The sequence below is a fragment of the Sander lucioperca genome, chromosome 14 (genome assembly GCF_008315115.2).
Source record: "Sander lucioperca isolate FBNREF2018 chromosome 14, SLUC_FBN_1.2, whole genome shotgun sequence".
Taxonomy (NCBI): Eukaryota; Metazoa; Chordata; class Actinopteri; order Perciformes; family Percidae; genus Sander; species Sander lucioperca.
Genome location: NC_050186.1, coordinates 13,697,621 through 13,769,187, shown reverse-complemented (window position 1 = coordinate 13,769,187; position 71,567 = coordinate 13,697,621). Strand labels below are relative to the sequence as shown.

General features: G+C 40.5%; 3 protein-coding genes and 1 long non-coding RNA gene across 12 annotated transcripts; 3 read left to right on the top strand and 1 right to left on the bottom strand.

Annotated features, from left to right (window-relative positions):
- Positions 1 to 16,041: 16,041 nt before the first annotated feature.
- On the top strand, positions 16,042 to 41,878 carry LOC116063009 (ceramide transfer protein-like). Of its 7 annotated transcripts, none has more exons than XM_035991886.1 (19): positions 16,042 to 16,732; positions 18,437 to 18,571; positions 27,269 to 27,385; positions 27,540 to 27,605; positions 31,605 to 31,712; positions 31,944 to 32,082; positions 33,233 to 33,319; positions 34,091 to 34,248; positions 34,459 to 34,551; positions 34,645 to 34,731; positions 35,487 to 35,579; positions 35,777 to 35,848; positions 37,613 to 37,708; positions 38,384 to 38,516; positions 38,623 to 38,693; positions 39,276 to 39,404; positions 39,534 to 39,663; positions 40,481 to 40,607; positions 41,495 to 41,878. In XM_035991886.1, coding segments are annotated over exons 1-19 (1,953 nt in total). In that variant the 5' UTR covers positions 16,042 to 16,621; the 3' UTR covers positions 41,496 to 41,878. The 7 variants fall into 7 exon arrangements, with proteins under 7 accessions (XP_035847779.1, XP_031173697.1, XP_031173698.1 ...); XM_031317837.2 differs by having other exon boundaries at positions 40,481 to 40,617; positions 41,497 to 41,878; XM_031317838.2 differs by lacking the exon at positions 27,540 to 27,605.
- Positions 41,879 to 41,959: 81 nt separating this feature from the next.
- LOC116063011 lies at positions 41,960 to 44,758 on the top strand. The gene is made up of 2 exons (XR_004108157.2): positions 41,960 to 43,051; positions 43,699 to 44,758. It is a non-coding gene; the product is annotated as an uncharacterized LOC116063011 (long non-coding RNA).
- Positions 44,759 to 46,707: 1,949 nt separating this feature from the next.
- Positions 46,708 to 58,393, bottom strand: LOC116063008 (3-hydroxy-3-methylglutaryl-coenzyme A reductase-like). 2 transcript variants are annotated; one of them, XM_035991885.1, is made up of 20 exons: positions 58,164 to 58,393; positions 57,654 to 57,856; positions 57,416 to 57,527; positions 57,196 to 57,283; positions 55,702 to 55,786; positions 55,035 to 55,140; positions 53,545 to 53,651; positions 53,315 to 53,434; positions 53,048 to 53,181; positions 52,648 to 52,934; positions 52,384 to 52,538; positions 52,086 to 52,280; positions 51,807 to 51,965; positions 51,566 to 51,723; positions 51,340 to 51,445; positions 50,372 to 50,542; positions 49,337 to 49,477; positions 48,088 to 48,246; positions 47,276 to 47,430; positions 46,708 to 47,185 (listed from the first exon to the last, which is right to left on the bottom strand). In XM_035991885.1, the coding sequence occupies exons 2-20, from the start codon at positions 57,813 to 57,815 to the stop codon at positions 47,155 to 47,157; spliced, it is 2,631 nt and encodes an 876-aa protein (XP_035847778.1). In that variant the 5' UTR covers positions 57,816 to 57,856; positions 58,164 to 58,393; the 3' UTR covers positions 46,708 to 47,154. The 2 variants fall into 2 exon arrangements, with proteins under 2 accessions (XP_035847778.1, XP_031173696.1); XM_031317836.2 differs by having other exon boundaries at positions 58,250 to 58,384.
- Positions 58,394 to 60,285: 1,892 nt separating this feature from the next.
- LOC116063010 (beta-1,3-galactosyl-O-glycosyl-glycoprotein beta-1,6-N-acetylglucosaminyltransferase 4-like) lies at positions 60,286 to 62,372 on the top strand. Of its 2 annotated transcripts, none has more exons than XM_031317843.2 (3): positions 60,286 to 60,615; positions 60,752 to 60,795; positions 60,939 to 62,372. In XM_031317843.2, exons 1-3 carry the CDS (start codon positions 60,595 to 60,597, stop codon positions 62,224 to 62,226), a joined length of 1,353 nt encoding a protein of 450 aa, XP_031173703.1. In that variant the 5' UTR covers positions 60,286 to 60,594; the 3' UTR covers positions 62,227 to 62,372. The 2 variants fall into 2 exon arrangements, with proteins under 2 accessions (XP_031173703.1, XP_031173704.1); XM_031317844.2 differs by having other exon boundaries at positions 60,291 to 60,615; positions 60,733 to 60,795.
- Positions 62,373 to 71,567: the final 9,195 nt, after the last annotated feature.

Genomic DNA, 71,567 nt, shown 5'->3' with positions numbered 1-71,567 from the left:
TTGATATGACGCTGAAGGAGACTTTTAGCGTCAAATAACAACGCCAAAGGCACCTGACCAAGCATCCGTATTTTACGCCCTGGGAGTGAGAGGGCTGGGCAACCCGATCTCACTACGGACTCGTAAAATACGTATGCTTGGGCAGGGGCTGTAAGCATCAGATACAACACAAAAAGCACCCTTCAACGTGTGTGTAGAACGCGCCGGGGCAGAGCAGCAGCTACGTGGCACTTGAAGATGACGTAGTCTTAAGAAGGACAACGGTAGAGAGAAGTATGAGAGCCCAAAATTCCGCGTAGGGTTATTGGTTGGGGTGATGGGTCAAACAACACAGGACTTTCACCCCATTCAGCCCGTAAATTGGCCTATTTGTGAAGAAAAAAAATAGGTTACCTATAGGTGACAAGGTAGTCACCCCCAGATACAGTTAATCCTGAGGATTCGCTGTGCCACATGTATGTTTAACATTAAAACATATTTTATAAAATCATGACAAAAATTATTATTTGAATAGCTTAGTATTCTATGCACTAAAAGGTATGTATCAAGGCTTTAGGCCGCCCCCACACGTTATTGTAGGCCCAGTTTAATGTGCAACTTAATTTTATACAGTATATAGTAGGGGGTTACTGATCTTCCTCTCTCAGTTAAGGGGTCCTTGGCTTAAAAAAGTCCCTGAGTTATAGTAGCAATAGGCTATCTCCTATAGGCTGTACTGAGTTAACCGACACACATGTATGTGAGAAATTGATGCTTTGGCTCTTATTTCCTTTTTCTTGTACGACTGCATATGAACTGTGGGTCTGTAAATGCAGACATCTTTTCCAGAAGCTCCTCCTCTCCTCTTATAAACTGTCAGCGGTCCTCTGAAGGTTAAGCACACATCCTGTTTCTGATTCGGAGAGAATGACGATGGCAGAGAATCAGGAGGCAAGTCATTTTGGGGATTGATGAGAGGAGTCAAATCTAAGATCATTGTTACAATAAATGTCAAACAGAGTTCTTTTCTCAGTTAGTCAGCGTTTAGCCAAGTTTCCTCAAGACCAGTGTGCTGTCGAGATTTGTACAGACAAAAAGGCTTATTTTGTGACCGTTATATTCGCAGCCTGTATCATCCACAAAGACAGTGAGTGAGGAGGTGAGAACAAAGGCTTTTCTGAGAAAATCTATAGTTAGTCTTCTACCAGAATATACAATCAGCGAGGGACACCTAGCTGTAAGCAGCACTCGCCCTGTGCGTTTCAGAAAGTTTACATCTGACAGATTTTCTCTGTCCATACTGCACAACAACTAATTCTTGGAATAGTTTGACATTTTTGAAATACGCTTAGGCTATTCACTCTCTTGCTGAGCGTTGGATGAGCAGATCGATACCACTCTTACAGATTAAAAAAAAGAAGAAGTCTGATCTCAACAGACTAAACAAACTCATTAAAAAGGCTGAGTCTGTAGTTGGCGCTAAGCTTGCTTCTGTGGAGGAGGTGGTCGGAGACAGAATGCAGGCAAAACTGCTGGCAAATATAGATCATGACCCTCAATCCTCCACAAAACACTAGACAATCTTAAGGGCACCTTCAGCAACCAACTCATTCAACCCCGCTGTTTAAAGGACCGCTACAGGAAATCATTCCTGCCTGCTGCCAGCAAACTTTATAACTCATCTTCCTCTATTAGATGACCACTATTAGTCTCCATCAACTCAACACTCCACTCATTTATATATTTATATACTATTGATAATATTTATTTGCAATCATATCAATATATTTGCCTTATGTCCTCTCTGAACCTTATCTATTTATCACATGTGCAATGCATTCCCACTGTTGTTGTATTTGTATCCCTCCTTTTTAAGTGCATTTGTATTGTACTACATTAATAGTAGTGTTTTAAGTTGTAATTGTATTTAAGGTACCTGGCTGCGAAGACACCTTAAAGGTGCTCTAAGCAATGTCACACGTTTTTTAGGCTACAACATTTTTTATCACATACAGCAAACATCTCCTCACTATCCGCTAGCTGCCTGTCCCCTGAACACACTCTCTGTAGACAGCCCAGGCTCTACAAACGCCAACAAAAACAAACTGCCCCAACATGCACCACCAAACATAACAAACAGTCTTCCAGCGTTCCAGCCAATAACTGACCAGAAGGATTTGGGGGTGGGGGTTGGGGGGTTAGTGCGCGGAAGCACAGAAGGGAGGGGGAGAGGACGGGATGAAGAGGAGGGGGGGGCGAGCTAGCCTCGTTTTGTTTGACAATACTTCGAACGTCAACAAGAAGTATCGTCACCCAACATCGCTTAGAGCACCTTTAATTTCCCCGCAGGGATTAATAAAGTCATCTATCTATCTATCTATCTATCCATCTAACTCTCTGCAAGAAGGTGAATAAGCATATTTCAAAGTGTCTTGACTCTTCCTTTAATATTCATGCCACAGTATAGATTGCTACATATTGTTACAGAACGTTGTTCTTCTGGCTGACTGCGCTAGTTTCCGTCAATAGTTCTTTCTCACACTAGATATTGTGACATGACATAGCAGAAAAAGAACCAGTGTAATGAATCGATTTTGGCCAGCAGGGTCTGTTATTGTCATGCATGGCTTCTCAAAATACTTCAAATGGAACAGAGCAGCTGTTGTTGTTTATTATCCTAGCTGTGCTCGGCTACAATAATCTTCACAATCTATTCAAAATATGAGGCAGTGTAGGATTGGAATTGTTTAATTAGAAGAATATTTTTGAAAGAGTTCAGCACCATGGAGAGAGACAAAGAGAGGCTAACAGGTCTGTCCCGATATACCTCTCTCAGGACGGACATTTTGACTTGTCAAACACAGGTGTAATCATTAACTTTAAAGGTGTGCACGCCACCTCACTGGCATGACTGACTGGGACATTTTTGTGGAGCAGATCCATCATGAATGTTGGTAAGTAATGTGCTTTTCTTGCTATGACAAGGGAAATTATCTGCTGTGTATAAAGATCCGCTGTACACCTTTGGTAATGTTTAAATAGATTAAAATGCTTAAATGTTGTCTGGGTGTATTTCTTTTTCGGTTTGTGCATTTCTTGTACAGTTAAGTTTCTTGTTTGTTTTGTTTTTTTCTCAGTATTCACAGTGACCTAAAAAGTGTGCACAGGCAGCCTGAATAATAGCAATATAATAGATGTTTAGTGCTTTTGCATCAGCGAGCCCAATGAAACCATAACACTTGGTTCTATTGTGTTGTTAGTAGGGAAAACTGAACAAACCATGGAAAGTAACAGAGACACAAAAACAGGAACAGCATATCTGAGGACAGTGCAGCAGTGTAGCCTACTGGTTGTTTATTCGTAGTTCTGTATAATCTTTTTTTTTAAATAGAGATTAACAGTTCATGTATTTTACACAGCTGTCATTTGTTATTTATACAACCCTGGCTCTCAGTTAGTAAACTACTCTAAATAAGTAAAACTTTATTTATATAGGGTGTTTTTAACTCAGGTTACACAGTGCGACAAAGTGTTACAAGTCAGGCAACCAGCTATAGTTTGCACGTGTGCCAATACTGTTACTACAACACAAACAGCATGTCATAACTCAGTGTATGATATATATATAAAACTACCAAGTACCGACGAAAGTGACAGTATGTCAAATCAAGTCATAACCCCCTAAAATCCCATTTTCTTCTTGGAGAGCTGAACAATCACACGACTGCCTCTGTCCTTGGACTCTCCACTCAGATAAGAACTTCACACAAAAAAACTTTGACAGGAAAACATATGAAACATATTCATGTTGTTTCATGATGCATTTCAAAATGACAAGTTATCCATTCCCAATGTCTTCAAAGGCAGCAAAGCAATAAACACCATTAAAGCTATTATTGGTATGTTCTGGAGCAGGGTTCAAAATTAGCACCATCCACCAGCCAAATGCTGGTAAAATATGCAAGTGGATTTGCTTCATTCACCAGCCAAAAACCAATGGTAAACCATTGTGTGGCTGGTAAAGATTTGAACATTCACTAGCCATTTGGGTGGTGGACAAAAAAGTTAATTTTGAAAACAAACTTCCTTTTCATCTCAAAAATGAAGCATTTTCTAATCACCACAAATGGCCCAGTGTCTGTACCTCTAACAGTTCAGGATTGCCAACACTGTTATGAAGATAGGTGTTCCTGCTCTTTATTATGGCATCATGAACACCCTCTATACAGGATTTCACCTGTAAAACTGCCCTGTTTTTGGGGGGAGTGTACAGTAAGTGAACAACGATATCCATAGAAAGTATTACTCTTCCCAGACCTCCTGCTTTGCCTTAGCTCATGTTTGTTAAACTGCTTGTTGTGTATGAGGGGAGCCATTCTCACTCATGCGGATGACGACTGTAATTCGGCTAGAAAGAGAAACCGCTGAGTCGGCAAAGCCTGCCTGTCTTGGGAAGGTCAAAGCAATCCCGTGTCACTGACAAATGAGCTGTATTTCAGGCGGCGTTCTGCTCTGTTGTCTTTAACACACACACACACACACACACACACACACACACACACACACAGTATCCTGAGTAAACGGCATTCAGAGACCTAAGTTTTAGTATGTAGAAATTGCTTTTGCTGTGTTATGTTTGCATGTGAAAAAGCTTCTTTTGATTGGAATAATCTTCCTTACCGCTGATTCAGGAAATCTTTATTTTCTCATCTTAGAAACAGCTGGGGGTGTGGGTGAGAGAGGGTGAGCAAGCTGTCTGTGTCTGTGTATGTGTAGTGTATGTTTGCTATGTAACGCTGTTTTGTTTGTATGTATTTTATAACTATGTATTTGTGATTATAGGACCCCCTCGGAAATGAGATGCTCCATCTCAAGGGGCTATCCTTTCAATAAAATTCAGCATTCAAATAACAACAGAGACTGGACTGCCTTTAAATAGACAGCAACAAGCAGACTGGCCACTCTGTAGAGTATGAAATGGCTCAAGTGCCACAGGGCCCAGTCACAGTATGAATGTGTAATATTTGATAGCATTTTGAATGTACCACTTCAGCACACTTTCTTAGCTATACTTTGACTTCGCTCAACTGTAACTGACTCTAAAACAGCAGGCGGTACGTGGAAGTGGTAAATGACAGGAGCTACATAAGGGTCTACATCCAACATTGAATCCTCATGCTTCTCATGTCAGATAGTTTTAAGACTGGGATACTTTTCAGGCTTATTAAGATAGCTCTATGAAAGGGTTTCTCCATTTCTCCAACTTAAAGTACTGTATACATTTTTGAGGTATTATAAAAAGAAAAATACAGAATCAGGATCAAGTTGATGACTGCGGTCAACTCAGATGATGGAATAAATTGTTAGAATTGAAGGATTTGAATTGAAGCTGTTTAAAAATGCTCTTGGTTTGTTACTAGAGTCGTTGGTACCCCAGTTACTGTAAATCACTGCGTTTAAACTGATCCAGCTCTTATACATTCAGTTTGCAAGATGTATTCTATATTTCCTTTGTATTTGGCATAATCTTGCAATAAACAAGTGGCTAACCAGAGCTTAGTTGAGGCTGATTTTAAAAACTTAATAGAATGTTAACTATAAGAAAAAATGTCAATGGTTTAATCACCTGTAATGTTTAAAGTAGAAGTTATGCCTCAAAAATGTTTGTTCAAAAAAAGTAAATATGGACTTCTAGCATAACCATCTTTAGTTACACTGTATCCTATAGATTAAACAAGAAGAAAGCTTTACTTATTGGTGTTATTGTTTCCTGCTGGTGCACTTGCTCAACATGTCTAACGTGAAGAAAAAAAAACGAGAAAGGATCCTTGAGTCTACTTATCCATAACACCACACTGCCCCCCACAGGTCATACTGGATACAGAGGAGCTCTGTAGTTTTCCTCCCTTTGGTCTTTAAAGCAGAGATCTTCAACAGGGGGTCCTCAAAGTCACTGCAGGGGGGCCTCCAAATTATTGTCAAATTTTAAAAGTTTTTTCACAAATTAAAATGTTTTAACATAATTCTAACATATTATTAGCATATAATCCTCACTGATGAAAGGCTTACTGGCCTATAGGTAAGGTCATAGACATTATTGTAGGCCCAGTTTAATATGCAACTTCATTTTATAGTTTATAAAGTACAAGTTTATGTAGTGGGGGTCCCTGATCCGTCTCTCTTTCAGTTAAGGGGTCCTTGGTTTTTAAAAAACAAGACCCCTGCTCTAGAGTATGAAGTCGCCCACTATGTCCGGTTTACAGTATCAATAGCACACTGACAGTATGGCACGCTGATCCAACGGACAACTCTTTCTAGTTTTCTATACAAATTTGTATTGTTATAGACACAAAACCACTATTTTTACTGAGGTTACTGGTTCATAAACATAATTTGCAAAAAATGTACCATGCCTTACTGGAGGTGAAAGTCCATGTAATTACAGTAACATCTAACACTATTGTAGATAGTGATGAAGATGTAGAATTGCTTTCTTTTTTTCAGTTTGCAGCACTGCAGTCAACAAGAAAGAAAATCAAATTTAAGTTCTCATTTATAGAGCACTTTAAAAAGCAAACGTGCTTTACAAAGACAGACACATATGTATACAAGCATAAAAACACAATTAAAAGCCAGAGAATAAAAGCGGGTCTCAAGATGCATCTTAAAGAAATCAAGAAATCAATCTTTTTCATTTAACTCATGACTAAAGAGCACAAGCAGTGGACACTAATGAGCGGGGACTTCTGCATTTGCGTGATAAATAAAACCTCTGAGTACTTCATGTGGAGGGAAAGAAAGCCAGGAAGACCCAGGAACAGCTTGAAAAGGTCTGTGGAGGCAGAACTCAAAGAAACATCATCCTGAAAGGATGCAGAGCTCAAGGAAATCATCCTGAAAGGAAGCAGAGAAGACCGCCTAACACCGAACCAGCTGGAGAAAGTTCATGAATGACCTAGGCTCCCCAAAGAGCAAAATATAGGTTCAATGATGAAATGACTTCATGTGAGCTGAATTAGTCTCCAAAGGGAATCTTATACCAGTTATCTGTCTGTATATGTTCAGTAGGGCAACTTCATTTGTAAGTTGTTTTATAGACTTCTTTATACACTTGAAGTGATGTTGATGTTCAGTTGAGAACTCTGAAGCATGATAATATGATTGTATGTGGAGATAAAAGGATGAAAATGATAAAAAATAAAATCTTAGTGTAGTGTAATGGCAAAATTTTTCTTTGTATTCTTGTCTTATTTCTGTTTTACTTTGTCTCACAATGCTGAAGGTGAGTTTTTTTTTTTTCTTATTCTCACATGTTGAAAGTAAGAGCCACCAAGTCTGGGAACGTAATATGTACGCTGAACAGATAGGGACTACAAGGTCTCTCTAAAACTATGTTATTTCTGCCTGGATAGTTGAGACAACTCACATAGTTGAGATAAACGGGATGTCTAAACCTTGGGGTAGAAAGTGGTACAGAGGGGAAGAAGTGAAGTGGCTCCTGAATGTCTGACTATGTTTGATTGTAAGAAATGTGTGAGTCATGTTTAGAAAGAGGGTCATGTCTTTCTGTCTCACTGAAGATGCAAACTGTGTGCTTTTTCTCATTCGTTGAATACACTTTCCCACTGTGCTGTTGTACTTGTGAAACCGTGTTCCTATATTTGCAAATATAAATAATTACTAAAAGACCAAACTTTGGTTTCATTCTCAGTAAATCTTTATTAGTTTCATTCCTTGTGTTAATTTTAAATCTACTCTCCTGCTGTTAACAAGAAAACTTCCACTACAGTAGTTTAATTCATCCACTTTTATATCGACAACATTTAGGGACTGGATCACTGTAATGACGTACTGTATTTAATTCAGTCACACACAAAAACAATGTATTGGTTTTAAAAATAGAAAAAAATGTCTACATTAATTAGTTACCTACAACTCTTCAGACTTACCTAAACAGTCCAACATGAGTTGCTGAGCAGGTGTGTGTGTGTGTGTGTGTGTGTGTGTGTGTGTGTGTGTGTGTGTGTGTGTGTGTGTGTGTGTGTGTGTGCCTGCGAATTGAGAAGGTGGGACAATTTAAAATGAAATTCAACAGTGCTTTCTTTCTGTTGCAGAGGAGGAAGTTGGAGCCACCCAAGGCAAATATTTGCCTGTCTGGACAGTAGAGCAGCGAGGACAGAAACTGGTTAGACAGCATCCATAAATGCATGAGTCCACACTGATCTGTGTGGCTGGACTCACATTGAAATGTCTGAGTGTGAAACTGCTCATTTCTTTAAACAGTTTCTCTCTCCATTCTCACCTCACAGTGCTTCATGGACAGTCAAAGATAAACTATAAATATGCCTTTGGGGCTTACGTTTGTGCACCCTGCACAGTACAATATGTCATATTTTTTGCATTAAAACGTCTAAAATGGACTATACCTATATTATATATGTGGTTGTGTTGTGTCTTACATTATCCTAAATGTTTCCAACTATGTTCAAACCCCCAAAAAATCTGATTTTATTTCAATGACACGGGACATTTTGTTTGGTCGCCTGTCAGTGGCATCATATAACCTTTGACCCCTCTAGTTACTTTAACTTCCGGCAAAACATGGGAACCCAGATGATTTGTTCGAGAGTAATAGTAAATCATACGTCACAGAACTGTATTCAGTAACCGTAATCGTTTTTGTCTGCCACGCAGCATCATTTTTTCATTGATTGTCAACACAGGAATACAGCGAAGACCTGATTTATTGATGTGATGTTTCAAAATCGATCGATCCAGCTTAATGTTACTACAATGTGCTACACTGTGAGACTTTCAAATGTTGGGATTTTTATTTTTTACTGCAGCAGCATAAAGGTTCAAACTGTACAGCATGTACTGGGCTCGGCCAACAGATGGCGGTGCTTCCTCATTCTTCTGTCTGTGTTGTTTTTACTGTAAAAGATTTCTAAATGTGTTGTTCAAAGGTGCTATATACATAATGTTATTATAAAGGAACATACTGCAGACAAAATACACTAAATTTAAGGTAGAGTAAAAGTACAAATCTTTGTCCTACTTCATTTTCCCGTTTTATTTTTAATTTTTGTAGAGAAATTTAAAACAAAATCCACAACATATCACAAAATATCAGCAATGAATTAAACTTTAACAACTTAAAATGAAATGGTTAAATAAGATTTATGAATAACGATTAGTATGGGGTGCCATTTCCTCCAAATAAACCACACTCCTGCACATAATGCAGACGCATGCAGCCTGTAAACATTTTAATACTTCCTCCTGGTTTCCGAGTCGTCTAGTAAAGGATGTTATGGTGTCAGGATTAGTGTCACAGCTGTTGCACCATGAAAAACACACACACACACACACACACACACACACACACACACACACACACACACACACAACACACAACACACACAAACACGCACACACACTTTATTATTGTCTGCAGTATGTTTATGACAGCACGGGCCACCGGCAGAGGGCACAGCAAGCATATGAGGCAGGTCACATGCACTCTGGTCCAACCTTTCCCAAGGTTTCTTATGCAAGACTTTCCCTGGGATTGTCCTCCCTCACACTACTGCTCGGCAGTCACGTCCACATGCAGCTGGTGTAAAATAGCCTCATAAATGTCTTCGGAAAACCTCACCACTCTATGAACTGGAAAAACTACAATCAGTGCAGTCAAACACCTTGAAGGAGTGGCTCAGAGCATATGACTTAAGTTGGAAAAAAAACACTTTCCGTGATTTTATATTCCTGTCCATTAGGAAGTGTATGACACAAATATGAAGTTAAATAATCCATCCTGGTGAGCCAGCTGCTTCCTTCCCTCTTGCCCGTTTGGAGCTGCTGAGCCGTGTGGAATATGCAGCTCGAAAGAGGATGTGATTTAATCACATTACCGCTTGATCAGCCCTGCCTGAGTCATGGCCCTTAACTCCTGGCCTCTAAATGAATCACAGATCCACTAAGTCAGGGACAATTTGTATGTCACTGTGTTCAAATCAGCTGCCTTAATACGATCCAGTCAAACAACAGGTTATGTCCACACCATTCCCCAGGCAGCACCGCATGGGGTTGGCAGCGAGCAGAGGTGGAATGTGACAAAGTACATTTACTCAAGAACAGTACCTAAGTACACTTCTGAGGTACAGTTAAGTCTTTTCTTTTCATGCCACTTTATACTTCTATTTGAGAGAAATATTGTACTTTTTACTGAACTACATTTATCTGACAGGTTCAGTTACTTTACAAATTAAGATTTTGCACAAAAAGTTTTGATAAGAGCTTATCATTTTTCATTAAAAAAGCATTTCATGGTTCAAACACTTGTACAATGTTGAGGTTTTTCTATTCCATCGAAACAGCAGATTAATTCATGATGAAAACAATTAGTTGCAAAAATTGTCCCAGGGGACATTTTCCTGATTATACTTACATACTATAACTTATTTTCAGTGCAGGACCTTTACTTGTAGTATTTTTACTAAAGCGACAGATCCGAATACTGGTTGAATGATTCCCCCCATAAAGTGTGAGATAAGGACCTCGTCTTGTTTTCCTCTTTTACTACACTGTACTTCCCTCTCTTGTAGTGTGTTTATCCCGTCTGATTACTGTTAAGAGTCTAAAAATGATCTGCTCTGATGAAGGAAACCAGAAAACCATTAATACAACATTTTCTATCTAGATTAGTATAGTGAGTTCACTACACCACAGTGGCTACAGCTTTCAAAAACCTGTTAACTGAAATCTGGCAAGCTTCCTGCCACTCACACATTTCCTTGTAATGGAAGAGAAGAGTTGGATTGTGCAGCTAATAGAAGTCTTGTGGTTTCTCCAGTTCCAGGTCTCATGATTTCATGGAAAGGCATCAGACTCACTAAACCCATGACATGGCTAAAAGGACACCCCTCTTCTGTAACTCACTGAAACACGGGTGTTTGAAAATCAGGAGACTGTGTGTGTGTGTGTGTGTGTGTGTAAATCACACAGGGATTATCACATGAGTCATGGCTCACATAAGTATACAGGCTTGGCACAGGCTTATGTCAAGGGAGGAAAGGAGACAAAGAGAGGGAACATTCTTTATGAATGAATCTGTTTTAACATCATAATAAGTGACATAAGTGTTAAACTAAACTAGAGTTTATCACAAAGCCACTTTACTTATTTTATCCTGCAAGCATTTTTATGGGCTGTTTATTTTACCAAATCATGGAAACCTCAAACTATAGTGTATTATTATGTTAAACCCTGACTGAACCGATGAGAAAAAGGAAGGATGCTGTACTTAATTTGTAGACATTACTCAGGTGGATCCATTGACACTGAAACATAAAAACAAAAGAAATGTAGAACACAAACATGTTTAGGACATAAGACACTTTGTCATTGAAGGCATACAACACAATTACATTTGTTAACTTTTTAGTGACCCGCAGCAATACAGAACAAGATAAAAACAAGATACAAACAAGGTACTAAAAAAGGTTAAAAAAATAAATAAAGTATTACAAAACACGTCAGGCAGGGGCGTCGGACTGGGGGGAAAAAGGGGACTTAGTACCCAGGGCCCTCATGTGAGGAGGGCCCAAAAAGATGCTAGAATGAATAGCTGTAGATGCGGGGAGGGGCCCATAGAAAATGCCTTTCTACAGGGCCTAGAATTTTGTGCTATGCTCCTGACGTCAGGTAAAGTGTTGGGAGTACATTTAGCAGCAGTTGGGGGTGGGTGGTAATATTTAGAGTCAGTCCTCAACAGCTATGGAAGGGTGGGTGGGGGGATGATGGAGGTTACAGCTCTGGGGGAAAAGCTGTTCTTCAGTCGGTTTGTTCAGGCTTCGATGGCTCTGTATCTCTTCCCTGATGGCATGGGAAAAACAAGACTTTGACCTGGGTGTCCAAGTTTGGGAGCACAGTTCCCACAATGTGCCATTTTTTAATAAGTCTTTCTGACTCTCGTCGGTGCAACTGGCATACCACCGTGGCTCAGTCGCAGCAAAATACTCTCTACGGTGCTTCTGTGGAAGTTATCAGGAGCCGTTTGTTCCGTGTGTAAGCATTAAAGCAAAGTGGTCATGCATTCTGATTTATGAACAGATAAAAGCTCAAGATTGTAGCCATCAACAAATGCATGAACATATAGATTTTTCAGTGGATAATATCTCTGCCTTTGCCCTGCCAATGAATCCTTGGGCCTCTCACATATCTGCTAATGTTCCTGTGGCCAGGCATTGTAAATACCTACAAGTACTGATCATGACTGCAGTCTTTTGCTGGTTGGTAAAGGTACTCTGGAGACTCTCTCAGGAGGTGATGCTGGGGCTCTGGAGGCCATGGGCTATTTGTTTTTTTCAATCAATTTTGGCACTTCAAGTGAGAGTTTGTGAACTTGTCTGTTAGTGACGAAGGACAAACAATTACAGGTTCTAAGGGCTTGAAACAGGTTTAATATCCTATGTCGCTGTCGCTGATACTACGCACCTGTAACCCAGTCAAGGAAAGGGTTAACAGAAACTTACTGTTGGCCAATCAGAGGAGGTTGTGCCAGACTCCCGCCTTTGGCTGAGTCTCTATCTGATCCGTCAGAGGGAGAGCAGGAGACGGTTGTGAAGTTTAACATTGGTAAGAAGTTGGTAATTTCATGGCGCAGATTAGAACCCAAATTGAAACGTAAGCAACTAAAATGGCTGAATGTGAGAAAATTGTGTTACTGTGACTTATAAAGTGTCAGGTTTTACTGTGACTTATAAAGTGTCAGGTTTAGTTGAAAACGTTAGCTGACGTTGTTCAGTAGCTAACTCAGAAAATTCACGAAATTAATAATTTAGCAGGGGGGGCACTGTATCTGTGTCACATTCTCTTTAGGGGCTGAGCCCCCCCTAAAGGTCTGATCCTAGAATCACCCCTGCTGGAGGTCCTCATTATAAAGTTGATGTGCTTAATTTCACCATCATTAAATTATGTTATATTTATTTTAAACCAAAACACTTCCCTTCCCCCCCAGATGAAAACAGATGGTGGCGTGTCTCACCGATATCCAGTGAGCTGTCACTATCTTGACGAAGCAGATTAGCTGACCTTATGAGTGTTAAACTCTTGGTAATGATAATGTAGAGGGTCAGAGGGTTTAAGGCTAACAAGAATCATTACTGTATGTAATGAGGAAATGTGTATCACGATTGGATCTAATTTACAAAAACAAGCCAGTTGTTTTTTTGGTTAATTCGATTTATTGCCAATTTGTTTGAATACACAATATCCACTTCAATGGTGCTTAGGACAGGTCTTGCATTATTATCTGTTAAAAATTGCCATGGTGCCAAAGTTAATCCTAAATTTCAAAAAAGAGGAAAGGTCCTAGGCACTCTTTTTGCAAAAAGTTAAAAAGTAAAATAAAGGCTTTTAATTTTTTTGCGAAGAGTGCATAGGACCCTTCTCCTTTTTAAATCTTTTGTGTTCCCTTCCAAAGAGCACCTTTATTATCTGTTTGAACTTCTGAGCACTCCAGCCCATTTTCTTCTTAATCCTAAATTTATTCCAGAATATATTTGTGTTTAAAGGAATAACCACAAACAGTAGGGTTAATAGTCTAGCTCATTTTTGCCCCTGGCAACTGAATAGAAAGCAATACTTATCTGAACGTATAAAATATCAGTGGTGGAAGTAGCTTTTAAAATCTTACTAAAGTAAAAGTACAAAAGTATTAACATTATGCAGAATGGCCCTTTTCACAATCACATTATATTACTGGATGTAACTAGTATACTGGATGGTAAACTTTATACTGTTGGGAAGCTTGTGAAATCCACCCTGTGGATCAATTAGGTCTCATCTGTAATAAAACACAATTACATGTTTGTTGGTTACTTTACATTATTAAATAATTAATAGATGTAGTGGAGTAAAAAGTGCAACACTAATTAAATCAAGATTTAGAATTTCACTTCCAGTATGTTAAAGCTCAATTAGGTTAATAGTTGTCTCTTACTTAATCAGAATCAGCTTTATTGGCCATGTTTGCGTAAACATACAAGGAATTTGACTCTGGTTAATCTTTGCTCTCAAAGTACAACATTCACTAAATATATGAAGAATTAAAGCTGCAAGCAGCGTTGGACGGGCCCTCGTGCCTCTGCACGTGTCGGGGTTACTGGCGGACGCCGCTCCTTGTGACCATGCATTTGCGCGGCACTCAGACACTGCAAATTGTCACCAATGAAAAGGGAACTCCCTGCTGAGTTCAATGATACCTCACACAAGAATCTACGTCCTATAGTTCATTAGCTGTGAAAGGGGGCGTGGCCAAAGCGTAGGGGTCGGGGCAAACCTTTACCAATAAAAAAGGAAGTCTCTGCTGAATTCATTGATACCTCACACAAGACTCTACCTTAAATGTTTCAGATGTTATGAAACGGGGCGTGGCCTGATTAAGTGGGCGTGGTTAAAGTATAGGGGCGGCTCAGTATCACATGTAGACCACATAAGTTTCATGTAAATCGAATGATGTTTGTCATATAAGGCTGATTTCCTGTTGCCAGCGGGGGGCGCTATGATCAAAAGTCAATATTGGCCTGTATATGTCCTCAGGCCTGGACTCTTGTTGATTGTGTGAAATTTCAAGCAGATATGACAATGTACACTGTAGAGACAGCCACTTTCTCATCTACGCTAAACACTCAAAATGGCCACCACGCCACGCCCACACTGTTTGACGAAAAGTTTTTCTTTTAATAACTTTTCATCTTTAAGGTGTTGAGATGGTACAGACCAGATTTGAAGTCCATCGGATGAAATCTCTAGGCGGAGTTCATTAAAGTATAGCACCTTGACTTTTAGACCTACTTCCTGTTGCCACTAGGGGGCGCTATGACTTTGAGTCAATTTTGTCCAGTTAATGTCCTCAGAGTTAGAGTCTTATGAATCATGAAAGGTTTTGAGCCAATTGGGCAATGTACAATCAAGTTACACCCACTTTCTGTTTCGATGGTGAAACGCAAAAAATGGCCGCCCTGCCACGGCCATGCTCTATGACAAAAAGTTTTTCTCTTAATAACTTTTCATCTTTAATGTCTTAAGATGGCACAGACCAAATTTGAAGTTGATCGGCTGAAATCTCTAGGAGGAGTTCGTTAAAGTATGAGATGTGGAAATGGCCAAAATCGCACTAATTTCGAACTTTCAATTAAAAAATGGCGGACTTCCTGTTGGGTTTAGGGTATGGCATCAGAGGTTTTTTGTAAGTCTTGACATGCTACATATGTGTACCAAGTTTCGTGAGTCTACGTTAAACGTACTGCAGGGGCTCAATTTTTTTTTTAACTTTGTATGGGGCGCTAGTGAGCCATTTTTGTGCGCCTGTTCCCGAAACCCTTAAAATACGTACATTTTCACCAGGCTTGATGCGACCGCCAATTTTGGTGAGTTTTTGAATATGTTAAGCCTCTCAAGCGCTGTCAGCGCTCGGGCCCTAATAAAAACAGAAAGGACAGTAAGAAATATATAAAAAAAAATACTGTTAAGTATACAGTATAACAATACAATAGAGTTTACAAATTTACAAGAAATATACAATCAGAATCAATCAGAAATACTTTAATAATCCCAGGGGGAAATTATTTTTGTTACCACTCCAGGTATACAAACAACATATACAAACAACATTTATTATCCAGACTTTTAACATATATAATAAAAACAAATATACAGTAATAATAAATAAAATATGAAATGTACAGTGTTATGTGCAAATAGTGCAATAAAAAGAGAAAATTATTGTCTATGTTGAGATGATTATAGTGCAATAAAAAGAGAAGTCAATAACAATTGAAGAGAGGGAAGGAATAGTGAATCTGGAGCATCACACTGTTGTACTCCTCAGTGTATTTTCTTGTGCTCTTAGTCTATTTCCTTGAAGCCCCAGTCTATATCCAGGTACTCCTCCTCAGTCTATTTTCAGTGGTATAAACAGGGGGCGGAGCCTGCTTCCAAAAGGAGTGGATTTGGTGACGTCACCCGAGCCAGCGCCCCTGCGCACCACACAAGTTGCAACACGCGCTCACGGTTCAGCCACCGAGAAGAACCTCCAGACGTCAGTTGAAACATGGCGTTGAACTGGAGAGCTGTCATCAGTGTACAGAGGGGAACAAAAACCGCTGCCACGGCCACTGCGTTTCTCTGAAAAGTCAGCGACGGATTACATTGTGACTGCTGAAGCTTGCCGGAGCGCGTTTATCTGCATTTCATCCTTTTTTTGCTACTTCTGGGGACGGAAGGTAACGTTACAGCCAGTAACGTTACAGGATTAGAACGTTTACCTGGACAATTTAACCACAGAATATGTGCCGATTTATTTAGCTAGCTAGCTAACCAACGTGTATTTACGCGGTAGGAGCTAACGCTTAGTAGCTAACGTTATCGATCCTGTCCAGCCTTCAGCTATTTGGGTTAACTCCTTGTGCACTCAGAGGTAACGTTACTAGTCAGTAATAACAACATGATTCGGTGAACTGTTGCTGCTTAAATTGCTTCTCACTCAGGTCCCGTGAGCGTAAATGTAATACACCTGAGCGTCAAATACCAAGTTGATATAATTTGTATACTTTAAAAGCCAAATAGCGTTGAGGAAATGTCAGACAATCAGAGCTGGAACTCGTCCGGTTCCGAGGAAGATGTAGAGCCCAGAGATGAGTCTGGACATCTTGTCGGCGTCGTCGACTTGAGCGGAGTCCTTAGTAAGGTAAGTCATGTTTTTGGCCAAACTCGATTTCCTCCGAGTTAGCTCGGTCAATGTCACTGCCAAGTCCTAATTCAGGAAAAAGCCAAACAGCCAGGTGTTGTGGCGTTAAGGCATTTGGGTTGCAAACACATAATAATCACAGTGGGTATATTTCCACCACAACAAATAATGCGCAGCATTGCTTATGAATGGAATAGACGTGACTGAGGGATGAGCCATACTAAAAGGGATGAATTAACTGTTATATGGAGGTGCTAATTCGTGTAATATGACTCAGTTATTTTGCTATTCAGGAGTTGACAGCTTTATTTTAATAACAATTTGGGGAATCAAAAGGGAGAAGAACAACAACAACAACAACAACAACAACAACTGTGCAATCAACTTATGTTTGTTTTGGACCGAAAGATTAGCTCTGTCTTGCACGGCAAATACACCACTGTATAAAATTCGCCGCTCAGGAATAGACCGGTAATCCCCACTGAAGCAAAAGCCCCCCCCCCATTGAAAATGAGCAGCGGGGTATGTAATGCAGCAGCTAGCTACATTAGCTCATAGATCCCTCATTTACTGTGGTAATGAGTGGAGCTAAAAGTGCATAGCTCATTCCAGGTTTATACATGTGAGATTACCTGTATATTAATGTTAAACCTTTAGGTGTTCAGTTGCATAGAAATGTTTGCACAGTTCTGTTACCAGTATAATTAAGTAGTGCAGCTATTCTTTGGCCTAGTGTACCGTTACATGTGCAGACATTAACGTTTCCCTATCGAAAAGATTAAAAGTCGTTGTGCTGATTTTGTAATCGACTACTGAACGGCTCATTTCAAAAAGGTTAAAGCAGGCCCTCTGCATATTCCTTTGCCATGTCTACTATGATAATGTGGATACAGCAAAGGGTGTTAGTGTTAAGGGAAAATGATCAGTGATCCTGTAAATATTGCGTTGACAACAGTGCAGGAAAACCTTTGCTAGGATGCTGGTACAAGTCAACTATGTTTGCACTGTGCGCACTGTGTTAAAAAAAAAAAAAAAAGCTATTGTTGATCTATTCTGTTTTCTTCAGTAAACAGAGTTAAATCTCCGGCTAGACAAAGTCTTGGTAACCTTTTTGGCCAAATGCTTCTGCTCACTTTGTTTTGAACAGTTTTAATTAGTTAAGCTGTCACAAGCTAACGTGGTATTCATGTCACTGTGTCTAAACAGATTGCATGCTGACCCGCTAGCCAAGCATATTGTGAGATTAAGCCGATCTGCATTCAGAAAAGCTCACCTCTTCAATCATACTAAGCCCTTTACACGTCATAAATCTTGTGAGGATTAATGAGGCCATTAAATCCCACATGTGAGCCAACTCACATCAGTGCAAACATACACATACTGTAGTTTTTACGTTTGTAATGTACACTGAGTTGCCAGTAAAATGGAAACTTTCAAATAAACAGTCCTTTAATGAAGACAGGAAACCTTTCAATACAACATCACCACAAAGTGCAGCCTCTTAACCATTTGAATAAACGTCCAAAGAACCAAAGTAGTAGTCTCAACAACAACAACAACAACAACTGGAAAGTGGTATTTATTTTAAAGGAAGGTGGTATTTATTGCAAAGACATAATATTCCATTACATTGTAGAAATGTTTTTTTATTTCTCTTGACCCTCAGCATACAAAAGATATTAATTAAAGCGCTTTATTTTTCAGTGGACAAATTACATCCATGGATGGCAGGACCGTTGGGTGGTCCTGAAAAACAACACACTGAGCTACTACAAGTCTCAGGATGAGACGGAGTATGGCTGTCGCGGTTCCCTCTGCCTTAGCAAAGCTGTTATTACTGTGAGTACTAATGACTTTCTTTACTACAAAGCAGCGCTCCTCCTTTCTGTTGACTGTGCTTCAATATGACACAATCTTTTTACTGCAAGCAGTAGAGCGTATTTGACAAAAGCTCTGCGTTCTTGATTGCTGTTTTCGTTGTGCAATATTGGCCCTTTGAAATGTCTTGCAAGAATGTACGCTGTTTGTGTAAGAGGGCTACATTTTCCAAGAAATAGGAACCATCACTCTCGCTATTAAGCCACCAAACAGCCAAATTTACTGTGACACCCATCCACTGCTAATCAAGACCTGGGAGGATACTCTGTTATTTAAATTGCAAAGGTAGCCACAAACTACCCTTCTGTGTCACTTCACCTACAGCTTCAGCTGATATTCTGAAGACGGTGTTCTAGTCCGACCTTCCCTTCAGAAAAAATCCAAACAACCAGGTGTCATGGAGGCTTGACCTTTTCCTTCTATTGGTTGACTAGCTGTAATATGGACGGGCAAATTTGTGTAATCTGACTCAATTATTTTGCTATTCAAAGTTGACATAGCTTTGTAAACCTTTAAATAATCAGGTCAGCAATTTGGGGAACTAAGATTCAATCATTACATAACTAAAGAATATCTTTTGCCATCAGCTGATGAACTCACTGGTCGATCTATCTTGATTGGCAGTGCCTACACAAACTATTTTATCTGCCTAAATGCTTGGACAGTTTGTTGTTGCTAATGATGTAATCAAAAAAGTAGATGAAGGCTGGAGGAAGAACTGCAACTGCATTTTTCATCAAATTTTACCTTTGGCCACACTTTTTCCCACATTGCATGCTTTGTTTAAATGTCAAGCAATCGCAACGTTGTGTCACAATGTGATGCAGCAAAAATCATTCACTTCTAATAAAAAAATAAGTTTTAGTTGTGTGTTGCTCATTGCATTTGGTTTGGCTTGATTGTGGAAACAACTCAGAAGAACTTTTAGCAGGAGCAAGAAATATAAAATGCTGCTTCACTTTTATCTGACCAAAGTATGTTTTTCAGTTTCCATTTTATTAACACAAAGTCAAGGTATTCTAACGCTGTAATATACCATCCAAATCAACATGAATGGGATAAGCTGATCACATGAGGCGCACACACTGATTCTGCTTCTTTGGGGCGTTCTACCCACCTCCCTCTCCTTCTCCCTTAGCCTCTCATATAGTTTAGAGAAGTTTAGTATATACTATACAAAATGTGATTCAGATGTTAGGCATCCACCATATGATTCTATTAAATCCATGAAGGGATCCATGTGCAGGCCTAACCCTTGACTTATTGTCGGCAATTCTAAATCAGATTAAGAACTTTACCCTGGATTTCTCAAAAACTTGTTCTTCAACTCTAGGCGAAATTATTGTTTTACAGAGAACTCCTGATTATGTCCCAAGTTATGTTTGAGTGAAACTGGCCTGTCAGGTGACAGTTCTAGTTTCACAACAACATGCTATAACCGTCATAGTAATGCTGTGTCACTCACTGCATAGGATAGGCCAAGAAATTGGAGCAGCGGTAACAGTAGCTTACAGTATATTGAAGCAGAGACTCCCAAGCCTATCAGACTTTTAATAATATACTGTCTCAGAGATCCAAAAGGGGCTACCACACTGCTAAACACAGAGAAAATAAATCCCAATGTGTCAACAGTGATTGTGTTCACACTGTTGAACCTTGCATTATGTTTCAGTGGGAACTCAGGGTCACTCATTGACTGAAGCTCCATATGAGTCTCTCTCTAAACAGTAACGAGGGAAATGAATAAGTTGCTATTCCCAGGCGGCATAAAGCAGGCGTTGCTGCTATTTGTTCAGCTTCATCCATTCCCAGCTTACGTAAATAATAACCTCCATGTGGCACTCTACTCTAGTCATTTCTCATTCCAATGGAAAATGCCTCAAAACTCTGGGGTGTAAATAACAAAGAGTTATAGCTGGTGACCTGACAGTCATGCGAAAAAGGAAAAAAAAATGTTTTGAACAAAAGGTTTTTTTCTTCGCCAGTATTTATGTTTTTTCCCCCTTCATTTCATTTCCCCTCATGGCTTTCATATTAACTCTCAGACACAGATGCACCATGGTATAGTATGTTATCAGACATAAGACATTGATGTATCCAAGTGTATTTAGTATTTGTTAAGAATAAGGAATATCTACCTTCATAGAGGCTTCATACTCTGTTTCAAGTTGGCTCAGAGTTAGGAGCTTGGATCAGAGGCTGCTGATACCATGGGAATAAAAAAAAAATATGAATTCTGAATAAAGAATATAAGCTTCCACAGAAGACTTGTCGTCATACTGTATGCATTAGGGCCAAAACTAATTATTATTTCCATTATTGAGTAATCTTCTGATCATTTTCTCAATTGTTTTGTCCATAACCTGTCAGAAAATAGTGAGAAATGCCCGTTTTAATATGTCAAATGTCTTGTTTTGTCCAATCAACAGTCCAAACCCCAAAAGGTATGCAATTTACTATCATATGACACAGAGAAGCATTACATTCTCACATTTTAAGAAGCTGCAAATTACCAATGGTTATCAAAATAGTTTGTGATTAATTATCTGTTGATCGACTAATAGATTGTCGATTGATCATTGCAGCTCTAGTGTTGAGAGGGTAGTCTGTGGTTTAAGTTGCACTGAGTCATTCACAGATTTCAGTTAGGGAACTAATGTTGAGAAACCTGGGCAGACCTGAAGGTGAGATATGTTCATTGCAGAACAACCACAGAAAATGCCCGGAGGCATTTCTCAAAAGAGCAGATTGACACAGTATAAAAAACCCAAGATTGGTGCTATTGTTGCTAAACCAACCTAGGCTCGTACTACCAAGGACACACATACTGAAGGCTAGCTTAGCAGATAACATGAATCAACTCTCCTATCCCTGCATGCTGCATTTAACTTGAGAATGAGTTTAACTTGTGGCTCTCCCCTACGTCTAATAGGGGTTGTGCTGTGTTTGGGACTCACCCAGCCACTTCTCGTCTGCGCTCCGAACCGGCCTGCTCGCTCCAGTGTCTCTCAGCTGTGTCCTCCAGCCCGCTCTGAGTGTAGTTGTTCAGTTTTAAAAAAAGGTACATAGTTGTGGTGTGTGGGAAAACAAGAGCAGCTTTTGTCTTCATCTGGTTTCTTACAGTGTGTCTGCCTGCAGCTTGCTGGGTTTAATTGATTAAACAAGCTGCAGGTGCAGCTTGTTGGGCTTAATTGAGTCAAGCACCACACCCCGCATATGTGCATATGTCAGTCTGATCCTGTCAATCAGGCTAAAACCACACCTACTCCATACCATCCCCGGTTCCTCCACTTGCTTCCCTTCCACGCGTCTTAGTCCGTCCCACCGAGGAAGCATGGGAGAGACGGAGGACATCATAGGAGGAGAGAGGAAACGAGGAAATGTGTTTATAGAGGGACGAGACGTCCTTTCCTCTGAAGCGTCATGTGAATTCGTCAGCTGTGTGGGCGAAGTTAGCAACGGCTTTCAGCTGCACGGCTTCCAGAAAGGCTGCTCTCTTGTATCCTCGCTCATGGCTCTTCAGAGATCCCTCCTCAATCCTTTATCCTCTGTCCTCGTGGCAGGACTAAGGGCTTTGAGATGGCCTTCACGAAGGAGTGCCAGAACAACTTTCCGGTTCAACCGAGAAGCAAGGAGCTATTAAATAAGGGATGCAAGATGCAACACAATAAATTAGCCATAAAAACAGCTTACAATAAAATGCAATCAAATATACTTTAAGCTACTGCCTCAAGTTTCATCAGACCTAAACATCTGTTTGACCCATTCTTGACTAAAAGGGAGGATATATTGAAGAGCTGCATGATTGGATTGCATTATACACTGTTCGTTACACAATGGTACAGTTAGGTCACAACAAGCACCCTCTTTTTGTGTTCACAGCCACCTTCATTACTCGGAAACTTCAGGACACTGAATTAGATACCATCCAGTGTAACTTAAAACCAACATATCTGGTGTCCAGTTATCCAGTTAGTCAACGTTATCCTGGACGGGATTAAATAGAAATGTTAACTAGTTCACTTTAAAATACATCGGCTATTGCTAATAGTTCATCTCCCTGTGTTCTGTACATTCAGTGACAAACATGAAAACCATTCAACTCTGTGTTGACATGGACTATCTTGTCATGCTATTCCAAGTTGCAGGTACATGTGATTGTAAGGTTGTTTGTTGGTGCCAATGTGTCTCTTCACAACACTTCCTTCAAAGGCTGCTAACCACCATTTCCATTTTTAGATTCATGGTAAGTTATTAAGAGCACACTGGCCTACTTGTAATTCCCTCTCTCACTGGAATAGTGAGTAGTGCAGACTGAACGTATAGTAGCTTAGTGCTGGATTGTTGTTAGTTCTTCAAGGCAGGGGCTCTGGATGCAACAATTGGGCTTTTTTTCCTCTCCATATCTGTCACAGAGGGATAGGGAAAGCAAATGACTTAAGGTCAATTGGAGATTGAATAGACCGTTGGGAATGACGTCAGGCGTGGTGGAAATTGCAAAGTTTCTTCAACTAGGAAATGAGACTTCCTCGTGACTTGGGATTTCCTCTACATAAGGGGTCATGAGGAGGGTCAAGAACCACATGTCCAAGTCTGTAGGTGTGTGTGTGGGTGCGTGCGCGCGTGTCGTTATCAACCTTGTTTTTTTAGCCTTCCTGTTCCTTGCCTTTCACTCTGACCACTTGGTGAGTCAGTGTTTCCTGCACAAGGGGGCCATTGGATCCCGTTTTGGTGTCCTAAATCCACAGAAAGATGTTCCTGGCAACAGGCCTCAGTAATAATGATGAAAGAACAACATACTATATTTGTCTGAATCTCCTCTGAAGAGAGCATAATTATGATGTTTAAATTTGCACAAATGAGTAAAGAAATCCAGTTAGGTCTGGTGTAGCTAGGGTTTCTCAGTGTTTGCGTTGGTTTCAATCCTACCTATGTTTTTTTTTAGGTATTGAAAATCACAAGCTTTTTTTTTTTTTTTGTTTGAAGGGAGCTCCCATCCTTCAGTTCTGGAGACTGTGACTGCAAACACGTACACACCAGCCCAAAATGGTTTGGAAGGGAGAGGACAGAAGGGCAGTCTTTTTGAAGCCGAGTAGGAAGTTTGTGTTTGAAGAAAATAGAGACAGTATAAAGCTGCCTCATCATTCGGTTTTGGCATTTATAGTACTTGTTACGCTGCGGTACAGGCGGAAAAACAACTTGATATCTTTAGCTGTAAATTATTTCATAAAATTTGTTTCTCCCCTTCCTTTCCGGTTCTCTCCCCATCATGCTCTCCCTTATAAAACCATACGATTGAAAACTATCCAAAGCAAAGATGACACAGAAATATGAGTCCCTAGTATCAAAGACCTCGGCACTGATTATCTGAATGTGTGATAGGTTTAGGGTTGAGCTACTGCTGGGCCCAAAAAAAAAGGGAGGTATTTGACAGCTCATGGAAATAGTTGCTGGCAGAGGCTCCTCGCCATCAACAATAAACAAGGACGATCACACAATCCCCTGAATTAACAAAAACTGCTGTGTGTGTCTGCTTTGGTATCTTAGTGGGCACGACTTTCATTTTTGTGTTGTGGTTATTTTGTTACACACACACACACACACTGGGCTTCTTCACGGTCTACTTGTTGTCCTGGATAGGTTTAAAAATGTATTAAGTAACATTATACAAAAGCTTTCAAGGTATGGCAAAGATGTATTTCCTTTTTGATTTATTCCTTATTTGATTTTGTCCTTTTAACCGAGCAAGATAATCGAAATATGGATTTGTCCTGGGATCCAAAGTGCTTTGCTGCAAAACGCTGCAATACTCATCCATCCATTTCTTTATACCTGCTTGTCTGGCTTGTTGGAAGGTATTCCAGCATGCGCTGACTAGACAACAGAAATTCTCCAGCTCTTCACATTGACTTTGTTCTACATCATCACCTTGTGTTTCTCTGGTTGTTCATTCATCAACCACACGCATGCACAAGTAGACAAGACTCACAAACCAAACCAAACACTGCACACTGTCTTTTTTTGTGTCTGCTTTCCTTTCACATAGAGCCCAGGCCTCAGCCTTTTCAGCATTTCATGTCATCTGGTAATGTGCTAAAATGACCTTCCAGTGATGGATTGTTATTTACTGTAGCCTTGGATCCCAGTAACCTTCTCTGACCCAGTGCAGGATTTCATTCCCCAACCATGGCTTCCAGTCAGTATACCCATGACCCCATAGTCCAGAAGGGATCAAGAGGAATCCATTTTCTCATTTTCCTAGCAACCAAATGACACTAAAATCCCATCTACTAGCCAACCAAACACTTGCAAATTGTGTGGAACACTCCAGCGTTCTCTGTAATTTCACATGGGTTTAGTGTAGTATAGTCATAGGAGTTACTTCTTTTGTGGTCAGGTTTTTTTATTTTCCTTTCTGCTTGTAATATTTTTGTTCTTTTTGGGGGGGTTTTTTCAGCAGAAAAAGTCTTTGTGTTTTAGAAGAGAAGAAGGCTGTTGAAGTTGTCTGTTGATCTTTTTGACTTGCTAATAAATGGGAGGGTTAAGGAGGCAACACATTTGTTTCCTTCCTCACTTGTGCTTCCTCTTTTTGTCGGTCTATGCCGCTGGTGTTGGATCTTATGCACGTGCTGCTGGTAACTTTTGAAATGAGCATCTGCTTGGGCAAGCTTCCAGCGTTCAGCCTCATATTGTGCATTATTGACACGGAGCATCTGGTCTTGGCCTCAGTGCCGTCCAGGTGTCGGGCAACACAGCCAAGTCGCACTCCTCCAATGAAATCTCTTTTAAGACACCATAGTGGGCCATTTAATACTCTGCCAACTCACTGAAGTAATACAATCTTCGGTTTGGGCTCAGGCTGGCTCTGGGAACTTGCATTCTCTGGGTGATAATAGAATGCGAGCTTGCAGTAGTTTTGCCTGTTTTATTATAGCTTGTCTATGTGAAAATAAATGTTTTAAGCAGTGTTAATCTTGCATAGTTTAAATAGAGTTGGTAGACAGGATTAATCCATAAAGTATAATTATATAAAATACATTTATAATAGTATATTGATTCGCTAACCCAAATAATCGATAAATGCATTAATTTAACAAACACTACAGTTGTTAATTTCAATCACTAATTATTTCTCTCTGAAAGTGCTTATCAGTGAAATCAGCAGCTGTAGTCGTTCTTGCAATATTGCAGACTCTTGGCCCTCCACAGATTAATGATTGCATTTATTGTGCCTTTCAGATTTACTAAAACATCCCAGATGTGATTATTGACTTGTGGCCAACAGAGGAATGCAGAGGTCTCTTCTCCGATGCGGTTTCTTTCTTTTGCTTACAGTCTAAGCTGCAGTCTCTGGCATTCCTGCTCATTCAGTCTTTTCCAGTTCTTTGTCTTTTTCAAGCGGCGTCCTCAACTACGCTCGGACAAGCCAGACTCTCAATCATATATCAGCCTCTTCTTTTATTGGGATTAGACCTTGAGAGTGATTTAGCATCCAGACTCACTGTAGAGGAGGTGTCCTTTCAGAAGGCCGGATGCATTTCGTAAATACTACACAGGTAAATACCATTGCTGTCACCACCATACCGCCACCCTCCCCCAACACACACACATACAATCCCTGGTTGCTCGCCATGCTGGCGCAGCAGTTTCACAGCGCTGACAGCACATTGGAGGGCTATTAAGAATATGCTCCATCCTGCAAGTTGCCTTAAAAGGCCAGTTGTCTGCCACTTCTCCTACAGGACAGTGTCTGAAAATGGAGGCTGCTGTGCCTCTAGTACACTCCTCATCTTCTATCTCTGTGAAATATATAGATATTTACTCCCATCACTGTGACTGGTGGATTGCCATGTTTCTAGTTGTTAAAGCCATCTCAGGAACAGATTGTCGCCTACCATGTAGCGCACAGGAGAGGGTTAAACAGTTTGCTATTTCAGTGTCAATTTAATAGCAATTTACATGGATCGCCATCTCTCACATATTCCTCTCCCTCTGCTCTTCCTGAGCAGGAAAGATATTTATGTTTCCTCTTGCTATGAAAAGAACATGACAGCATTATCACATATATCAAGCCAGCTGGGTTCCTATAACTGGCCTCATTTCACAGAATCCTTCAGTATCTGATCCTCTCTCTGCTTCTATCAGATGTCGAGAGAGGATCTGATAATGATATTAAAATGATCAGCAGCGGTATACTTTCATTGCACACTGACTAGGGACGTAACGATGCCTCGTGAATCGGTTAAAAATCGATATATAAATGTGTAAAGATTACAACCAGTTGAGATTTAAAAAATGAATTGCGATGCAATTTTTAAAGAGCCTGTGTTTTTTTTTCTTCTATTTATTTATTTATTTATTTTGAAGTGGGATTTGTTTTAAAACTCAAATAAGTTTTTCCTTTATTTTTTAAAGATAAAATACAATTTCAGTTGCACTTTTGATACGAGAACACATCTGTTGTTTATATAAATAAAGGGATATTTTTCAGTCATTTGTCTGCAGCTGACACTGTTAAAAAAATAAAAACAAACGTGCAAAAATCGTGTTGTGAACTCAAATTCGTGAATCGTATTGAATTAGGAGTCGAGTGTATCGTTACATCCCTAACACTGTCTAATCTGACTTTTTGTTCTGTGTCCTTCTTCCTTTTTTTAGCCTCACGAGTTTGACGAGTGCCGGCTGGACATAAGTGTAAACGACAGTGTGTGGTACTTGAGAGCACAAGACCCAGAGCACAGACACCAGTGGATCGACTCCATTGAGCTGCACAGGGTAAGTCACGCGTCACGCTAACACGGCAGACAACAAACTGCTGGCATCAAAAGAAACCAAATCCTTGTCATATTTGCAACAAATAAGAGTCATTTAATACAAGGTTGGATTTGTGAATGTGTGTTTATTGTATGCGTGTGTGTGTTTCTATCAGAGTATCAGAGAGGGAAGGAGAGAGAAGGGAGGAATCCAGGGAGCAATATTCATCCCTTCACCACTGGTGCGTTTGTTGGCAAGTCTATAGGACGTAGGACCGAGTGCTTTGTGTTAACTTGTGTTTATTTAGTCCATCAAATTCTTACTGTGTGAAATAGTTTTATCCTAGATGGTTAACGATTGGTGCATGACTCATGTAAAGGCTTGTAACAAAAGGCCCGCTTAGCTAAAAGTTATCTTAACCTTCGACAAACAGTTGCCTCAGAGTTAAGATAATCCCTTTATATACACAGACATTTGACACATGGGTAACCCTGAAACGGGTTAGAGGACTTACTGAGAAAGCTGTGTGAAACACACAGTCAACAGATAACCCTGTTTTTAAAGATTTTCTGGGGACAGCCCGGAAAAGTTTAGGTTAACCTGCCCTGGAGGAGAGTCCGTTAGCCCTGGACTCATGGTCACGGCTTTCTTGCTTTGTTGTTTGCCTAAAATATCATTCAATCATTCATTCAATCATAATTTATACTCGAAAGATCATTGAGGGGCAGCCCTCATTTGCAATGACATTGAGTCAGAAAACAAAGACAACAACAGCATCATAAGAACAGAGAAAGACACTGAAACTTTGGAACTATGGAAAAACAATTTGATAAACCGATCAGGACAACCAGGATGCAAAAGAAATACAACTATGTAAAGCAATTACAAGTAGAAGTTTAGAGGTCCAAAATCAGTTTCCTAAAATGTCCAAAAAGGCACAAGTGAGTTGATTTTAAGAAAGTGTTGTATTTTGTTCCACGAGTCAGGCGCACTGAAACTAAAAGCCGTTTTTCCAAGTTCAGAGCGAGCTCGTGGAACATGAAGTAAAAGCCAGTCAGCAGAGCGAGTCTGATAATGTCGCTCTGAATGACAAAAGTAGATCTGTAAGGTAAGATGGCAGTTTTCCAAAAAAAGAGCTAGGAGGAGATATCAGTGTAGAACGTTTTTCTTGGAGAGAAGACCATCCAACCCTGTCATATAAAATACAATGTGTACCATAGACATTACTGGTTATAAATCTCAAGGGGGAGCGATAGACTGAGTCTAGGGATTTAAGAGTTGATGTCAGTACAATGTGAATTTACACAGGGCTGAAATGCAAGTTCAACCTTTTAAGTGCTTTGTGAAAAGCCTTGTATTGCAGGGAGAGCAAACGTAGCAGTGCCCATTTAATTCAGTCAGTGTGAAGGACAAAAAAGCAGGTTGCAACGGAGACAACGAGAATACCTACAATCTGTTTATGGTCGTATATACACAGCAACCAACCATCAAATATGTAAATTATGTTTTGCATTGTTAATGTAAAGGATCCCATGAGTGTTTATGGTATTTTTTTTCATCCTAGCCATAGAGGAAAGAGAAAAATGACAGCACAACATCAACAAAAAGTTTTGTTATACTGATGTGTATGTTTGAAAGTCTTAATCTAAGGCAGACATAATCCAGAGTGGAGCAATAGTTGCAAATCTGTCTGACATAGATGAGGAGTAGGCAGTCACCACACCTTCAGCCTGTCTGCCAAAACACATGCATGCTCAGTTATAGTCCTTAGTTTGGGAAATCTCCCCCTGTTCCCTCCTCACTCACTCATCCCAGTACCGAAGAACCACCGTGACTCATGCACGCACGCACACACACACACACACACACACACACACACACACACACACACACACCCACTATCACACCCACTATGAGTCACCGCTGAAAACTTCTTCCTAGAAGCCCCCGCTTCATTCTCGAACCCACATTACTCCCAGCACTCAGCAGCCCAGCGTCTCCAAGGAGACACAACACATAAACAGCAAACAGTTCAGGCTTCTTAGTTAGAGAGTGAAATCTAAAAGCAACACTTGTTTCTAGGATACTTTCTGTTAAAGTAAACTGTGCTTGTTGTTTATTTTTCAATGTGCACTGACAAGCCACATGGCATAAATTCCAGTAATGTAAGGTCTTCTACACTCGTTTTATTGTTTTATTTTTATCACTGAAACAGCTTTGTGACCTGGATAAGTCTGTTTCTGCTCAGGGCAGCTTTTCATAAGCACCAGGATTTATGTCACTAGTCAGGAGTGTGAGTGCACTCGAGCTTTAATCACCCGACACATAAACACTCATACAGCTACTCAGTGTTTGCCATGCTGCGTGCATTTTAAGAACATGCGAAGCATGCATGTAAGAATTACCATACACACAGCTGAGATTGTTGACAGGAGACCCAGCTGCTGATAAATGTTACTTTTTACTCATTTTTTATTTCATATTTTCTGATTTTATCGAATGATGTAGCTGCAACAAAAACCTCTGCTTGCTTGTTTTTTCTTCTTTTGCATTGTATTCATTTATTCATTTTGAGCATGTAACATTCAATATGAAAAAAGACAACAGCAGCTGTTGAAAACACATCGAACAAAACAGAAAAAAAGGTTAAAAAAAGAGAAGAAAAAAAAATTAATTTCATTAGCATATTTTCTTAATTTACATGCACAAAAAGAAATAGGTTGAAGTTCAAACCTATTTTATCCTACCCCTTAGTAGTTAAATAATTTACAAAAACTCAATACAATCATAACGCTTTGACATACTTGTCACATATCACACCCATAGTTACATAATAATAGTTAAATACTTTATATATTTTAAACAAAGAATCTTAATCTTAATGTTCTTATCAAACAGATTAAACAGCCCTCATGCAAACAGTTGAGATGTGCTGATGAAGTCAGTAGAGCGGCAGTATATTGGCTAAAGGGCAAACAGCACTGACTGAAATCTTATGTGAATGCAGACAGTTACTAAAGGCCGTTGACCGACAGTAACCCCAGCCTCTTACAACTGCCAGTCACGTGCATTGACATTTCATGCCCCCTGGTGGTTGTAATTGGAAGTGTCTCTTAAAGGGAAACACATCTCTGTTTCTCCTTTCCGCCGGTATCTCTCTGTGCCGTTGAACCTCTCCTCTCTGCTGTCACCAGCCATCTTTTTTGAGGGCCAGGATGTTATGTAAGAGGAGAGAGGGGGAACCAGTCAGGTTTCCAGGAAGTCTGTTGATGTTTCAGTTGTGTTGCCATGGTCACTGAATCTGTCATGCTGTGCTTCTGTTGAGGTAACTAACCATATCCTGTTTAAATGGTTCATTACAACATTCAGGATATTAATAAGGCTTTCTGGAAAGCTATTTTTTCTAGTTTCTAATAGGATATCAACCTTGTGTACATATTTGGATGTAACACAAAAGTAACTTAAAATAGAAACATAGGTCATTTGGGATTTACAACGTTAGAATGGTGTACTTTAAGGGAAGAGAACAGCATTGTTAATGTTTTAATTAAACGTTGGTGTGATGTTTAAATGACCAGAACCGATGGAACACTTCCGATCAGATGGGCAGCTAGAACAGAGATTACTTAGATCAGTTTCAGTGAAGGATTAGTGGTGGTTAAGCTTTGGTTTTGGGTCACTGGGTTTCCTCTACAAGTCCCTGCTGATTTGTGGCAGCTAAGCTAAATGAATAACTATGATGTATGTTAAATGGGCGTGAATCACACATTTTATCACGGTATATTATAGTGATTCTTTGGACAACGATACGATATTTACTGATATCACAAAGTCTGCCATATACATATGCAATTTTGATTCAATTCCGGGGCCTGAGTCTGATACGAGACGATACATAAGCCCATTAACACAAGCATTTATATTATAGTGTTTACAATAAGCAACTAAAATATAATTTGACAATTTCATTACTAAGCTCTTCCAGACATTTAAATAAAAAACACACTACTCTTTATAATAAAAAGAATAAATATAAAGTGGGAATTTTCAAAATTAAGGCGCAGCTTAAAGATGACGATATGAATCGATATTTTCACTTTGTATCGCTAATATTGGACCGTTGAGGATTGAATCGATATATCGATTCAGATTGATATATCGTTACACCCCTAGTATGTTATTGAGTTAGGCTGCTTTGTGACAAGATTACTAACTTGTGTCTGTTTTTCCCCCCATATAGGCTGACTCTGGATATGGCTCCGAGTCCAGTCTGCGGAGACATGGCTCCATGCTGTCTCTCACATCAGCCACCAGCGGCTTCTCTGCCACCTCCACATCCTCCTTCAAGGTCAGTTTTCTGGGTAATGTTTACCCTGGCTGAGGAAGCCATTGGCTTCCATTTTGTATCTGCAAACATGAGGAATTGTCTGTTATTTGTAGGCAAACACACACAAGCTGTTTGCAGCTTTTTTGCAAGCTGCGTTTTTTCCACATGTACTGGAATGGTTGATTTGTGGTTCGTAGAAATATAAACAAAGGCCTAACAACTCTCTCACTGATGCTCTATTGTTTTTTTTAGAAGGGTCACAGCCTGAAAGAGAAGCTGGCAGAGATGGAGACCTTCAGAGATATCTTGTGCAGGCAGGTGGACACGCTTCAGAAATACTTTGACAGCTGTTCAGATGCCGTGTCTAAGGATGAGCTGCAGAGGGATAAAAGTAAGACCCACAGGCACCTACACTTTTAACCAATGATTTTGTTACTCTGTAGGGGATCTGATTTATGTGCTTTTAGACGAGAAGTGAAGATTATTTTATTGTGAAAATACCACTTTCCTGCACCTTTCCAATATCATTCCAGTTTTATTTGGGAGCTGAAACGATTAGTCGATTAGTCGATTGATTGAAAATTAATAAGCGACTTTTGATCATTTTGGATAAGTGCTCCAGTCTTTAGTTTTTTTTAAGCTAAAATTCCAAACAGTGAAGATTTCATGCTTTTTTGTCATATATGAGAGTAAACTAAATGTTTTTCTTTCAATAAAACTATTTAAAGATGGCACATGCAAGAAATCATAATATTTTTTTAATACTTTTAAGCATTTTACAGACAAACCAATTATTATTAACCACTAGATAAATAGAATTAAGAAAATAATTAGTTTGTTGAAACCTAGTTTATTTTGTCATGTAGCTGTTGCATTACGTCTAGCAATGTGCGGACATATTGGAATGGTACAGTGTGACACAAAGCTATGTTAAAAGAAGTTTAGAAGAAGGAATTTAAGTAAAAAAAAAAAGGTGAATTCTGGGAACCAAAAAAAGAGAATTGATTACAAAAGATAAGGCTAACTTGTTTGTTGCAAGACACTGATATGTCAAAGAGAATCTTTGGCTTGCATATTCCATGTATAGATTGTAAAAAAAAATATTTGGAGTGCACTTGCACTGAATCATGTATACACTGGTCTGTGTGTTGTGACTCAGGCAGCAGTTATTCTACAAGCCCCCTCACCCTAACCCCATCTCGGCTGGCTGAACATTTGCTCATGGCAGCCTGCACTGGGCGCCTGTGGATGACCACATTGAATGAAGCCCTGCTTTTGTTCTCCTCACCTCCCTCTCTCTGCTCGCTCTCTCTCTCTCTCTCTCTCCATTCTAAAGATGAAACCAGACCATTGTCGTATTCTCCAGCACAGCAGATTTCTGTCAGTCTGATGGTGCGCTGTGCTGTAGTTTCAGTTGGGAATGGGCCACAGGGCGCCACCCTGCCCTGAAACGCTGGTTGGCTTTCAGTAGGTGTCCTGCGACAAACGACAGCTACCTGTCTCTGCTTCTCCTCTCTGAAACTTAATTTCTCTTTTTCCAGTCGTGGAGGATGATGAAGATGACTTCCCCAACACCCGGACAGATGGAGACTTTCTGCACAACAACAACAACGGCAGCAAAGAAAAATGTGAGTAATGCAGACTTCTTCAAGTATTTTTCTATTTCAACCCTAAATATGCATTGACTTTCAAGCTTAAAGTTTGGAAAAACAGCATTAGATATTGTTTATAAAGATGGCACTAGGGCTGCAACAAACGATTACTTTCATTGTCGATTAATCTGTCGATCATTTTCTCGAATAACCGATAAGTTGTTCTGTCTCAGAAATGTCAGAAAATGGGGGAAATTGTGGATCAGTGTTTCCCAAAGCCCAAGACAACGTCCTCAAATGTCTTATTTTGTCCACAACTCAAAGATATTCAGTTTACTGTCACAGAGGAGAGAATAAGCTAGAACAATATTCACATTTAACCATCTGGAAGTAGAGAATTTCTACTTTGTTGACAAGAGAATGACTCAAACCGATTAATCGATTATCCAAATAGTCCACAATAAATGTAATAGTTGACAACTAATCAATTCATCTTTGCAGCTCTAGACAGCACAGTAAAAAAAAACACAAACATGTCTCAATTGAAATAACCATTACTTGTTCTAACTTTGGCTGAACAAGAAATGTTTTGTCATAGAATGGTGATTGAGGAAATGTGTTTTTAGCACCTTTTTTTTCCATATTTATGGATATTTAATATATTTTCTTAAGTTTTTAAGGAATGGTCTTAACTGAAATGACAATAATAAGAGAATATTAGGTTAGGAACTTGCCCAACACTGCGTACAGATATGGTGTTTGTTACAACTAGCATTTGTTTTAGTCCCATGCTCCTCTTTTGTGCAGTGTTCCAGTCCTTGAGCCCCAAGGGAATCAATGGCATAGACTTTAAGGGTGAGGCCATCACATTCAAGGCCACCACGGCGGGGATCCTGGCCACTCTGTCCCACTGCATCGACCTCATGGTGAAGAGAGAAGACAGCTGGCAAAAGAGGGTCGATAAGGTTTGTAACATTTGGATCTAATTAGCCATGTTTCATCTACTTACCTGGAAGAAAGCCTGTGTTACTTTTAGTTTTTGTCAGACAATAGTGATTGTTTTTCTTCGTTTATCTCCAGTAGAGAAGCAGTCATCTACAACAACAGAAAAAAAGATGCAGGAGAGAAAGTTGGTGTAGGATCTGTTTAATGATTCTGTTTTTTTGTTCGTGTAGGAGATGGAGAAGCGGCGAAGAATAGAGGACGGCTATAAATCAGCCCTCAATGAGTTGAAGAAAAAGTCTCACTTTGGAGGGCCAGATTATGAGGTGAAGTATAAAAGCCATCCGTAACGCAGCATTAAGTTTGTGTTGCGATAGAACTTTTGAAGTAACGTTCCCTCTCCCCTTATTTATTGGCAGGAGGGTCCAAACAGCCTCATCAATGAGGATGAGTTTTTCGATGCAGTTGAAGCTGCTCTCGACAGACACGACAAAATAGAAGAACAGGTAAGCAAAAGATCAGATGCAGTGTTTTTACCACTAAGGTGATGTTGGATAAAAGCAATGAGATACTTTGAAGGTAGTAGTATATTTAAAAAATAGTAGGGCCGTCAATCCATTCAAATATTTAATCGCAATGAATCGCATAATTATTTTTATGTGAATTCGCAATTGATCACAAATTAATCTCCCATTTTTTTTCCATCTGTTCTGAATGTACTTTAAAAGGGATATCTTTCACGTTTTTAATGCTTTTATCAACATGAATGCTCTTGATGGGAAATATAACAAGCTTCGGCTTCATCCCGCTCCTTTTCGGACAGTTTGAAAAATATTATTGGTAACACTCTATAGATATTGTCTTTTCTCTTTGGTTTGTTGCTACGCACTTATTGGGTTTTTTATATTTTATTTTATTGTTATTTTTTTGTTCGAAAGAAAGAAGGAAAGACGAAGGTCCGGAGGGAGTTTTTTGTAAATAAACGGTGATGCTATAGCAAGAGCAGAGTGCGGGATTTTTTTTCCTTTGCTCCTAGTTTATATTTTCCAACGCACCTGCACAGAAGAATTTTTGGATGTGTGAGTTGTTTCTTCGAAAAACGTGCGTGTGTTAATCGCGCGTCAAAGAAATCTGTGGCGTTGAAAGGAGTTTGCCTTCACTCGTTATTATCGCGTTCATTTTGACAACCCTAAAAAACAGTGAAATAATTATTTCTGCACGTTTTTTAAATTTCAAAATGTTGTGCTTTGTTTGTGTCCAGTCTCACACTGAGAAAACGAGGATACAGAGATCCAGCCCAGTCCCTCCCGGAGACGTTTATTCCAGCACCGGCACGCACAGATTCGCTGACAAGGTAGTCCAGCCCTTTACTCCCTAAAACTGTACACACCTACAAGCTACTTTCATCAGTCCACCTGTCCCTCCTCCACTTCTTCACGGTCCTTATTAGTCTCATTTTTTTCAGTTTGACATCTTATCCTTTTGTGTAACTTTGTCTCTTCCTCTCCTCCATTTTTCTCTCTCCATCATCCCCTCTACTCGTCCCTGTAGCCTCATAGTCAGTGCTCCCCTGTTCTGATAGTCAGGGCCCCTCCTCGGGACGTCCACAGATTCAGCGCAGAGGTAACTCACTGTCCAGGCTCAGCCATTCCCCCTTCCACTGTGTTTCCCCCGTCTACACTAAACACCATGTTTGCATGACTGTTGAATCCCCAGTAACTGCTATAAGAATCATGAACACACAGGAACTCACTGTAGCAGCATGAAGCGTGAGCTCCCCTTTATATCTGTGTGAAATAATAACTGTTACTGTTTAGAGACATTGTGCTACCAGGTAGGGCTGGGCGATATGGAGAAAATCACAGTATTTTTAACCAAACACATCGATATTGCAACGATATTGTTGGCGCGTTCACTAAATATTTTACAATGAGATTTTAGATAATCATCAATAATGTGTTCAACAGTTTAAAGTGAAAATATAGAGAAAAAAAGTTACATACTATGTTTACATGCATGCACAAAAGCAGTGCAATGTTAAAACAAATCTGCAATTCTTTAATGATTTTTTGAGAAAATTGAGTTAGTACGTGCTTGTTATCAATTTAGACAACGTAATTGTATATCTCGATATATGATTTCATCACGATATGATTCCATTGAAAGAGGATAAATGATCACGTTGAATTATTGCCCAGCCCCACTACCAGGTCGTGGAATCTTTGTGTCCTCCAGTCTTCCTTTTGCCACCCGATTTGGGTCCGTTTTAGTCCCAAAAAAAACTAGACCCTGTAGAACATACAGTATATCATTATGTGCTGCTTCTTACGCTTTGGCTACATTGAACGTGTAACGTATGCGGACCGTTCGCAGATGTATCTTTTAACTGGCTACACCTGCTGCGCACACATGGCGTAAGATTGTGTGAGTCACAGGCGAGACGGAGAGCTTTTGCTTTCGGGATTGATTGTTCAGTTTTTTGGAGCCGGCACAGCGCTGTGAAAACGACAATTTACTGTCGGCTGTTATCAGAGGACACACGTGACGGAAACAAGAAATGGAAACAGAAACTCTTAAAACAAAAACTGCCAATACACTCACTGACAGTCATTAAGTCGTTTCCTGTATATCGGTAGACACTTTATGGTCCATTTCTGTGTAAAAGGGCCGCACACACCTCACTTAAAAAATATAAATACAAGACTGTCCTATTTTTACGCTTGTAGAGCGGATCTCCGCCGTGCATACGTACCACTACGCGCTGCTCTTGTGTACGGCGTAGCCAGTTTCGTTGATTACAGTGGAAGTGGATGTAGTCAGCCTGTAAGGCCGCCTTCACATTGGCACAGTAGATACGGCTGCGAAACGACCGGAAGTCATTCATTTCCTATGGAGATTTGCAGACCACATGCGAATGGGGCCGAACCGATGCAAACGAGTGCGGTGCGAAAAAAAAATCGGGTCCGTTGGTCATCCGGATGCGTTAAAAAAGTTTAACTAATACGACAGGCAAAGAACAGTTCCTATCCGACAATCCGAGCGGAAGTTAGCATTGTTATGGTACTGATAAACAAATCTGAATTCTTAACTTTTAATAAAATAAATAATGATTTCATAACGATATGTCGTAGAGAATTGGACATTCAGACACTGAGAGAATGAGTCGTTCTAGTCTCTCCGCCATTTGTTTTTCTACTCGCTTCCGACACTTTCAACGGTGTAGTACAACGTCCACTGGGGGCGCATTGCGTATTACGGAGCTGATTTCAAGTGCCAGTGTGAAGGCGGCGTAAGGCGGTGTTCATGCCATGCTGATATCTGAGGGCCTTTTCAAGTTGTCATTAACCGAACTGGCATCGTGTTTCTGTCCCTGGCCTTGTGTTATAGGTGGAGGAGATGGTGCAGAATCACATGACCTACTCCCTGCAGGATGTCGGCGGAGACGCCAACTGGCAGCTGGTTGTCGAGGAGGGAGAAATGAAGGTATGAGGAGGTTTTTATTCATGTTTGTCTATATGTAAAACTTTCGCTGAGTCATACACTAAATTAGGAAAAAAATAAAATAATTTAAGTTTCAGGTAAATTGAATTAGTCCTTAAAGTAACATGTATCTGGAATTTACTGTTGAACCACAGTGTTTTATTAGACCCAAATCAAAGCCTACGACATGTACACACATCAAACATGATTATAAAATGATTTCACTAGAGCTGCAAAGATTAATCGATTAGTTGTCAACTATTACATTATCATCGGCAAATATTTTGATAATCGATTAATCGGTTTGAGAAATTCTTTGATTCCAGCTTCTTCTTCTTTTTTAAGATAATTTTTGGGCATTTTTAGGCCTTTATTGACAGGACAGCTGAAGAAATGAAAGGGGAGAGAGGGGGGAATGACGCTGCAAAGGGCCGCAGGTAGGGGTCAAACCCAGGCCCGCTGTGTATATATGGGCGCCCGCTCTACCAACTGAGCAATCCGGGGCGCCCTGATTCCAGCTTCTTAAATGTGAATACTTTCTAGTTTCTTCACTCTTCTGTGACAGTAAACTGAATATCTTTTATATAAAATAATCAATGGATTTCCACAATTAAAAATAACTGTTAGTTGCAGCCCTAGATTTCACTCCACCTTCAAATTTGCCGTGTGTGTGTGCAGGTGTACAGGAGAGAGGTGGAAGAAAATGGGATTGTTTTGGACCCGCTGAAGGCCACCCATTCAGTAAAGGGCGTGACCGGTCACGAGATCTGCCACTACTTCTGGGACACGACCTACCGCAACGACTGGGAGAGTAGGTCTTCCCACGCTGAAACGATGCTAGTTTTAAATCTATTTCTTACGATTGACAATATGATTATGAAACATTTTAATGCTCCCATGTTCTCTGCCTCTTTTAGCCACTATTGAAAGCTTCAATGTTGTTGAGACGCTGTCGGACAACGCAGCCATCGTTTATCAAACGCACAAGGTAAGAGCTAGAAGATCACAAACTAAATAAACACGGATCCGTTTGTTGTCATTGTATATCAGGGTTTCCGCTGGGTTTTTAGAAATTGTAGGCCTTAAAAAGTCTTAAATTAGCTGATGTATTGGTATTGGCTAGGTCTTAAATAATTTTACAGGTCTTAATTTTCCTATGTCCATGCAACGCTACCTCTAATGCTCTTTTTTTATTATCCCGTGGTGATGTAGTTTCTTTTTCTGCTAGTCCAAATATAATTTTGCTGTTACGACGACAAATGAGACCAACATGTAACTTATGTTGCAGCCAATCAGCTTTCGTGTGATTTGTGAAAGTCTCTTTCAGATTGTACCACAGACATGAAACTGATTTTATTCTTTAGCTATGGTGAAGTGCAATTTCAGCGATACTTGGCTTAAAAAACTGAATTTAGCGCAGTTGATGTTGTGATAAAGGTCTTAAATTTCATTCATAATGGTCTTAAAAAGTCTTAAATGTGACTAGATGAAACGTGCAGAAACTCTGGTATATGATCTGTTGAATGTAAAATGATAACAAATGGTAAATGATAAATAATGTGTGCTGCAGCGGGTGTGGCCTGCATCTCAGAGAGACGTGCTGTACCTGTCCGCCATGAGAAAGATCATGGCCAACAACGAGAACGACCCGGACACCTGGCTGGTCTGCAATTTCTCCGTGGATCACGACGACGCACAGGTGAGCCATCGAGTCCTTTCAGATCCAGTCGAGGTTTCAGACGCCACGCGAGGAATCTGTTGAGATTCTGAATGAGAATCCTGCTGCTGCTGCTTTTTTCCCTTAATTCCCCGTCCTGTCGTCCCACAGCCATCCAACAAGTGTGTCCGTGCCAAAATCAACATCGGCATGATCTGTCAGACCCTGGTCAGCCCACCAGAGGGAGATAAAGAGATCAGCAGAGACAACATCCTGTGTAAAATCACCTACGTTGCCAATGGTGTGTATCCGTCTGTTCTTCTGGCTTCAGTTGATGAACTCAGGGTGTCTGAAAAAGGGCATATGAAAGTCTTACATTTACAAAAAGTCTTGTATATTTTTTTGTTGATAGTATTTGATATTGAAATTGTAAGGACAAACTATGGATAGATACTTTATTGATCCCCAAGGGGAAATTCAAGGTCCCAGTAGCATAAAGACATCACACACAACATACACATACATCATAAACAGGATAAAATAACAAATTAATAAAAGAAAAGATACTAAAATAAAACAATCCACATGAACGTACTAAGGGATGTATAAGCATGAGACGCCGCAGGTAAGGTGCTCTATGAGAGTGTGTGTCATGGTGGCGGTGTAAATAAGTCCATAAAGTCTAGAGACCAGCATTAAAAGCAAATGATGGTTAAATAACAACGCAAATGACACACATTTAAAACATCTTACTGATACATTTCTAAATACCTAAACAAGCTAGCATTAGCTTAATTCAGTATCAGGACAGTCACTTAACTTGATGTTACTTAACAGGAGGATTAACTTCTTGTGAGATTTAAATATGTGAATTGTTATTCCATGTTGCTTAGTTTGGCATTTCTTTCGCATGAGCATCCAAAAGCAGCACACAAAGGTCTGTCTTTATGATCACAACGGGTCAAATGTCCGTTCCAAGATGGCAGAGACGCATCTCACAAGCTATGTGTATACTGTATATCTATGAGGAAAAACTATAGGAAACCCTTTTGACTGATTGTGATGTGTTCAAACCTTGTTGCTGAGTAAAGTCCTGTGTCTCCTGTGTCTGTGTGCAGTGAATCCCGGAGGCTGGGCTCCGGCCTCCGTGCTCAGGGCCGTGGCGAAGAGGGAGTACCCAAAGTTCCTCAAGCGCTTCACCTCCTACGTCCAGGACAAAACTGCTGGCAAACCCATCTTATTCTAAGACGCACAGGTGACGCAGGAGCTCATGTATTCATCTGTCACTTCTGAACAGGGTTCAAAAATCAACTTTTTCATTCGCCAGCCAAATGGCTAGTGAATGTTCAAATGTTACTGGCCACTCAATAGTTAATAGGTTTCTTTTGGCTGGCAAGTGAAGCAAAGCTACCAGCCACTTGCGTATCAGTGTTTCCCCTACCCCCCCCGCCCCCTCTGAAAGAATGACAAAATGATATAATTATGCTATATATTCCACACACACACAAAAAAAAGATATAAATCTGTTTTCACACATACATGCAATTTTGCTTCTCGGTCCTCGCCTTAACCCTTGTGTTGTCTTCTGATTTACTTTAGCTAATAATTAAGATCAGAGGAACGTATGTTGATGCATAATTACAGCAGTTTCGTGTATGGAACTCTCCATGTTATTTTGGGGCAATTTGGTTGAAAGAAACCCATATTTTTGATACAGAAACTTTGAAAACGGGTCAAATTTGACCCGAGGACACCACAAGTTAACCCTTGTGTTGACTTCGGGTCACATTGGCCCGTTTTAAATTTTTGTTTTTTATCAGAAAATATTGGACGTAGAAATGAAAAACTTTTAAACGTTGGAAAAAGCAAAAACAAATTGTTAAAAAAAAAAGGCGTCACAAATGTCAGAAAAAAAAGTGTTTTTATCAAGGTTAAAGGGAAGACAACACAAGTTAAAAGTTCAATTCACCACGCCCCCCCCCCTTCCTCCCTGGAACAGATCCTAGGGGAAACACTGCATATTTTACCAGCATTTGGCTGATGGAGGGTTCTAATTTTGAACCCTGCTTCTGAGTCTTTACTCAGTGCATACCTTTGCAAAAATGATAACATGAAGCGTCTCCATCTTTTCCAGTGCGGAGACACGAGGACAGAACTGCACGTGAGGCTTCGAGGACCCAGCGTCTTCAGACTGACTGTTGCTCTGCTGTCGTGACCAGACAAGTTCCTCCACGTGGTTTCTCCCCCCCCCCGCCCCTCTCTCTCTCCCAGTTCTCAGCTAGAAGTTAGTTCTAGTAGGGGAGGAAGCGTCACAACGGTGCCCTCTGGTGGCTGCATTCAAACATCTGCCAGGCAACCCTTTAACCCCTGAAAGACATTCATGTGAAAGATTCTGTGAGAGAGTTCATTGAAACACAGCAGTGATATCATGACTTGTCATAATCATTTCAAGTGAAATTACTACTTGTTTCCCCTTCGTTGTGATTGAATTGATAAAATGCTAAATTGTTGATATTCAAAAGAGATCATTTTGAGAAGACTAACAAAGCAGCACTTTTTTTTCTTTTTGTAGTGGTTGAAAAAAAGTCTAACAAGGGGCTCTTCTTTAATGCAAGGTGTGAGCCAATAGCATCAGAACAGCGCCAAAACCAAGGCACTCTTGTCTGAGAAAAAGTTAAAAAGCCTTTATTGATGCGGCTAATGCATTGCAGAAAGATTGTTTTTAAAATACACCGTGTTTGCGCTACACAGGCCTTCCTCAGGGGGACTAACCAGAACGTGAGATACAAACAGGAAATATATAGGACAAAGACAGGAAGTGACATCATACTCAAAACCATTGTAAAATAGAGAATGAATGACAACACACAACATACAGTTACAATATATGAAACAGAATCAAAGTGCTAAATCTATATCTAAGAGATTATTTTCAGTTTCCTGAGATGAATGCACCCAGCAGTCGGCCCAGTTGACCCGCCCCCCGCCCCCCCATGAAAGCTCTCGCAGCAGCTCCAAACGCAGCCGACGCCATCGTTCATGCTCATGTAGACGACTGACTTGTCTCTTTTCCTACAGATATCTTAATATATAAATGTATGTATGTTCTATAAGAGCTTTGTAAAAAAGAAACCGATATTTGCTAATAGACTGAAATATTTTTTTCTTGCCATTTATAGTTCCTATTTTGTGTGGTTGTTTTTTTTTCATAACTAGTAATTTCCCAGCTTTCTTTTTTTAAGCTGCTAACTTTTGCTAGTGAAATATCACTGATAGATTAAGTCCAGAGGGCTGTCATCGACTCGTGACCCCTATGATGTAAGACTTGACCTCTTTGACTCCGCCCCCTCCCATGAAAACACCTCCCGTTGGGTGCTGACGGAGCGGCGAGCCGAGAGGACTTTTTCATATATTTAATGTACAAAACAGAGTTTGTGCACATTGTTTGCTTGGCTTTCTAATTGTGTCATTGTAAAAAATGTCGTGGTGTCATAGCACATATTTTGAATGTTTAATGAATTTCAAATAGTGTCGCTGAAAGTCAGAGGAACGCTTGAAGCCGCCTACACATGATAAGCAATTTGCTCTCAATGCACCGCTAGGTAGGGCGTCATCAAGGCTGGCAAGAAAGCAATTTCCCGTTGCTAGGTAACGACATGCTGTTATCTTATCGGTTGCGCTTTTGAAAGGTCAGCGGCAACTAGGTCAAAGTTAAAATAATTTGAACTTTGAGTGCAGCGCAAAGCAGCACATCCGACTGATGATCGACGCCAGGGGCAGCGCATAGTTGGGCGCCATTGCCCTCCCCCGTAGGAAATCAACGGAACGGCCGGTGCAAAGTAGCCTAGAAATCTAGACGCACCCTAGCGGCAGCAAATGTAATTTGCAACCAGGGTCAGTCTAGCAACTCTCCGTTGGCTTGCTAGCTGGAAAAACCAAATTCTGGTCAGGCCAATCACATCGTGTATGGAGTCGGTGGGCGGGCTTAACATAAGGACGGCAGAGTTGCGACGGTTCCCTGCTACTTGAAAACAAAGAAGATGGCTGCTGTTGTGGCGAACAGCAGTCTTTCGAAACGGCTTTGGCCGCGACTCTGGAAGACTTGGAGTTAAGCACTGAAGTCATTCTTAAAAAAAAAGATGATGTGTTCGGAGTTTTGCCGACCGGATACGGCAAAAGTTGAATCTATCAACTAGCGTTGCTCTGGTTGGCCATGAGTGCAGAGGGAATTTGAAAGACAACTGTTTATCCCGCCCCTCGGATTGAGCCCTGCCAATGGTGAGTTCCCAGACCCAACATCTTGATGTGGGTCTGGCTTGTCAGGCTAGGTGCAAAGCGGTTTTGCCGACTATCATGTGTAGGCGGCTTTAGTCTAAGAGGAGAATGTAGTTTCCGATGGCATAAAGGGTGCTGTTAGTACACCTATGAAATCACTAGTGAAGTGCCTCATGGCTGAGTTCCCCTTATTATCTCCTCTAGGAGTCGATTTGAAACATGTCCTGCAATATATTTACTGAATGAACTAGGTGACACTTAATTTGGGATTTCCCACAGAGGGCTATCAGAATATTTTTACAGATTCTAGTATTATTAAGACCTAAGATACATTTCAATTTAATGTCAGTATAAGCATCGCCGCCTCAACATTTCTGTTGCCGTTTCTGGTTTTTGTAACATGTGATATGTAGCCTACTGGCAGTTAGAGTATGGAAACCATTCTGTTAATACAGTCAAGTTTGGTCTTTATTGTGTATCTTCAGTCTCAAAATGTCAGTGCAGAGCTGCAAAGTCCTGAGTGTAGTAAGCTACCTACTAGCTATCTACTCTGAAGTACTTGAGTTTTTATAGAAACGGTGTACTTACTTTCCTAATTATTTTCTTAATTAGATGTTTTATTTGCTCATCCGGTTACATTTAAAGTTGGATGTTAAAGCTGGAACTCTGGACTTTGCAGTTGACAGGCTGAAATGGAACCATCACAAAACATTTTCAAGAGGACATAATACAATTTGGTTTTCATTACCCTAATCATTTTCCAGACAATACTGTTGAAAGTACCTGAATACTTTTCTAGTACTAGTTCCACCTGTGGACAGCACAAAATGTTTATTTTTTCTTGGGTCACATGAGCTCTGAGCAGAATGATGTGAGTGAGAATGAAGCCAGATGATACACGGCCTCTCGGCTGAGTGGAAGACAAACCAGGCTGAAGCTCTTTCACCTAAAGCAGACATTTTCTAATTCAAGTAGCTGAATGTAATTAGAAAAGCTTTTTTTGTAAATAATTTGTTCATACTAATGCTGTGGGATCAACTTACAAATGTACTGTGACGGCATCACACTTCTGCTGCCGTTTTAAAAGTGAAATAAAGTTTATCCTCTTTAGGAGACAGGAAGTGTGGACCGTTTCATACCGTTGGCGCTGCTTGAAATGCGCTCTCTTTAGTATAGAGGATCTTTGGTCAGAAGGAGAGTATGAGGGCGTGCCCTGACAGTACCTAGGTAAGGACTACTAGCCAGTCAGAAGCAGAGTATGAGGGCGTGCCCTGACAGTACCTAGGTGAGGACTACTAGCCAGTCAGAAGCAGAGTATGAGGGCGTGCCCTGACAGTACCTAGGTAAGGACTACTAGCCAGTCAGAAGCAGAGTATGAGGGCGTGCCCTGACAGTACCTAGGTAAGGACTACTAGCCAGTCAGAAGCAGAGTATGAGGGCGTGCCCTGACAGTACCTAGGTAAGGACTACTAGCCAGTCAGAAGCAGAGTATGAGGGCGTGCCCTGACAGTACCTAGGTAAGGACTACTAGCCAGTGAGAAGCAGAGTATGAAGGCGTGCTACGCTAGCAGCTAGGCGAGCATTATAACGTTAACGTTACAAAGTGACCACGTTTGTCTCTGAAGTAAAGGCCGGACTACAACAGAGCTGTTTGGAGCAGTTAGTGAACAGTGTTTTCTGTTGGAGATGGTAAGTCCCTTTGGGGTGGACTTTGGGCTTTTTCACTTTGTAAACCTGTAACATGCACAAAAAAGATATAACACAACGAAAAGGGGAAAAGCCAAAAAGCATAATATGAGCACTTTAAGAGGGAACATAATGTAACGTGTAATTTATTTTTTAAATAAAACAGTACAATCTTTTAAAATAGCTTAAAATTGAATATTCTAACTTCTCCAAGACATACTGTATGTAAGGCCACAGCTGAGCTTCATTGCTTTTCAAAAAAGGAAACCATACAAGAACCTGCAGGATTAACTTCCACCATGCCAACAAATCCTTCAATCATTCTACACATAGTATATCATGAAAGTTTATTAAATTAGTATAATATGGCTTTGATTTTCCAGGGATCTTATTCACCGCAAGACAAGGAAGACTACCTGCCTTTAACAATTCATCCAAACAAGTCACTTTGTGACAAAAACCTCTGTTGGAAGGTGCTTTTTTTCCCCTTCCATTAGCCATGGTCATTCTACAGTATACAGTAGCACCTTGAATCAGTAAAGGGTTGTGCAAGTGAGATCCTACAACACTGATTTAGTACAACTTACATTCAGGAAGAAAGTTGGCATTTTAAACTGGAGCAAATGTCACCTATAGCAGTAACAGCGCCATCTCTAGCTAGCTTTTGGCAAGTGCAAAGATCAATTGCTCAAACACAAATATGTTTTCACTGTTAACAACCTCTCTTCATGCATTTTGGATTGAAAAAACATACAAGAATTAATGTGAAAGTTATGTCATTAGATTGATAGGAGACGCAATTAGCTTTTGGCTGAACCACTCTTTAAAAAGGTCCCATGGCATGACATTTTCACTTTATGAGGTTTTTGTAACATTAATATGAGTTCCCCCAGCCTGCCTATGGTCCCCCAGTGGCTAGAAATGGTGATAGGTGTAAACCGAGCCCTGGGTATCCTGCTCTGCCTTTGAGAAAATGAAAGATCAGATGGGCCGATCTGGAATCTTGCTCCTTATGAGGTCATAAGGGGAAAGGTTACCTCCCCTTTCTCTGCTTTGCCCGCCCAGAGAATTTGGCCCACCCATGAGAGAGAGGCATCATGGCTTTCAAACGAGCAAAGTGGCAGTTGGTCAAGGGCACACCCCCACTCTCCACCTTAGGGGACCTTTAAAGCAACACTAGAGAACTTTTCCCACCTCGGTCCCCCTACAGGTTAGAAGCAGAATTGTCCCATTATGTCTCATTCGAACTACAGATCCGCTACCCGATCTGGCAAACGTGCATAGTGCGGTTAAAGCGAATGCAGAAGTACCGTTCACCCTGTTACGAGTTGATGAACCACTGAAACGATTTTGGAAACATTATTTTAAGTTACAAAAACTTCTCTAGTGTTGCTTTAAGAGGCAAAGGATACTTGTTCAAGACTTGCAGCATAGTGGAGCGTATCCAATCCAAACAACATCAATAATTCACAGCTGTCTGAAAGATCAGTGCCAATAACAAAAACAACTGCAATGTTCAGTTGCAAACAAGTTAAGTCCCTCAACATAATATCCCAACCCAAAAAGTCTGTATGCAATCAGTGGGGCGACACACAAGGCAGGCAAGCACACGTTGGCTGTGGTCCTCAGCGTGTTGGGTCTGGTTATTAGTGTTCAACGCCTGGACGTCCTCCACCCACGGCGCTCCCTTCACAACTACGTCATTAGGAGACGATTCACTCCTCTCAGGTCTCACTGTGAAGTTCTCTTCTGCTAGCTGCTCGTTGAGTCCAAGTCGCCTCTAAAGAGGGGCCGTCAACATTTTATGTCAAGCAGCCGTCTCCGACTTTGATCAAGGTGTTTCTGACAGGTTTGTTTTGGATCTGAGAACGAGAACCAGGACAAAGTCAGAACTCACAGGGAAAGGTTTGACGTTTACAAACCACAAGGAGCGGGAGTAAAATATATAGAACCTGTTGTGAGCCATGTGGCTCTTGACGAGGTGTCCAGCAGCTAAAGCGGCCATCAGGGAGAGCTCCCCCGCCAGCACCGTGGCACAAACCACACGGGCCAGCTGACGGGCGTTATCGCCTGGCTGGTCGGAACTGGTACCGTGGACACCGAGCATCTACAGACATAGACGGATACAGCTATTGGGTCAAAGTTATACATCAGCACAACATCAAAGAAGTGGGCAGTGTTCTACTAGGACGCACCGCCCAGGTAGATTGAGACCCGCCCAGGTAGATAAAATCCGAATACAATTTATTTCCCAAACAACGGCGTATTTTTTACAGCACACACAGACCAGCGGCCTCCAGCCCCTCCCCCCCGTGAAGTCCTGCGCTGCGTCATAGCGTCAACAACGTTGCACTTCAGGCTCAGAGGCTATCGTCAGTAGTAGCATGCTGCTGGTGGTCTTGCCGTGGGATTAACTGTATTAATAAAACCGTAGAAACACCGCTGCTCTCACTGCCACGTGGCTGCAAATCACTGATGCAAAGAATGTCATCTGAGTGGTTGAAACTTCCGTCGAAGACCATTTATGTTCAGTGCGCGTGTACACATTTCAAGTTTATATTCCAACTTTTAAGTTCTCAGGTGATTTACCATTATGATGTCTTTAAAGAACTTTTTTTGTCAAATGTACTTTCAATTCATTCATTGAACAAAGGACTTGAACACAAACAGCTACTAAAACTACCATGAAATGACATTTTTAGCATTTAAACTATCTTGTCCACTTGTTAAAAAAAATGTAAAAATAAAGTATAGGTGGCATTACCTGCAGACAGGCCTGCTGTGGAGCCAGGTTGGTGCCCCCTCCCACAGTGCCCAGCTCTATGGAGGGCATAGTGCAGCTGATGTACAGGTCTTCCCCCTCTGGACCAGCAGGCTCCATCAGAGTGATACAGTTGGAGCTCCCCACTGTCTGAGCCGGGTCCTACAGCAATATCACTCAGTAAGTGTGGTGGTGCACTGATAAACACTTTGAGCTACGTTGATGACCACTAACATTTCACAATAATCTTTCAGCAGATTGTAATTAAAGTGGTCTGAGAGAAAACTAGACTTCTGCATCTCCGCTTGGCTCAGTTTTCAGGCTTTAGAAAATCCAGCGTGTGACGGAGACTTTGGCCAATCACAGCTTATCTGAGAGAGAGCGTTCCTATTGGGCGCATGCGTTGCCCATGCGACAGAGGTGAGAGGGAGAGCTGCAGGAAAAGGTCTCGCTCCATTTCAAATTCTGGCGTTTCTTGCTTTCTACCCACTGCAGCTTTAATGCACTTGATCAGCATTCTTCATTTATTATATAAATGTATTTATTTTACCTATTTAGCCCTTAATACAGGGATGATAAAGGCCGATACACATACTTGAGTCTGTCAATTCAAAAATGTATTCTAAATTATGCTATTTTAATATTCAGACGTTCCATTTCAGGCTGTCATACTGACACAGCACACACTTTGAAAAGTAGTACAAAAGTAGTAGTCTCTTATCAAAATACAGTATTTTATGTAGCACGTGACTAGGGCCGCAATTAACGATTATTTTCATTGTCGATTAATCTGTGGATAATCGATTAAGCTGTTTGGTCTATAAAATACCAGAAAATTGTGAAAAATGCCCAAGATGACGTCCTCAAATGTCTTGTTTTGTCCACAACTCAAAAGATATTCAGTTTACTGTCACAGAGGAGAGAAGAAACTAGAACAATATTCACATTTAACAAGCTGGAATCAGAGAATTTTTACTTTTTTCATAGAAAATGACTCAGACGGATTAATCGCTTATCAAAATAGTTGGCAACTAATCAATTATTCTTTGCAGCTCCACAGATGACAGATACCTCGGAGATTTTGAGTGGTCATTATATAGCCCAAGTATTGTGTTAGAACTCAAAGTCCCGGAATATGAGCCATTTCACCATTTAAACAATTATCTTCATCTTGATTCTGAGCCATCTGGATTTTACCACATTGTGTGAGATGCAGAAATGAAAGGCTTAAACATGTTGAGCGATCCATTACCTGTCCACAGGCGATGTAGATGGCTGCTACAATGTTGGCGGCATGAGCATTAAAACCCCCGATACTGCCAGCCATGGCCGAGCCCACCAAGTTCTTGTTGATGTTCAGATCCACCAGAGAAGCTGCGCTGCTTTTCAACACCTACAGACAGTGCTCATATTATGCTCATTTTCAGGTTCATAATTGTATTTAGAGGTTATATCAGGATAGGTTTACATGGTTTAATTTTCAAAAAAAACACCATATATTTGTTGTACTGCACATTGCTGCAGCTCCTCTTTTCACCCTGTGTGTTGAGCTCTCTGTTTTAGCTACAGAGTGAGACCTCTCACTTCTGTTCATCTTTGTTGGGAGTCGCACATGCGCAGTAGCTAGGTAAGGACTACTAGCCAGTCAGAAGCAGAGTATGAGGGCGTGCCCTGACAGTACCTAGGTAAGGACTACTAGCCAGTCAGAAGCAGAGTATGAGGGCGTGCCCTGACAGTAGCTAGGTAAGGACTACTAGCCAGTCAGAAGCAGAGTATGAAGGCATGCTACGCTAGCAGCTAGGTGAGCATTATAACGTGTGTTACAAAGTGACCACGTTTGTCTCTGAAGTAAAGGCTGGACTACAATAGAGCTGTTTGGAGCAGTTTGTGAACAGTGTTTTCTGTTGGAGATGGTAAGTCCCTTTGGGGTGGACTTTGGGCTTTTTCACTTTGTAAACCTATAACGTGCACAAAAAATACATATAACACAATAAAGGAAAGGGGAAAAGCCAAAAAGCATAATATGGGTTGTTTTAGTAAGAAATGTATGATTTTACCAAAGGAAATAACCATCAGCACTTAACAAAAACTGTGGAAATTGAACGAATAAATAAACTGGGATTTGATTCATGGGGGATATATTGTCAAGTCTGTGACGCAATTCCGAGTTCCATCCTTCAACTGGGAGGTGAATTAATCACAGCATTTTTATTTTTTGGGTTTTAGCGAGCAAGCAGCTAAATTCCAATTAATAATACAAAGAGGGTTTGTTTTTAGTTTTCTTTACCTCTCGGACCACGTTGGCAGGGATGGTGGCCTCACACACAGCAGACTTCCCCCGACCCAGGATCCAGTTTATGGCAGCAGACTTCTTGTCGGTGCAATAGTTGCCACTGACCGACAGCACCTCCACGTCTGGATACTGCTGCCGGAGTCTGTGCAGAGCCTGCTCGGTCCCCTGGGAAAACACAGCACACAGACACGTTTCAGTATTTAGAGCACTGGAGATACAAAAAAACCCAAACAACTAAAAATTAGGGATCGACCGATACTAGTTTTTTTTCACAGATACAGATTATTAGCAGTTAATAAAATCAATAACCGATATTTGGAATCGATATGCATTTACAGTGCAAATCTTTAACTCACAATAAGGATTTTGGAATGTTACAAACTCCCAACACAAAAGTTTGTTTAAATGCTTTAAGCAATAATTTAAGAAATTAGCGTGTTAACATAACACCCAGTAACAGAGAGTCAGATGGCGTTGTGGGCGGGACATTAGGTCAGACTCAGTGGGGAGTGAAACTGAAGCCGAGGGACAGACACAGAGCTGTAGCCGAACCAAAGTAGGGCACTTTTTAATTAATAACTTTAACGGTTATCAGGTAAATAACACGCCGATACAGATAATCTGCAAACTGACCAAAAAAAAACGGCCCGATAATCGGCCAGGGCCCATAATCCATCTATCCCTAATAAAAATGTACTGACAACAGAGGTTGCATTAAAATTGCATCGACTGCGTGGCCGGTTGGCTCAGTTGGTAGAGCAAGCGCACATATACAGAGGTTTGTTCCTCGATGCAGAAGAGTCCGACCGGTGACGGTTTCGTCTTCCCCCTCTCTCTCCCCTTTCATGTCTGAGCTGTCCTATCATAAAAAGGCGGAAATGCCCATAAAAAACCTTTAAAAAAAAATATATATATATATATATAAAAAATTGCATTGACTGCTGCGCAAGATTTGGTCGTACCTTGGAGAGCATGTTCATGCCCATGGCGTCTCCTGTCTGAGACTGGAAGCGGATGTACAAGTTCCTCCCCGCTAAGCCCACCGTCAGCTTCTCCAGTCGAGCAAACCTACCAGGAGCAGATATTTATGTATGATCTGTATGCCCTTCAATACTGCAATAACATGTTATAGGTGGGACCAAAGGAAATGGAAAAACCTACAATCATTCTGTGAGTGTTTCCACTGACCTGCTGGTCTGGTCAAAAACCTCTTTGATCATGCTGAATCCATCCGAGGTCTCGAGCCAGACTTTGACCTCCGCAGCCCGGCACGCCGAGGGCAGCCTCACCACAGGGCCCCTCGTCATACTGTCAGCTAGGATCCTGCTGCGGCAGCCCCCGCTCAGCTGGACAGGAAAAGACAAAAAGAGTGAGCACAGCACCTACACACACAGTCAACAACAGCCAGAGCTAGTCATCCCTCGCTTACAGAGAGTGCCCTGCATCCTCTGTTAGTGCTGGCTACCAGGCAGCCCTCTGTGGTCGCCATGGGAATGTAAAACTGCTTCTCATCCAACAGAAGGGGACCAGCCACTCCAACTGGCACCGGCATGTAGCCAATCACATTCTCACAGCAAGTGCCCATCACCTACAAAATGCAAAGTAATACTTAAACATTTGGTTTGTTGAAACGTAAGAAAATAAATCTGCTCGTAGATTACACAGCATAGACACCAACAAAAGTGAAAGATATGCATGTTGCCAATACCTTGGAATAGTCGTAGTCTTTATAAGGCAGAGAAGCCAAAGCAGAGAGAACAGGCAGTTTGGGTGAAAGCATTTCCCTCCTGATGGCCACACCCCTCTCTGGAGTCTCCAGGACAGCTTCCAGTTGGTAGTTTGGGATGTTGCGTGAGGTAACCAGGTTCATCACCTCTTTATTGCTGAGAAAACGGGCCCCCCTCTGAAAAAGCAACAAGGGCAGACCAGTCATTTCTTAACCATTCAGACAAATACAGAACTAAAGAGGTCTTCTGCAAGGATTTCAATCTCCTCTGGGAGCTTACCTGAGGATCTGAAAGGATGGCCATGCATTCCTCCAGCGGCCGGGTCTCGGAATTACAGCTACTATGAGGAAAGCGTGTTGTCGGAGCAAAAGGGTCCCCTAAACCTGAAACGCAGAGACCGCTCTCCACGGAGGCTGCTGGAGGCTGAGTCACCTCTGTTGTTGAGGGATCACAAAAGACAAAAGTCACGCATAGCAACAAAGCAGTATTGTCATCTGTGAGTACAGACATTATAAAGCTAGCAGGACCAATTATAAGTCTCACCCGTCTCTCTGAACACCGTGCCAGCCTCAGGGGAAAGTTTAGAGTCTGAGACAGCTGGCGAGGTAGGGTTGGTTGCTAAGGTACCGTTCATGGTCGCCTGGGGTTTCGGGGCTGGAAAGTCCCTCCTGCAGCAGTCCCCTGCCAACATGGGCTTCTGGCTCGGAGGAGAGCTGATAATGGGGCTCATGAGGGACAGGGAAGACTCCGTCTCGGTTTGCTCAAAGAAGACGTACTTCACAGCCAGGAGCAGGGCGAGACCAAGAGTTATCACCTGTTCCAGGTCCATACTGGTCAGAGGAGAACAGAGACAAAGTCATGCATCAGTAAGTTACTGCACGGGAATCAATAGCAGGCAAATGTATTCATGGAATGAGGAATCTTCCTTGTTTAATGCTTTCACCTGGTGAGCTTCAGAGGCCACATAGAACCACCGGAGTCCGGTCTCTCAGCTATTGGTCCCTCCATCGAGCGGTTGTGACCTGGATGCTCAGCTGCTAGTCGAGTATGAGCATGAACCAAGGCCAGGCTCAGAGACTGAGGAGGATATCATCAAATAGATAGATCGCTCCTTCAGACTGATGTTTTAGAACAGTGTACACAGTTGACTAATAACCTTGGTACCAAGTTTTCAAATGTAATGTTGACAGAGCTGAATACGGTTTCTCACCATGATGACTTTAACTCTCTGGGTCACAGGGTTGGGCTTGTTGTCCTCTTCTTCAGCCAGCACATGGGCAAAGTGGCTCAGTTGCCAGATTGGACGGCCCTCACGACTTTCCCTGGACAGCTGTACACGCACATACAGTATACAGCATGAGCGCACACACATATTTATTGTGAGCGGCAAGCAACTCATTTCAGACTATAATTCTCCCAGATGTTACATATCGTCCTCACCTCCAGGACCAGGGAGACACACGCAGGGAAGAAGGTCATGAAGACAACATAATTGGCCAGGACAGACATACAGCCAAAAGAACACATGATCTCCAATTGAGGCACACCTGGAAAACAATAGAAATAGGAGTGGTTTAATTTCCCACTCAATTCACCATTAGGCCTGTCACGAAGACAAATTTTGCTGGACGATAAATTGTCCCAGAAATTATTGCGATAAACGATAATATTGTCGTTCTGAGACCATTTTCATCTAATATAATGATAATGGCATAATAATGCAGGTACACCTTTTCAAAGATCAATAAACTTTTATTTCTAAAGAATATTTAACACTGGAACTGGAAGCCATTTTAAATATCCACAATATGTCTTTGATCTCCTTTAGTGATAGACTACAGACTCTGTACATTTAACAATTATTTATTAAACACTAAATATTAAATTTAAATAATATATAATTAATAAATTATATCTATATCTATCTGGCTATCTGCCACATGGCGAGTAAATGTTTGTATCAAAATAGTTCGGTTTTTCAGTCTTCATTTTGGCGAAGGTGCAGCTACTTTCTTCTGCTCCTCTGCCGTCTGCAGGTCAGAGCGTCGCGGGGACAGGCCGACACCCACACCCAATCACACACACTCACACCCAAACACTTGCGTGCACACCAGACGCCAGCCACCACGTCACTTCTGTTTACTGATAGCTATCGTTTACCTCAGGCTAATTAATTAGCTAGTAAGTGGCGATTTCTGGCAGCCAACCTTCCAAAAGAAAGCATAATGAAATGAAATAACCGATCATTAACAGTTGACCGACAAGCAGGTAACGGAGTCTCAGTTCACCGTCTGGGAGCCTCTGACACACGTTCCGCACTCCGTATCCGCGGACAGCTGTAGGCTCGTACCGTTAATGTTCTGTGCATTGTCGGACACATGCAGCCACTTTCCTGAAACCGTGTGCGAGATTGACAAGGCCACAGCGGCGTGTATGTCCGAGGCTGTCTCCACCTGCAGGTTGTCAACTGTGTTTTGGAATGAAAGGGAGAAAACAGGACGCCGAGTAACACGCCGGATATCGCTCATATACTTTTTTTTTGACGGCGCCTTAACTGCAAAGTGCTGCGGGAAACCCTGCTCCAACAACTAGCGTTTTCTCTGCCTGTCTCTCTCTCCGCCAGGAGTCCCGCCTCCCCCCACACAAAGACCATGCGACTGACAAGAGGGTTCACTCCTCGTTACGCTAAGGAACCGAGAGTGGTCCTCCAGTCTCTTTGGTAGAGAGAGAGAGAGATAGAGACAAGGAAAACAAACAAGCATGCAAATGGAAATTATCGCGGCCGGAAAAATCATCGAGCTCATCTTTTTTATCGTGCAATTAATTGATTTATTGACTATCGCGACAGGCCTATTCACAATCATCCCAAAGTATTAAAATTAGAACATAGCTGGAAGTGTTTTGGAGGAAAATAAGTAAGTATTCCTCACCTGACATGGTGCCAATCCCAATGACCAGACACTCAACCAGAGCATCCAGGGTGAAGGTGGGGCCCAGGATGGCCATGCCCTGGGAGATGTTCTCCCTCACCTCCTCCTATAACCAAGACAACGGGCCATTGCACAAGTCAATAACAACTCAACTTAATACATCCTATGAATTAGGGCTGCGCCATTAATCAAATTTTGATCCTGATTTTGGCTCCTAACGGTCACAAAAACAATGTAATCGAGAAAAACTAATATTTTGGTTTTCTTTTATTTGTATTTTATTTATTACTTGTTTTCAAAAGATTGTGAAAGTGCACTACAACAGTTGATCTTATTGTGTGTTTATAGTTATTACTATTTAAACATTTTAATATATTTTTTATATTATTTATTTTAAGGGGAATACAACAAGTTCCACGGGAAAAGTATTAAGGGAAATTATACAGTTCAAGGTGTTTTCACTGTTGATGTGTTTCACTGTTTAAGTTCAATAAATGCACCATCTTTCTAAAAGTTAATCTGGTTAACTAATCGTGATTTCAATATAGACCAAAATCACTGTGATTATGGGTTTTTTTCCATGATCAAACCACCCAACTATGAATTAACAAATCTTTTTTTTTTGTTGCAGTTTACACACACACCAAAACATGGTGTGTGACATTACCTGAGAGTTTGAGCTGAGGGCGAACTTGGCCAACGCACAGGCTTTGGACAGGTCAGTGAGCAGGAGGAAGAACGGCAGGGCTTCACTGCAGGGAAGAGACAAATGTCAATCAGGGAATGCATTGTACTATTTCACTGCAGCACTTGTCTACATTGTTAAAAAAAAAAGTCAAAACATTCCACAACTGACACTGACTAGGACTGGGCAATATGATGAAATATATATATATATATATATATATATATATATATATATATATAGTCAAAAACGATATAAAAATGTCTTGTCGGATATATTTTCCTATAACATTTCTATCGCGACGTCGGAAAACCAGCAGCCAAATGGAGTTACAGCAATATTTATGTCGTACAGACAACGCTTTAGGTTCTGATGTTTGCACATTATTTTCATTTTGCACTAAAGTTCTTAATAAAATGAGAATATATTCAGTACTTTTCATTTGTCAAGTATTTAATTCACACGGGATTATACAAAAGTAGGCTTAACCATGTGGTTATTTCATAAAGGACGTTATTGAATTACCAAAAAACATGCAACATACATACATACATAGTTAGCGAGCTCCGAAATTACTTATATCGGGATATACGATTTTGGCGATTTTGACCAGCCCTAACACTGACATCTTATGGGTCAACATGTCCTCTGTAACAATGTTGAGCTCTAAGATCCTTCTAGAGACATTATTTTTTATTTGTTTTTTTTTTTTTGTTTTTTTTTTTAAATCGGAGCTCTGGTTTTGGCATACTGTGTCTTATCATGTCTCTTTGATATTTACATGATGATGGATGTGCAGCAAGATTTAACCCTCATTCTTAGTCGCAGCTGCCAAGAACTGTAAACTATTATAATTGACAGAGGGCATACTATTAGGGCTGGGTGATCGTGATATCACGATATTTTTGACCAAAAACCTCGATATCGATACCGCAACGATATTGTAGTGTTGACTATTGGTGCTTTCACAAAATATTTACACAATGAGATTTTTGATAAATAATCATCAGTAATGTGGATATAATGACTAAGTGGGTAAAGGCAAATAATAGAACAGTTACAGCAGTCTGGTAAGTTCAGAAAATGACATCACTTTACTGTAATGCAGCCTTTAAAACCAGGAAAAGACTACAATTATGCCATATTACGATATCCAAAATCTAAGACGATATCTACTCTCATATCACAATATCGATATATTGATATATTGCCCAGCTCTACATACTACTGTATGTCACCCGACCAACCACCGAATGAAATGCAAGCCAACCATTTCAATAGTTTGATCTCGCCGCCATACTAGTCGTCTTTTGTCCATCTATTGTATACACACTGTGGTTACTGAGGTAAGGTTGTCAGGACAGGACTAGCAACCTCAACCATAAGACTCCAACAGCTCTCATAAACTGGTGAATTATTTGTATTAATCTGCCTGCTGAACAATAAGTATTATGTTAGTGCATTTGGAACACTTACTTTAGACCCATCAGCTCTTTCCCAAAGAAGTGGATGACCACTGTACTGAAAACAAAGCTGGAAAACACTGTGAACAAACCTGCAATACCTACAAGGGAATAGAATGTTGACAGTTTATATATATATATATATATTTATACACACTGTACTGTGTGTGGTATTTTTTATAGTAAAGCTGTGTCCACTACAGTTCAATGGTACAAGATCCTATCATACTGACCCAGTATATATTTGGAGCCCAGTTGTCGCAGATTCTTGAACTGGAAATAGATATAAACGATGGCCATGCATCGTGTGATCGTTAGGATGATTACGTCACTGCTGTCGACTTTCTGTGAGAAAACCAGCACAGACATAACTTCTTGTTAACACTAATTGAGCAATTCCTTCTCCTTGTTTACATTTGGGATGAGCTGCTACACCCAAGCTAGCCTTCTCCTTCTCTCACGCAGACTCACCTCCTCGACTTTGGGGCACTTATTCCAGGTGCACATCTGGCTGCTGGTTGCCAGGTTGTTCATAGACACGAGACAGACGGTGAGAGTGAGAGTGCCCACTATTACCTCCCACGGGTGGGAGGCCACCAGCAGGCCATGGAGCCTGAACAGGCGAGCCAACATGGTCTCAGGGTGCCTCCTGTTACCCAGGGTCACAGCCTCACCTGTTAAAAAAAAAAGATTAAAAAAAAGTTGAGAACTCAACTTTTTTTACGTAACATCTTGTCTCGTTGAATGAGAGTTAATAACTCTCATTCAACGAAACAAGATGTTACGTTGCCACAAATTGTCGCTGCTGTAGATTAATTAATGGCAAACCAAAGCCTAAAGATTGTCTGTATGTTTAGCTGGACTCTGTAAGACCAGCTTCCTCTTGATGTCTAGATAGCATTAGCTACATGTTTAGCCGTTAACTCACAGTGGCTAACTTACGTTAGCATTGGTTAGCATTAGCTACATTCTACAACATACACAGCCTGCCACCAAGGTCACTTCGTCCCTCCGCACTTCATAAACATGTTTTTAGTTACTGTCTAGTAAAACATGAATTCGCGTACTTTTAAATGCAAAGTACACCGTGGTTAGACAGTCCTTAACATGATGTCAATGCCTCTTGTCCACAAATCGCTTAGCTAGCTAACATACTCTGTAACGACACCATCATGGCGATGCGGAAATCCTGAAAAACATGTTGACGTCGCTTAATAATACGTCACGGGGCGTCTCTGCCGCCATATTGGGACGGAGTAATTTGCCAAAGTAAAAGCTCAGAACCAAATGGTGCTATATATTAAGATAATTACTTCATCCAAAAACGCAATTAAAACTGTAAGATTGTGCTATTAAAACTATTTAATGTTTTCATTGAATCTATTTTCTATTCTTTGCTGACCCATGGCATGTTTTATTTTTATTTATTAAATTTATTTTTTATTTTTCTACTCGTCTATTTTTATGTAGCTTATATTTCTGTATATTTTCTACTTGATCTACTGAATAAGTGATGTATTACCGTTTTTCCACATATTTGTAATGCATACTGAATTAAAATAAAATACATTTTAAAAAAAACTGGGACGGAGAAAGACCGTTATGAGTTATGACCATAAGGACTCAAGGAAAAAGACTTTGTGGGAATTAACATTAGGCCTATAATTTTTATTGGATTAATTAATTGATGCACTATTGCGTTCATCACTTTAATGTTGCAGCTGGTAGAGGTGGAGCTAATTTTTATTACTTTATCTAGCCTATTGCTGGGTCGCTTACAAATTAGCATCACATGGTAATAGGTACAGTGCTTGAGTAAATGGACATTACATTAGTTACATTCCACCAATGCATCTCTGTATTTTGTTACTTCACAATAAACCTAAAATTGTATATACATTATATTACATATTGACTCCAACAGCATAGTTGCCCCACCCAGAGCCGTCTAGGTTCATCATCATCATCACCACCATGATATTACGGTTTAAAAAAAAAGTCAAGTAGCCTAAGTGTAATTTAGCAATAACGTGTGTTATTTCTAATCCTGTTTGTTTGTACCGTGTGGTCCATTTCCCTTCATTGGAGGAGCTATTCAGCCAAATTCAGTAAGCTCATTCTATCTCAATGAATATCATCACTTGTTGCAGACTTTCCATATTTTAGATGCAAATGCAAACCATGCCTGTTTGTTTCACTGTGGAGAGACAGTAAGCTGCTCTGTTCTCTTTATAGTATGTTGACACTGGAGGCCTATCTCAGTTCAGTTCACAATATAAACTGTCCTGTTGTTATGACTACAGAGTGGATAACGTTGATTAAATGATGAACTGGCTCCACAGTTCAGTCTCTTTTGGTATCGAGTTGCCCTTCAGACAGAAGAGCATTTGGACTTTTGCATAAAACATACTTTACACATAATTGCAGTGTCTGTTTCTTTAAAAAGAAACCGCATGAAAGCCGATTTTACAATCTCTGATTGGAAGATAAATTGTTGTAGGCCTATATAATGATCCAGAGGTAATGCTGTTAATTCCACAGTCAGTTCGGTATCAAAAAGGTGATAAAGTCAAGTCAAGTCAAGTCAAAGTGATAAAGTCAGTTCGGTATCACTTTGACTTGACTTGATCCACTCTGTAGTCATAACAACAGGACATGTTTATATGTAGGCCTACCGTTTGGAGCCAGTGGAACCTGTTAGAAGTCGTTAGATTTCAGGTAGACCGTTTGAAATATTATAAACAACTATTTGTGTCACTGATGATGCCTTTCAGATGACCCAACCACATGTTTTGGTTATTTTAAGCACAGACAGGTAATTGTCTCACTTGACTGACTGACTGACTGACTGACTGACTGAATGTTACAGGAAAAAATATTATTTGAGTTTGAGTGGCACTTTTGCAGCTCTCTCTCTCTCTCTTCTTTTAGTGAGTTCAGATGACTCCATCCACGGGGTTTTCATTCATCCCCTTAAATCGGCTGCATGGATGTCTGTTTAGGGGCAAATATACGCACCGTTCCATTCGCGCTCTTTAATTCCTTTTTCAAATATAATACATGTAGCCAAATAGTGTTCTGACTTTGACTAACACTGGTGGTGACATATGAAACGCCAAAGAACATTGTTATGGCGCTCATTTGTCATTAGTGCAGTTTTGCAACTTGGTGAGCCCCTCCCTCTTTCCGGGTTATTTTTAAGAGCGCAGCGCTGTCCTCTCCTCTTCTCTTCTCACCGACACACAGACACTTATCGCAGGCTGACATCCAGAGCGTGTTGACCCACTTTATGCTTCGGATAACCATGTGGCAAATCGAATCTCCGACTGCGATTAATGGAGAGTTGGTTCAAGTTGATATTCCTAACAGATGTCGCACCACTTGTGCGTAAAAAGTGGAAATGGCACGATAAATGTCCACTCTCCTGACATCGGTAAGTTTCTTCTCAATTTTTTATTTTTTTGCTCTAGGTAACGAGTCAGTAGGCTATTCATTTTTTTTTTGCACCGAAACTAAAATCTGAATTTATCCTCGTTTTTACAACTTTTAGGGTGTGACTTGATGTAAAGGTTCGCCAGGCGTTCGGCGGACCGATACCTGCGTATGGAGCAAGGTGAGTTATTTAATCAATCAACATGTCCTAGTCAAATCCACACATCTGGCTTTCAGAGATCGTGTCTGTTTTCTCACTTTAACCACAATCCCACAGTTAGTTTTGGTTAATGTTCCCTCTCATCTTTTTTCCTCTCACCACAGGATGAATACACTAAGAAGAAAGAAATTAATCTCTTCCCTCCTATCACTGCTGACTCTGTGTGTCCTGCTACTGGTCTGTGTGAGGTACAGCTACATCCCTCAGTCCTTACCTCCCACGGCTGCTTTAGATGACATCCAGACATTCCACAAGTACAATATTAACTGTAAGGCTATATACGACATGGACCCAGTGGAGGTGGGGAAGTCCCTAATCATCAGACAGAAACAAGTTGTGGAAGACAAGGATGAAAGTCTGCTTAACCTCACCTCAAACTGCCCATTGTTCATCAAGTCCAGAGGTTATGATGATGTGTGTGTCTCAGAGGAGGAGAAAGACTTTCCTCTCGCTTACTCACTGGTTGTGCACAAATCTGCATGGATGATAGAGAGACTCATCCGAACGCTGTACTCGCCCAGTAACATCTACTGTATCCACTATGATCAGAAGTCCTCGGCTCAGTTCATCTCAGCCATGGAGGGTTTGGCCCGCTGTTTGCCCAATGTCTTCATCGCCTCCAAGCGAGAGTCTGTCTTTTATGCGAGCTTCAGTCGATTAAAAGCTGATCTCAACTGTCTGTCCGACCTTTTGGGGTCAGAAGTCAAGTGGAAGTATGTCATCAACCTCTGTGGCCAAGATTTCCCCCTCAGGTCCAACATCGAGCTGGTGTCGGAATTTAAGAAGTTAAAAGGAGCCAACATGCTGGAGACAAGCCGACCCAGTGAGTACAAAAAGAAGAGGTTCACCTTTCACCACGAGCTGAGGGATGTCAGCTTTGAATATAAGAAACTGCCGGTGAAAACAGAGCAGATAAAGCTCCCACCGCCACACAGTATCGAGGTGTTCTCTGGGAATGCCTACTTTATCTTGTCCCGGGACTTTGTTGTGCACATGGACTCCTCAGTTGTGGTGAAAGATTTTTTGGCCTGGTCAGAGGACACCTACTCTCCAGACGAACACTTCTGGGCAACACTTGTGCGACTGCCAGGTGTACCTGGAGAGGTGCCCAGATCGCATCCCGATGTCACCGACCTGATGAGTCAGACCCGGCTGGTGAAGTGGGAGTACTTGGAGGAGAACCTTTACCCACCCTGCTCAGGGGTACACGTCCGCAGCGTTTGTATTTTTGGTGCTGCGGAAATGCGTTGGTTGCTCAACTACGGCCACTGGTTCGCCAATAAGTTCGACCCCAAAGTGGACCCCATTCTCATTCAGTGCCTTGAGGAGAAGCTGGAGGAAAAACAAAAGTTATTCCAAACAGCGGCATCCCATAACTGTCATAAGGGTTAACCAAAAGCTATAGTACAGTGTAATGATTAGACTATGAAAACAGAATACTAATCTGCAACAATTCTGACGATCGACTACACGCATTCTTGTCTTTTCATAGTCATAGTTAATATTTAATAATAAGCTATTCCACTGTTCAATCCCTGCACTGTTCACTATTGCACTACCACCACTGCACACACTCTACCATAGCACCCTATCATGGTCATTGCATCACATGGTCAGTCCACACCAGACCTTTGTAATCACTTCACAAATTGTTAACTCTTTAAATTTCTGTGAGTGATTTTTATGTATGTAAGATATATGTGTGTATGTGTGTTTGTTGTGTTATGGTTGTCTAAGCTACTGGATGCCTAAAATTTCCCTCGGGGTGAATAAAGTATCTATCTGTCTATCTATCTATCTATCTATCTATCTATCTATCTATCTATTCTATAGTTCCTAAAAAGTAATAATTTGCTCCTATTTATTTTAAATTGTAGGATATTGATTTCCTTTGGATTGTGGACCAAACTATATATTTGATCTTTGGTTTTAAGGAATTATGAAGAGCATGTTTTTAAAAACTAAATGATTAATTAATAATGAAAATAATCATTCGTTTCAACCCTAGGTACCAAAACTGTGCCAACATGTCATAGTGCCAGCGTTTTCTATCATACCTATCTATCCAATTTCTACAAAACACATTCTCACTTTTCTCTAGTGGTGTAACCCCCATGCAGAGTTTTGTTTTATTTAATAAAATGTTGAGATATTTGATCAGTAGATGTCTGTCTCCTCACTAAAATTCAATTTAATATGTGGTGATCACAGCAACTACAAATGTCTTATTCTTTACTGTAGCATAAAGGAACTACAACTCGCATTTCATTGTGCAACCCCGTTTTGTAGAATGACAATAAATTACCCTTGAATTCTGTTACTCAGGATAATCCAGACAGCTCAGTTTGAACAGTGAGTCATGAGAAGAACAGAGTCATGGACTGTATGTATTGTACACAAGAGTTTATCGCTTGCTTTGGTATTGCGGTGAGGACAGAGAAAGAAAAGGGCTTTGTTGAATGAACATGTTTGGGAGAAGGGTGCAGGCATGATAAGACATCAGTGAGGCCATTGTGGTCAAACTGCATTCTTTCTGCTAGCTGTCTCAACACACAATGTTGTCTATAGATATACAGTGGTATTTATTTGTTTACATTAAGTTGGCAGCATTCTTTTTTTAAAAATCTCAGGGACAAGGATTGGAAAGAGTTTCAATTCTGCACCTTGAACTGATTGTTTCCTGTTATTGGCACACAGACAGCTAGCTAGACTATCTGTCCAATCTGCGTTTTCTGTTGCACGACTAAAACTACTTTTGAACGTACACACGTTCCACCAAAACAAGATCCTTCCCGAGGCTATTTTGCAGCGGCACTGTGGCTCCGTCCGGCGCTTAGGGGATTCCATCCCGGAATGCTGTGTGGACTCGCCAGACCCTCCTCCGCAACGCTGTGGAGGAAGTATGTGGCAATGCAAGACTAGTACAAAACTAACAGACAAACTGCAGGCAGCAAAAGTCAGTCTAATGTGCACATATCTGATTACCAATAAGCCATTTCTTCAGCTGACCAGTAAAAGAGCGATAATTATTTACTTCTTTTATCTGCATTAGCAGCTTCTTTAGAAGCTGGTACAGAGAATTGCTGACTGACTAAAAGCACACCTTCGATCCCCTCGAGGCACGTTTTAAGACAAATACTCTGTTTTTGAATAATAACTTGTGACTAGTTCTTAAAATGACATCTACTCCTGCACAGTTGATAAATGCAGACAGTGAACACAGAATATACAATAGAAAACAACCTCTCCTCAAACCTTTAACGATTGGGGAGTATTTCTATCTGTTTCTGGGTAAAGTTTTATCAGTGGCAGGAAAGAGGAACAAAACAGTTTGTGCTGTACAGATAATCTGGATCATTTGCATTGATAAGTTAGTTTGATGTCTAGACGTGCACTATTAAGAATATAATTACTACATGAGCGATTGCATTTGTAACATGCACATTAAAGGGAAATGAAATAACTCAAACACAACACGACTAATTTATCTGTAGTTTCACTATGTTTAAGCAACTTTCTTACCTTTTTGATCGTAGTGTTTTCAGCCCTATGTTTGTACTCGGTCAACAATGGAGAATTAAAGTACACTGCTGTTCAAAAGTGTCCCTTTCCTTTAATAATAACTTATTTAACGGAGATTAAAAAAAGAATTATTCAGATACCAAAAGTATTATTTAAGTTTTGGCCCCAAAAGAAGAAGAATTAATTCATGTCCCGCACATGTGTTGTAAGACGGGGGAGAATTCAGTTGGAACTTGGGTTTTCCAGTACAAAATAGTGGAGGTGACCTTCGATCATTATTGAACTGATGGTTTCCTGTTATTGTGTCAACTTGTGGTTCTAAATTAGCTGCATTATGGAGCTTAACGATCACATCCAGGCCCATTTTAAGATATTCACAAATACTCTGTTTTGAATAAAAACGTGTGCCCATTTCTTAAAACGACATCTACTCCTCCTGCACAGGTGATAAACGCAGACAGTGAACACATGATACACGGTATTTGTAATTTTCTTTCCAGTCCAGAAACGCGTAAGTGACCCTCGATTATTATTGAAGCACAACGGTGCAATGGGGCTCTAAATATTGAGTAAAGGCCCTCTGTAGTCAGTGGTTATTACAGGTTTAAATTGGAATGTGTCGGTCCATAGTATGTTCAGCTGATATTCCAACAGTGCTAACCCCTGACTAACCTTCTGTTCCTATTGTGACATTTGAAGAGGAGCTTTGCTAAGCAACACATTGCTTGTTAATTCCAGCTTGTTCTAGGCTGCATTATTGTGCACTTGACACTGAAACAGGAATCTGTTACTATTTAAATCTGCACACATTTGGATGCTAAGCTTCCAGTTTCTTTAACCAATGACTGCTGAGTTCTTCTCTTCTCATTCAGCTGTTGCTCAGAGGGATCTTTGTCTCGTTCTGCCCTTTCAATTGTCAGTCTGGGTGAACCATTGTACAGCGTTTTGCTCTTTATGAACAAAACAAAACGACATCTATATATTTGCAAAGAGGACTTTCTACAACCTGAAAGCATCAAAGAAGATTCAGACATTAAGAGAAGAGTAGTCCTCTCAGACATCTGACTGGACCCTATCAAGCTTTTGAACGGCAGTAGGCTTATATATTAAATTGCACGCAACAGTTCATGGGAAACAGCTTTAAACAAGTGATTGACATGTACGCTGACGCTGGCTGCCTGGCATTATAGGTTAGCAGGATAAGAGGAAGTACTCTGAACATATGTAACAATGGTGAGGGGGGAGTAGTGTCAAATTTCTTGTCATAGTAAATTCACAGTTCAACTTCCCTCTCTGTATTGTGAAGCTGTTTTTATCAAGAATGAAATAGTAGACTGTGCTGGTCAAAGGAAATGCCATGAAAGATAAGACGTCTTTATCACCAAAAGTAAGGTCACACTTTAAAAGGAAAATGGCTCATAGTTAGTGCTGAACAACAATCACTGCACGACGTGAACATGTTTTAGCACTTAGTGGTAGTCATCACTGGTTTAGAGGAAAAGTAAGTGGGACACAAAAATATTTTTAGACATTGAAAAGGCGCTACAAGAGATGAACACATGACACACTCAAAGTGCTGACTGAAGTAAAGATACAGACATCAGCTGTGATGTATACATGCAGTATGTTCTCCCCAGGAATGTAGATGTGTCAGTTTATCCAGTCAGTGGTGGAATGTAACATTTACTCCAGTACTGTACTTGAGGTACTTGTACTTTACTTGAGTCTTTTATTTTCATGCCACTTCCTACTTCTACGCCACTACATTTCAGAGAGAAATATTATACTTTTTACTCCACTACATTCATCTGACAGCTTTAGTTACTAGTTACCTTACAAATTAAGATTTTTGCACACAAAACACATGTAGTTTATAAAATACTAGGATTTATTATAAATTAAACTACCCAACAATAAACAGGCAGACAATGATGCAAACCATTAAACACTAAGTCAATTGACAGAACTGTTTTAAACGTTTCCAGTTTCTAAAATGTGAGGATTTTTCTGCATTGTGTACTTTTACTTTTATTGCTTTAAGTACATTTTCCTGATGATACATACATACTTTTACTTAAATAACATTTTCAATTCAGGACTTTTACTTGTAACAGAGTATTTCTGCACTGTGGTATTAGTACTTTTACTGAAGGATCTGAATAGTTCTTCTACCACTGCCCCTGATACATAAATTAGGAGAGAAGCTGTCCAATCCATGACTAGTATCTTACACACACACACACACACACACACACACACACACACACACACACACACACACACACACACACACACACACACACACACACACACACACAGGGGTTTGTTAACACCTTCGTATCACATTATCTCATTAACTCTTTCCTCCTCACTCACTGCAGTACTGCTCCGCTTATCACACTCAAAAATAGAAGTACCATTGCTTGTCGCAGGAGAGGTTTCCCTTTTGAAAAGACAATTGTGTACCCTTGTCTTTCATTTTGTAGCCTCAAATTAGTGAAAAGGTACAGTTCTGACCTCTTAAAAAAACACTACTGTACTCTTAAGGGAACATATTTAAAAAGTGTACCTGTAAGTACATGTTCTTGTCTCATACCTCCATTTTTGAGTGTGTAGGAAGCCAGTAAATGACTGAGGTTCCAGTAAATTATTAATTATGGGGGATGTTCTGGCACGTGAGTGAGCTACATGACCTGGTATGAGAACGCTACACCTGTGTGCATCAGGAGGAGTGTCAGGTGTTTGTCGGGCTCCAGTTTTTCTTGCTGCTGTAATTGTTCTACAGCCGAGCCGGAGAGCAACTGAGGTCTGTGAATTGACACATTTTTGTAAAACCTCACACTTCAGTAAATCAAACAGCATCAAAACAGACATACATAAAGACTTAGGCTAGACTTTGGTACCACCCATTGGTAATATAAATGTATCTAACCCCAGGATACTGAGAAGGCAGCACATAGACTGCACTAATTTGCGCCAGGATTGTCTAAATTGATGATTGTCAGAATTCTTTAAAAGAAATCCCACGCATAAATTCACCATGAAATGAAAAATAAATGTTCCAAGTTCTTGCCCTGTGTCCCTGTGTTAATTATGAACTCATCTCGCCAAAAATCTTCTTTGAAACTTTCCTGTAAAAGCATGAAGATATTTTTCATTTTCACTTATATCGTTAGCTAACCTTGCCCTTTCATATAAAAACAGAACAGAGAGTTGGAGAGTCTAAAATTATGCTTATTATTTTCTGCTCGCGGAAGCCGCCGGACGACACAATCTTCTGAACATAGCCATACTGAGAGATACAGAGAGAGTTGTGTGGAGCTGATAGTCTTAATTAGCTTTGTAGCAACTCATTTGGCAATGGCTTGAATGACGTTCATTACTTTTAAAAAGTTACGCACTAAAGCTTTAAGTACAATACTTGAGTAAATGTACTTAGTTACATTCCACAACTGCTTTTGAAATGAAACTTTCAACTACTGGTATTGTAGCTGGTTCCACAAGCTTTCACGCACTTTACACAGACTTTCCAAATAATCATCCTTCCATCTCTTAAAACCAGTTTTTTCCATTCTTCCTGTTGGATAACATTTTTCACTCACCACATTCATTGTTAAAAAAAATTAGATGGTGTGACATGGCTAGATGCTTTACAACAGAGACTTTCCAAGTCCCATAATACCACATGTTCACTGGGCTGGATTTTATTGTCGCAACTTCTCAATGAATGAAAGAAAATGTTTATACAATAGTGCATAAAAAGTGGTGGAAACATTTCATTTGTGCGATGTTTTTTCCATGTCTGAGGCGCTGACAAACACAATCTCGACCAAACAGTGCAGTTGCAGGGTTTTGGTGCAAGCTAGTGGACTTAAATAAAAATAGTATGAATTATAGATGCTAATACAGACTTTTTAACGTATGGGAACTAATTTACAGAAATAAAAATGTGTAGGTTTTGACAAATATTGAGTTCTAAATGGACTCTGACTTGACTTTTTGCCATCCGTGCTTTAAAGGCAGCACACTTGCAGAGTTGACCTTAAGCTTTGACACCTCTCAAATAACCACTTAGTCCTGCCAGGGTTGCTCTTAACTACTTAAGCCAAGTGCAGTCTCAGACACAAAAAACTTCTTTTTCTCTTTAAGCAACAGTATTTACCAGAAATATCACTATCTTTTCTTAGGAAACAGCAATGTAATTTACATTGCTAAATTATGTTTTCTTAGCATATAGTTGTCTACATAGTGGAGCCTCCTCTGCATTGCAAAATCTGTTTTGGTGTTGAGCATTGTGTCTGTCACCAACCTACACAAACTCTTCCTGTTTGTTTCATGTCAGAATGATGTACACTGTTGAGGTCTAGGCGTTTAAGACCGCACTTACTCTCTCGCTCTTCATTTCAACATCTTGTCTAAGAAACAACCAAAGTTATTTAGTTGTGTTCAAATTGCTCTCTGCACATACAGTAATTTGGATCTTTCTTTTCCTCAATCCTCTCCATTGATGGTGAGAGAGGACACACACGTTGCAATAAAACATTTATTTAACTTGTACCCCGTGTCTGTTAGGGACTGTTTGTTATTTAATTAAGGTATCACCAGAGGAGTTTTGTGGCCTCTAACCTCAAAAGACTTGACCCTCCCCTCGTCAGTAATAATTTTCCTATGACCCTCCAAAATGATTTGAAAAAGAGATATGACCCTCCCCTTGCATGCAAGTTTGCACTCAGCAAAGAAGTACAGATGCCATTTGATTTTTACAGCCATGATGTACAGGAGTTAACCTCTGCATTCTCATCTTACACATCCCACTCCTCTGTTATGATGTGGGGGCCATTTCAGTAGATTTACTCACTAACATTGTTGTGGAAACACAATAAGCATGGAAACTAAATGCACACGTCATGCGTTACTGCAATACTTAAAATACTAAGTTACTCCTCTAGTAAACTAATATTCATATGAAATAAAACAATAAAACATTGAGACCATTCAGCAAAGGACGCTGGGAAATAACAATTCAACACTGGTTGCTTTGGACTCGTCACTAGGCTTCGTCATTGTATATTTTAGCACATAGTTAAAGGTGCCGAAGCTGAACATTATATTCCAAAACACATATGTTTATTTCTAAAGCAGATTTTAAATTACATTGTAACAATTTAACAATTCGCCCTTATGAAATCCAATCGCGGCACGGCTGATTTGGAACGCAATAGACAGACGCTTAAATTCAACTAAAATGTAACGGTGAACAATCAGAGTTGGACCTACAGTCTGTTGAGATGCCTCTCCAAACTCACCATAAAACGTTAAGACATGTTAAGAAAAAAGATCTGTATTTTGCCGTAATCCAATGACACGGAAAAAAAGTAATCCACAGCGATCAGTAGATCCACAAAAAGGTAAATGACACGGTGTATCCAGCAAGGCCGATACGAGCGTCACATTCACCAGCCAGCTCCAAACAGGTGAACGAGACCTCTCCACTTCGCCATTTATACAAAGTGGAATAAACGTATACAAGTCCAAATCTACACAAAACGTGCAATCAATTAGTAAGCTGACATCACATTTATATACATGGCATTTAGGCAACCTTTATTGCAAGGTTGGCACGGCAAGATGTCCAGACTAGTGCAACAGTAACTTTCGTTTTTTGCGTCCTGCTGCTCCCATCGTCAGCCAGGTAATATTTTTTTTACTAAAGCAGTATATGAACTCTGATGTATTACCTATCACCATTTAGTTGTTTTGTGTTATTTAAGATATTTATAAAATATCTGGTCATGCCAGACGTAATTATTCCACTCATTTTTTAAACAATGCAATTACCCGTTTGAGCCACCAGGGGGGCAGTGCTCCTCCTGCCCCCCCAACAAACTCCGCGTATGCGGTCAGACCATCTGCTAGGGGGCCGAGACTGAGAGCTACATGGATAAATATGCACCAAACAAGCCACTTTGAAATTTTGCTCTTTTCATGAATACAAAAGTTGGGTGACCAGACTAAAAAATGTTGGATGACCCTCCCCTCAACAAAAATAAAAAGACATGACCCTCCCCTATTTTCTTCCGGTGGTCCATTCCATAAATACCGAACGGTTCTTTAGAAAGTATTTCTGGTAATGTAATCTACCAGGTAAATTAAGCTGCGGTGGTTTTTGCACGGATGATCGGTGGTGAAGAGGAAAAAGTGAGTCATGCCAAAAGCCTCAAATAGCTCTCTGTGGCCCTTCACCAACTACGTGTCAAGTTTCTAACTGAGCTTCATTGCTCTGCTTTAGAGCTCAAGTCTAACGCTGCTGTTCATAGTTAAGAACACACAGACAGCACATACAATATGACTGATAAAAGCTGCTGAGTTTGACCGTCTCAAACTGCTGTACGATTGGCTTCTGATTCAATTTGCAGAGTAATATTAAACTGATGTTGTTGTTTTGGCTTGGCTGCCTTGGTTTAAGACATGCAGAGGTAAACATTTAACATGTTGCATGCACATGGAGCTGGATTTTAGACCCGTTAGGTGCACCTTTAAGTCAGCCAAAATAAAAAGCCTCAACAGCATCATCCTCAATAGGATGATGTGCCTGCCTGAAAAGGAGTATTGGGCTCGACTCTGTTAGTGATCGCTACAGTTTAGTCTGGATCAAGTACATTCCCAGGACCTTGACCTGGCCAGACATCCTTGAATAATTAAACATTAATTAGGTAAGTCGTACATAGAGAAATCCACGACAAAACACATTTGACAGTAGGGTTAGGGTTAGCACATTTTGATTCCTGTTACTAAATCTGGATGGTGACATTACCTCTTTCTCAATGACCACATTAACTTTAAACACGTGAGAAAAGCTCAGACAGACTAAATATCCAGACATCTCTCATATGTCCAAACCAAAACTGTTCCGTGCCCCATCGCTCAAACTGACACGCTGATTGAGAAATTATGTTTTTAGGGCCTTTACGAACTATAACAGGAAGGAAAATAGATTTGACATCTTTACTTCGCTATGACGTTTGGATGTGATTTTGAAAATGAATTATGAGACTAGTTTAGCCTTTGTCAAAGATTTTCGCCAGAACTTGTTGAGGTTTTGAACCCGACTGTGCAAGTGTTTGCTAGAAAGAACGACTACAGCTCATATTAAGGTGGGAAATATTTGAAAGCGCACCATTTCTTGCAGCGAAGTATTTGAACATAATATA

Bases quoted from the DNA above. Each gene is read 5' to 3' on its own strand.
- LOC116063010 (XM_031317843.2), top strand. From the start codon at position 60,595: ATGTCCACTCTCCTGACATCG. The intron at 60,616-60,751 runs GTAAGTTTCTTC...CTTGATGTAAAG, and splicing joins TGTCCACTCTCCTGACATCG to GTTCGCCAGGCGTTCGGCGG. The intron at 60,796-60,938 runs GTGAGTTATTTA...CTCTCACCACAG, and splicing joins ATACCTGCGTATGGAGCAAG to GATGAATACACTAAGAAGAA.
- LOC116063009 (XM_035991886.1), top strand. From the start codon at position 16,622: ATGTCAGACAATCAGAGCTGGAACTCGTCCGGTTCCGAGGAAGATGTA. The intron at 32,083-33,232 runs GTAAGACCCACA...CTCTTTTTCCAG, and splicing joins TGAGCTGCAGAGGGATAAAA to TCGTGGAGGATGATGAAGAT. The intron at 38,694-39,275 runs GTAAGAGCTAGA...TGTGTGCTGCAG, and splicing joins TCGTTTATCAAACGCACAAG to CGGGTGTGGCCTGCATCTCA.
- LOC116063008 (XM_035991885.1), bottom strand. From the start codon at position 57,815: ATGTTGGCTCGCCTGTTCAGGCTCCATGGCCTGCTGGTGGCCTCCCAC. The intron at 48,247-49,336 runs GTAATGGATCGC...ATATTGCTGTAG, and splicing joins TCTACATCGCCTGTGGACAG to GACCCGGCTCAGACAGTGGG. The intron at 47,431-48,087 runs GTAATGCCACCT...CTATGTCTGTAG, and splicing joins CACAGCAGGCCTGTCTGCAG to ATGCTCGGTGTCCACGGTAC.